The following is a 71,540-nucleotide window of genomic DNA, read 5'->3' on the forward strand; positions in this document are numbered from 1 at the left end:
TAAAATCGACAGGCAGAACCAGGGCATCCACCCCCGCGAGGCAAAAGGACTCTGTGGTTTAACTGTGGTACTTGAGAGACACTGCAACTGCAGGAAAGGGAGTAAGCCAGCGAGCTCAGTGTCAGATCAGAGGCCCACGCCAGCTCCCCTGGGGCACTGTGTTTAGATGAGCCCAACTCGGGGGAGCTCGTGGACTGCATTCAGGGGGCCCGATTCCCAACGAGGAACGGGATGACCAGGTTCTTAAAGGTGCTTGTCCACAGCTTGTTACACAAAACAAACGCTCTTCCTAGAGCCCGGGTTTCCAGCATAGCCTTGAGCACAAAGCGGCCCCCGAGATGCTCTGCAAGTCACCGCAGGCAAAGGGTGTCAGGGAGAATCCGTGCGCCTGAGACCTTCTCCAGAGGCGGAAGCCACCTCCCATCTGTTTTCCAGAGGTCTGAAGCTGTACCCACACCCTGGGAAAGATGGGAAACCACCAGACTCGGAAACACCAACTTCCACCTGCTCAGAGTCAGTGCCCCCAACACGGGGCAGGAAGGTGCTCCTGAGTTGAGGACACCCCTAACTCAGCCTTCTAGCATCTCTGCCAACCCAGAGAAGAAATTAGGGACTATTCCTCCCTGGGGAGAAGGGTCTCAGGGGTTAACTGCACCTCCGGTGGAGCAAAAGACATTAGTGGACGACCCAGGCTTTCTTTATCTCCTGGAAACACAAATCCAGGTCTGAAACACTGTTGGTGTCTGACTACGCACGCTTACAGCAGCTAAGCCAGCACACGGCTCTGGAAACACACTGCAGTCCACAGTGTGTCAGAGCTGGTGGCATTGCTTCTCTTCTATCTGAACAAATGGCTAGGAGCCTGACGTTGGCTGTCCCAGGTTGAGTCCTGGAACTGCTATGCAGTGGCCATGGGCCACCAGCCGGCTCCTTAGGCCCCTCATCTGCAAACAGGGACAGCAGCAAAATGCACGAGGGTGCCAAGGACCAGAGGAGGGGAGTGTAAAGCGCCCCGTGCAGAGTCCACCATCACAGCCACTGCCACCATCGTGCACTGGGTGTCCCCGGGGCGGGGACCTGGAGACCTGCCCCTTAAGGAGCAGCTGGCGAGACTCAGTGTGGGTAGGAGCAGCCTGAGGGGTGTGGGTGCCCCCAGCCGGCAGGGCCTCCCAGGCAGGGGTGACAGGCAAGGGCTGTGCACGCAGAGGGCAGGAACAGGACCCTCAGAAAGGGTGGTTCTCAGGAGCAGAGCCCAAACCCCCTAAACAGGGCGTCCTCCCCGTCACCGGGGCCCAACTCACCAGTGCGCCCATCACCAGAGGGCCCTGTGTCCAGGGCGGATTTGGAAAGCACTGCCTGCAGTGGAGCTCACGCCTGCTGCCTGAGACACGATGACGAGCTCGCTGGTCCTAGTGTCCACAGCTTGCACAACCCCCAACACGGCGTCGTTGCTGACGGTGAGCCCCCACACCAGCTCGCGCCCCTTCACCACCGCAACGCTCCCTTTGCTGATGGAGAAGAAGAGGCTGGACTGAGGCTGGGGACCACCCACGGCGGTGATCTGGAATGGGGAGAAACAGCAGTGTCTGTCAGTCCCCCCTCTCCCGAGTTCCCCCGGCTGGCCCGGACCTCCTCCTCAGAGGGCGAGGGCACCAATGCCCCAGAGCATTCCGTCTCAGCCCTTTCTGACGCCCCAGGCGGGCGTGCCTGGAGCCACGGCGGAGCGGGCAGTGGACAGCATTGCTGATGGCGGGCCGTGGGTTGGGGTGGGGCAAGCATGTGGCCTTTGGCGCCTACCTGCATCATGGCCCCGATAACCAGCATCACTTTCCTGGGTATCAACCTAGATGCAAGAAAGAGCTGGGTGTGGGGACATGAGAGAAAGAGGACCGTTGTGTTCCAAGTTCACACAGCCAGGCATAACTGACATCCAACATTTTCAGGGAGAGAGAAACATGGTGTGTGGACATCACTCCTCTGTGGTAAGTGACCTGCAAGGGTCTGGGGTTCGGGCCAACTCTGGGGGAGCCTGAGTGGCACCCATAGGATCTCATCCCACCCAGGGCCCAAGGATCCACGGTTCTCGGGGGGGGGGCGTGTTTCATTGTTTGTGAATGTCACCTGGGAAGCCTGAGAAATGCACATTCTCCAGCCCATCCCAGACCTGCAGAACCAGGCGGGGCCCTGTACTCTACCAAGTCGAGGGCTCTGGAAGAGAGGGAAGGGGCGGGACTTCTCCCCCAAGACAGACCAGTCAGCTCTGTCCCCGAGATGCTCTCCTCTGACCCATGGGAGGACTCACACCAACCTGACAGTCTGGGAGGCTGCTCGGATCTTCAGGCCCATGAAGGTGCAGTATTTGGCCAGGAAAGGCTGCTTGGGAAAGTCCAGCACAGGGACACATGCCTTGACCGTCTTCCCAATCTCCACCTACATCGTCGGTGACAGAGACTCAGGGGTGGCCTTTGAATGACCAATTCCACCACCTGTGGCACCCTGAGACCTTCAGAGAAAGCATTACCAACCTCAGACCCACAGCCCTGGGAATCGGGCAAATGTCACCTGAGTTGACCTCCAGACTATCAGCCAATCAACAAACGAAAGTCCATTAAGTGCCTACTGTATACAAGGTCCTTGGGGATACTTAGATGCATAAATCACGCTCCCCACTCTTAAAGAACAATCTAGGAAGAGAGAGAAGCCACAGCTTAGAACGGCAGCAGGCATACAATAGGAGTTCAATAAGTGCGCAATGACTGAATAGCTCATACCTGGCAGCATATAATACACACAGTAAGAACTTTAGGAAATGGGAGTCAGAAATGCTTAGTGACAAAACAGAAGTCAGTTCTGCAAATGACCAGTGGAACTAAGATCATGGAGGAATATCTGAGGCTGTGTAAGAGAACACTGGCTTTCTAAGTGGTCCCCATTCTCTCCCCTCAGGAACACAGGAAGCTGACAGCTGTCATCTGCAGGCCTAGCCGCAGTTACTCGGGTACTGGGAGTAAGAAAAATCCCCTATTTACGTTAAAGAAAAACCTAGATCTACTATGTATTCATTTTGCAAAAGCACTTGGCATTAGTGAGTTTCACTGATTTGCAACTGAAATTCCTGAGAATCTAAAACATACACACTGGGGAGAAAAATTCCTATTGAGCAAGATGTGCGCCTGCCTGGTTAGCAACCCACACCAGCTGGAGGACAGGGGCTCCTCAGTCAGGGCTAACGTGGGGACAGCTTCAAGGGGGACTTACAGCCGAGCTTGGCTGATGTGGACTGGAGTGAAGAAGTCCAACCTCACAGGTTGTTCTGCATTGTGCACACAGGACCACCCGGTGAGAGAGAGCAGCACCAGCTCGCGGCAACTTGAAGGCGGTGGGGGATGCAGAAACCAGGAGAAAGAGCGGAGGACACAGGGAAAATATCTCCCACAGCCACTTCATCTTCCTGGTTTCTACGAATCAGCAGAGGGAGCCATATCAGGAAGCTGACCCGGACCCTTGTCCACCACGGGGACCTATGGCTCCTGGATGTCCAAGACGGACACAGCAGCCTTTGCCGGGGCCAGGAAGGCTGGGCACACGTCATGGATCATGATGGTCGACGGGCCCAGGAGCAGAGGGCACACCTGCGAGGACGGAGGTGGACTCGGTTATGTAGCTGCTCCACCCATGGCATGCCACCTCCCAGAGACCTCTGGGCCAGGTCTTGGGGTAGTAGACAAGGAAAATCCAGGCAGGGGGCACAGGAAGGACCTGGCCACAGGCCTCACCGTCAAAGAGGGGCCATCTGGTAGACACACTCCTATGACAAAACAGGCGGCCTTCCCCAGCGCCCTGGAAGAGCCAGCAGGTGTGTCCACTTTACTGATGGACAGCTGAGGCTCCAAGAGGCTGATGGGCAGGCCACACACACAGGCAGCAGAGACGGAGGACCAGACTCCCAGTGACCTGCCCAGCAACAGGATGGTGCAGAAGGTGTCCCCCTGACCCAAAGATGGCTGGATCATTCCAGAGAGAGCAGGTCGGGGGAGCAAGTGACAAATGGGCCTGAATGGGAGAGGGAGGAAGAGAGAAAGAGACAGTGAAGGGTGGAACCATGTCTTATAAAATGTAAACGTCACAAACAGGGAAGATTTGGGGACGGACGAGCCCTCTCCCCCAACCCTGTCACGAAATCCACCTGCCTACTGAGCATCGGGACAAACGTCTTGAAGCTGATCCCCAAGGGGACACCACCCCACCAGCCAGCCAGGCTCTTGAGATCCCGGACCCCTGTCCCATCCCTGGCCCTGCCAATGGCCAGTTCCAACGGGAACAGAGCAGTCACAGGGACACCTCCACAGGTCCTGGCCACCACCGCCGGCTCCGAACAACAAACTTGGACAAACCTGGAGCAGATGGAGAAGGGAAGGCGGGGCAGGGCTTGGCTTGCCGAGCCTTGACCCAGCGACGGTGCCCCAGCCTGAGCCAGCGCAGGGGCCCTGCTCTGTGTCCTGTGGAGGGCAGCTGAGCCAGGCCCAGGGCCCTCTCCTCCCAGAAGATGGGCCACACTTGCCACTCCAGGCCATGGCCCTGAAACATGCCAAGTGTGGAAGGAGCCCACGAAACCCAAGGAAGTGAAACTCTGCAGCAGCTTCTACTGGCTCTGGGCAGACATGTAAGGCTCTCACCTCCCCGCCCCCATGTCAGCTTCTGTGCAGCTCAAGTCTCCCACCTCAACTCACAGTGGGGGCCCTCTCCCGGGGCCAGAGCCCCTGGCACGCACACCCAGCCCTGCCCAGGGAAGGGGGGCCCACCCCCGAGCACCCACTCTGCTCTGTGCTCTCACAGTACCACACCCAGGCCTGCTTTCCCTGGAGAGGAAATAAAGACCACCAGGTGAAACCTTGCCCAGAGCCACACAGCGGGCGGGGAGAGCACAGAGGGCCTCCTGGAGGAGCCGCAGCTCCATACAGGCCCCGAAGGGCAGGCACAGCCCAAGGAGCTGGCCCAGCAGGGGGCAGGCCCCCAGCGGCGGCCCCTGTGTGAGCAGGGCTGCTCGCTCAGCTCTGCCCACCAGCTCAGAGCCGCTGGAGGCCCCCTCCACCGCCTTCCTGGGGCCCCCAGCCCATCCCACCCACACTGGGGCAGAGGGGGTCAGGGCTTCACGCTGGGTGCACGCACCGCAGCCAGACCCAGGCAAAGGTGCGGGCCAGCAAGGCCGGGGTCAGGCGGCATCTGAGGGCTGTTTCTCTCACCCTGACAGTACCCAGTCAACAGACAGCCCCCTCCGGAGTTTACCCAAACCGTCGGCTCACCAGGCCACAGCGCCCCGCCCAGACACGGCTGCCTCGGCGAACTCCAAGCCCAGCCTCCGAGAGCCACAGAACCCGGTCATCTCGGGAGGCCCAGCAATGCGCTCTGTTTCGGGTCCCGAGGGCTCTGATGTTACACCAGGGCTCCAGGCTCTCTCAGGCTCCCAAGAGCCCCTCAGAGGGTAGGCAGTGGGCCTGTCACTCTGTTACCAGCCACCCCGTCCCTCCCGGGGCAAAGGCCACAAGCTGCCGAGGGGGTCTGGCGATGTCTGGGACCTCCGGACTTGCTCTGCAGGCTCAGCCTTCCACCCGCACCGTGCAGGCTGATGCCGGCGCAGCCTCCCCCGGCGCACGGCACGGGCAGCCCCGGGCAGCAGGGCAGGAGCGGGCTGCCCCGGACACGGCCCGGCGGCGGTGACAAGCCAGGCCTTCCGACACCTACCGGCGACAAGGGCCGGGGCGCACGAAATTCAGCCGGCGGGGGTCAGGAACCACCTCCCTCTCGCCGCCCTGCGGCTCCCCCGACCCCCGCTGGCCCGCCCCTCCGCCCGGCCCAGCCAGCCCGGCCTGAGGGCTCCGGAGGGCAGGACACGTGCGGCCTCCGTGTCCGCGCCAGCTCGGCGCTCAGCGGGGAGCGCGGGCCCGGGCGCGGCGGCAGGCAGCGGCGGAGCGCGGAGCGGGGAGCGGGGCGTGTGCCTGAGACCTCGGGCCCCGCCGCCCAGGCCGAGTCGAGAGCATCCGTGCCGCCTGCGCGGTCCCCTCCGCCGGGGATTCTGGAGGCGCGCGGAGCGGGGGCGGGGGCGCCGCGGCGGTCACAGGATCCGCTCCCCCCGCCCAAGCCAGACCCCGCGGGAGGAGGAGCCTGGCCGCAGAGCCGCAGAGCCGGACGAGCCGGCTACGGCTGGGTTAGGGTGACTATCACGGTCAGGGTTAGGGTTAGGGTGCGGTTAGGGTGAGAGCGAGGCGTAGGGGTTGGGGTTGGGACTGGGGTTGGGGTTGGGACTGGAGTTGGGGCTAGGGCGAGGGGTAGGGATAGGTCTGGGTCCCCCGTCAGGGTTGGGGCCTAGGGTCAGGGTCAGGGGTTAGGGTAGGGTTAAGGAAAGGATCAGGGTTAGTGTCCGGGCTTAGTCTAAGTGCAGGGGTTGGGGCTGGGACATGCATTGCTGGGAACTACCTGCTTTGGGTCTTATTTGCTGCTGGTGAGGGTGCTGGGTGATCCGGCACTGTCAGGGGAGGCCGGGCCGTCCACCTGTGACAACGGGCCTAGGTATTCAAGGAGCACAGCTCTCTCCCCCTTTTTAAAATAATAATCCATCACTGTGGTGAAATCTTGCTCATTTTTCCCATTTTAAAATTGTGACATACACAGAGAAAACACGCGCAACTTATATATGCATACATACACATATGTGCGTGTGTATAAAGATTCCTGTAGTTTAGACACCTGTATTCACCACCCACGTCAGTAGATGGGGCATTGCTAGCAGCCCAGAAGCACTCCTGTGCCTCCTGACAACAGCCCCTCTCCCTGGGGTGACCGGTGCCCTGACTTTGTGACAGTCGTGTCCTTGCTCGGCCTCTTAGTCTCACACCCTGGGGGCACCTTCAGCTGAGGTGTGCATTTTGCTCATTTTTCTTCATTCCGTGGACTGTGATGTGCACCCTCTTTGGGGACCGGCTGCCTGGGCGACTCACTCGGCTGCTGGGGGCGGCCATGGTGCCTGCGTTCCCGTGGCTGTTTAGTGTCCCTCGTGTGGATAGGCCACATCCCCCATTCTCCCACTGAGACACACAGGCCCATTCCAGCTCAGGGCTCCAGGAGCACCCACCTTGGACTGTGTCCCGCGCTTCACTGGCCTTTATACCTGGGAGCAGAGCTGCTGGGTCCAAAGGCGCTCTGACCTCCCTGAGCAAATTTCCAAAGCTGTTTAGGGAGCAAGCAATGTGGAGGGTAGAGTGCTCCAGGCTGCGAGACCAGCAAGTGCAAAGGCCCTGAGGCCACAGTGGGCTGCATGTTTGAGAGTCTTAGTTATTAGTATGGGTTCTTAGTTTTCTCTTGAGTCTGTTTGGCTTTTGTTTGTAATCCTTGGTTTCACCTTTCTACCTAATTAACCTGAGTTCAGCAAATTCTGTTCTATTCCATGATTTAAAGTAGAAGCTGGCAAATTTGGGTGAGGTCAGTACGCATTTATTGAATGGCCTCCCTGGGCCCAGCTGTGTTAGGCACCAGGAGGCTGTGAAATCAACAGGGCAGTCCCCACCTTGATGACGCCAGTTAGTGAAGACCCCATTTAGTGAATGTCCTTGACGTCCTCCAGCCCCTCCACTGCCCTCTGTCCCGCCTTGTCTGGGTCTCAAGCTCCCACCCTGACCCTCTGTCGTACCTTCACCCCCATGTCCAGCTCCCCCTAGACTTCTCTGTCTGGGTGTCCCCGAGCTTTTCGAAGTCAGTGTGTCCCCAAAGGAGTTCAGCCCTTGCCCCATGACCACCTCCTCTCCACACAGCCCCTGTGGGTGAGGGGGCCCCCACCAGCAGGATCCTCAGGCCCTGGGCAGGGATCCCCCCACCCTGCCCGCTGGTGCATCCCATCCCCTGGGTCCACTGCCTCAGGACCGCCACAACCCTCTACCTGCCGTCTTCAGCCCTGACCTCCCCCTCTTCACAAACCCCCAGGAGGCTGGGACACTTACACCCGGGGACACGGAGGCGACACAGGCGGGTGTGGCTGGGAATGACAAGCAGTAACCCAGAGCAGAGGGCAGACCAGGTCTCCCCAGCTGCCAGAGCACGGCTGCTGTGGCGGCAGGACGGCCATAAAGGGGACGAGGCGGGTGCCCCCCGCAGCCCCTCCCATGTTCCCCAGGGTGCCCTGGGTCTCAGCCTCAGCGTAGGCTGCTGCCCCTCCTGCTGTCTCTTAGGTGGATGCCCTTCATTCGTTCCCTCACTCACTCGCTCATGATGGATTTGGTGCCTGCTGGGTGCAAGGCCCTGGCTAGATGGTGGCTCGTGCTTGGAGCCCCAGCTCAGACGTCACCTCCTCCATGAAGCCGTTCTTGATCCCCACGCCCTCCTGCAGCCCCCTCTGGCCTCCCCTGGGCCCCCAGTGCTGTGATCCCACTCTGATGACCTCTCCAGCCTGGGAGCTCTGGGAGGGCTTGGGCCCAGATGCACAAGGGGCTCTGAAACATGTGATGACAGTAACACCCTGAACAGACGAAAGGATTACCCAGGGCCGCATAGGGGTCAAGGTCACCTCCCCCCCGCCTTCCGGTCCAGGGCTCCTCATTACCAGGAACTGAGGGGCCTTCTCTCACTGGATCTTTTTTCAATTTTTTTTTTAAACTTTGAAGACATGGCATGAGGGTATCCCTCAGTAAGGAGAAACTTAATTATCGCTTCCTGGGAGGGAACCCATCTGCTGTGTCTGAGCTGAGACAGGACAATGTGGGAAGTGCAGGATGTGAGGAGCCAGCTCCGGGGCTGGGCCTCAGGGCGGCAGGAGGAGACACAGAGAGATGGATGAGGCACAGCTGCCAGGGCCGGGGCCAAGCCGGGAGGAGGGGGAGTCCGGGGCTTCCACCCATGAGAGCGGTGCCTTCCAGTGTGCCCCTCTGTCACATACAAGCCATGTCTCTCACGCTGCAGCACCTCCAGCCCTTTGCACAAGCTGGTCCTCCAGCAGGAGCGCCTTTCCTCTGCTCTCCAGACGGCACTGCCCTCGCCCTGCAGGACTCTGCCCTTCTGGGCATTTGTTCCTGAGCCCACCTGTCCACTACCCCAGCCCTACCGTGACACATGCAGACAGCTCTGTGCTTAGGTCACCTGATTGTCGTCATCTGAGGCTGGCCTGTCTCCTTGCAGAGAGACCAGCAGACTCAGCTTCTAAGCCTTCTAAGTCTGTGTGAGCTGTGTGACCTGTGTGACACGTCCCTTGTCCCTTTGGAGGCTCAGCTTCTCACTCTGAAAGGTCTGGCAGTGGCCACCTCACAGCAGCACTGTGCTCCATGAGCTGCTGGAGGTGGCGTGTTGGACGGGTGCCTATTGCTGGTGCCCTTGGCGCTGACCCTGGGGTCATGGCCCCCAGCAGAGCCGGGGTCTGCAGGATGCCTGGATGCACGAGGGAGAAGAGACGAGCAGGAGGTGAGGGTGCAGCTTTGGAGTCAGAGGACATAGCATTCCTTGGGGACACTTCCAGAGCCCCTGGTCCCAGGCCTCGCCCACCCGGACCCCTCCTTGGCTGCTGTCGGGGGGCACGTGACGAGCCCTGCTCTGAGGGCTGCATTCCCAGTCCCTCTAACCCGCCTGCCCAGGCTGGACACTGCTGTGTCCTCATGTCCCAGGTGACAAAGTGAAGCTCCCCGGGGCTAAAGGAGGATTGCAGACTCAGTTGCCTCCAGGGGTCAGGCCCAGAGAGGTTGGGGGAGGGCCTGGGCCAGGGGGAAGCTTAGGGAGCAGTGAGGACTGTGGCGAGCTGGGGACACAAGCTCCGTCCAGGGAGCGGCTCCAGCTCAGCCCCGGAGAGCGTTGCCTTGAGGAACTGTCACGGGGCCAGATCTTCTCATTTCATACAGAAAAAGCTAGATCCCTGGAATTTCATCTGTAATCTTCCAGTTATTAAATGTTAGAATTAACTATCAAAATCCATATTGGCCCTGGGACCCTGGGTTGAGGCTCTTGGTTTCAGACCTTAACCAGGTTCTTAACCAGGGGTGGGCTCAGGAGCGGCTGCCCAAGGCCAGGTCCAGACTCTAGATGCTCTTGTCACGGCGGGCCCCCACCCTCAACCCCCCAGCCTAGTGTCTCCTCGTGGATGTCGTGGGCAGCTTCATCCCCCAGGGCAGAGAACAGTGGCCTGTGTGCTGCTGGCTGGCTGGCTAGCATGTGGGGCGCTGGGCTCTTGGGGGAGCCGCCCTCTCTTTCAGTGGCCCGTGGCAGGTGCTGCCCAGGCCCACACACACCCACACACACCTGGCGCATCCAGCCAGCCCTCTGCCAGCCTGACTAGACTCACTCTATGCACTGACGTTTCTCGGGGCACCTACGGGAAGGAGAGCAGTAAGCCCTCACGTCGAAGGACAGTGAGCGGGACCCTGCCGCCTTAAACATGTATTGAGCACCTGCTGTGTACTTGCTCCTAAGTTGGGAGCTCGGAGGACTGTGAGAAGGAGGAAGCCTGGGCATCTGTCCACAAGAGACAAGAGAACACCCAAGGAGGGGCCAGGGATGTTGACAGCTTCAGCGAGAAGGGAGGATACCTCCGATGGGGGAGGCGGCCGGGATCTGGGCCTGCCTCGGAGCATCGCCACGAATTGATCTGGTGAAGACGGGGAACAGTGTTTGGGTGTGCTTGGTGGAACAGCATGCACAATGGCTCAGAGGTGAGTATTCATTGTGGGGGAAGCGAAGCAGATGTGACTGAGGCCCCTGATGTCACCCTGCTCCTGGGAGGATGGAGATGGTGAAGAGAGCTGCTCCTAGTGAGCACTCCCTGGGGGCCCATTATTAGCTCTCTATTACAGAGGACAACATTGAGGCACAGAGAGGGGAGTGGCTTGCTCAAGGTCACAGAGCAGGAAACCTTGCTATATCCCAGGCCCCACAGCCCACATCCTTAACTACTGCTCTGTGCTGCCTGCAGAGACACAGGCCTCAAATGGACTTGGAAAGCTGTCTGGCCCAGTGCCCCATTGGATGCCGAGACATCCTCAGGAAGCACTCCTCCACACCTACTTGCACATCCCCAGGGATAGGGAGCTCACTGCCGTTCCTGGAAGCTGCCTCAGCCTCCCCGTGAATTGGCCCAGGACAGCCCAGGAGAAACTTGGGACATCCACAGGGCCCTGAGGTTCCCTGTCCCTGGCCAAGCAGCTCCAGTCCCCTTGGCTGTCCTTGGCAGAGGACCTGCTGGAGGTGACAGCCATGCAACCAGGTGTGCAGTGGAGACAAGGACGTAGTGGGCACAATGTATGCTACATGCAGACTTTCAGGTATTCACTCAACAAACATTGATTCAGGCTTTGCAATGTGGCTGGCCTGGGCTTGGGCCTGGGGATCCAGCAGCAAATAAAACACAGCCCCTTGAGCTGTTGGTCTAGGGAGAAAGCAGCGCTTGGAGAAAACCAGCCTGTGGTGCCCCTGCCCCGCCCCCATGCGTAATCACACTGATGTGAGGCGGCAGCTGTGGGTCCCAGTAAAGGGTGAAGGGAGGCCCTGAACACCCCATGTGGGCACTGACCAAGAGCAGGACACAAGCCAGATGGACTGGGCTCCGTGATCTGAAGCAGTTACCTCACCTCTCCATGCCTCAATTTCCTCATATGCAAATGGAATGATAATGGTGGTCATAGAATTTTCATGTGGATCAAGGGAGTTTGTGTTTTTTAAAGTGCTAAAGACAGTGTCTGGCAGAGGACCAGGCTGCCACTCACCTCAATGACAGCCCTGTGATGTAGATTTTGCTGTCCCCGTTTGAAAGATGAGAAAACTGAGGCCAAGAATGGTGGTGAGGTCAGCTCTCGGTCAACCCCTCCTCATGCTGAGCCATGAATGTCCATGGGTCCCCTTTCTGCCCAGCTGGCCTGTGTCCACCTCGTCTCTCTGTGCCCAGTAACCACCCAGCAAAGGAGGTGCTGAGAATAGTTGAATGAATGAGTGCATGAATGAAGACTCAGACCCCGTGCCCGCCTTGGGCTCTCCCGGCCGCAGACGGTACTGGGATGCTGCGTGCCCTCAGACTGTCCAGGTGGACGTGGTGCGTGTCTATCGTTTCGCCCACACCCAGCATGACAGAGGGTGTGGGGGCCTAGCGCCAGAGGCACTGGAGTGACCCCTGGGGGAGACGCCGGGTGGGCAGCAGGGAGCCACAGAGGCCTCAGGAAGTGGGGCAGCCTTGCCGAGTGTCCAGGTAGCCAAGGCATGGGAACAAGGATGCCCAGAAGGGGCAGAGGACTGAGTCCAGCCTGGGCACCACCCCCTGTTGGGCAGCAGTGAGAATGGGGACAAGCCCTGCTAGCGGGGTCTCCTCGTCCAGCAAAGGGGAGAGGAAGAGATAGGCGTGGTGCAGCCGACCGCCAGCGCCCTGTGTGCCGGCCGGGGCCTCAAGGATGTGGTACATATGAGCACGTCTAGTCTCCCTGGAGACCTCGTGAAGTAGCTACTGAGTCCAGCCCACGTGGACGGGAGGACTGAGCACGAGGACTCAGTGACTCAGCCCTGGAAGGAGCTGTTACCGAAACCCAAGTGGGTCCCTCCTGGCCAGTTAAATCAGACTCCACACCAGAAGCGGTTGTCTCACAGAGTAAGGTATATTTGGGGCAAATAGGACACCACGAGGAATCATTTCCAGAGTCATGGTGTCCTGACCAAAGGGAAGCAGGGACATTTATTTCGGACGGAGAATGAATATTCAAAACGGAGAGGTGAGTATTCACTCGCGCAGGCTGTTGGAAACATGCTTCCACAGACACTGCAGGTTACGGTAACAAGGCCTCAGCTCCTCCTGGAGAGACCTTAGCCCTAAAAATAAAGCCAAGGTGCAGGCGCAGCTCTGGGGGTGGGGCCTGGTCTGGCTCAGGGTGCTGGTGATTGGGTCTCCTTAACACAACGAAAGAAAAAACCAATTCAGAAAAACAGTTCAGTTCTTCTAAACTCACCCTTGAGTTCCTCCGGGCAGCTAGCGGACGACAGAGCCAGGACTCAGTCTCCTGAGCCTGTGCCCTGGGCCTTGGCTAGGAGCAGCCTTCCAGGCGCCGTGGACGGTGCGTGTGAACTGGCTGACCCCACAGGTGCACAGCAAGTGTCTCCGTCTTCCCTTTGATGGTGTGCTGGCTTGCTAAGAGAGGGAAGGCTCCCAGTGCCAATACCCAGCGCCCTCTGAGGGACACTGACATCTGGGATGCTGATGGCTCCTGGGAAAGTAGAGAGGGTGTGGGCCTGGGCATCAGGTCTCTGTCAGACCCCAGCTCTGCTCCTGCCAGCTGTGTGACCTGGCAGCTTTCCCTAAGTTCTCTGTGCTCAGCTTTCCAGACTTGACTCATAGGCTTCTGTGTTTGGCTCACAGGAGACTCTCATTCAAAGGGCAAAGGCCACTCCTCCCAGAAGGACCTTCACTTCCTACGAGCTCAACAGCACAGCACGTGTGCCCATGTCACCTAGAGCTGCTCTTTGACAGGGGTGGCAGGGGTAATCCAACGGGTCCTCTGGTCCCCTCAGTGAGGCCTTTCTGTCATCAAGTGACGAGGAGGAGGGGCAGGTCACAGCATCCCAGGAAGTCTGCATTGAGCTTCTGGGACTTGGCAGAATTCCGTTCCATACGACTCGGTTTCCAGGTCATTCCAGCAAGGAACAGAGCTCTCCCCCACCCCCACTCCCCCGCTCCCCCACCCCCACCCCAACCTCCTGTTTCAGCTGCAAGGCCCCCCAGGCGCAGGATTTACAAATTGCCTGCCACTTGGGGGCTGGGAGATGTGGATCCCAGAGCACAGGACCCTCTGTCCCGTGCCTTCAGGGGAGTCACACCCCCGACGCCTTCCCTCCTGGACCAGGAATCAGCCATCATGGGCAGCTACAATTTTATCCAAACTCAGCCCTGTCCACTACTGGAAACGCAAGTGTGTAAGACAGGGAGTCCAAGGGGAGTCCTAGACCCCTCCCCAGAAAGCAGGGTGGAGAGTTTGGACGGCCGTCTGTCGATGCTGCTTTTGCACTGCGATAACAGACTTGAGCAGTTGTGACAGAGACCACAGGTCCCTCAAAGACTGAAGTCTTTACTCTCTGGCCCTTTACGGAAACAGCGTGCCAGCCCTGCCCGAGCAGACGGTCCTCACAACAGCCCTGACGGCGTGCCTGGGGCAGCGCTCAGCCCAGCCCTCTCCTGAGCCGTCCCTGCGCCTCATTTAGTCCGCATCCCCAGGAAGGGGTGACTCCAAGATGCCCACTTTACAGATGAGAAAGCTGAGGCCCATTCTGCCTTAGTAACTCACCAAGTGGTGGAGCTGTCTTTGCACCCCAGGGTTCCGATTTCAAAGCTCTCACCGCTCACCCGCTGCGCTCTGGATGGCGGGTCCGGGTGCATGGGGGCCCTCCGCCTCCACACTGACATCGTCGTGCTCCAGGGCCTGCCAGCCCAGAGCCGGCTGGGTTAATACATTTTTAGTCCATTTCTTCTGCACCTGCTGGGCCCTTGGCTGCAGCTCCCTGCTGCCTGACACTCCAGCGGGATGAGGTTTTATAGGAGAGTCATCACGGCCCCTACCGCGAGGTGGGCAGACCCCTCCCAGCCTCCTGCTTCTGAATCCTTCGCTCCTAAGTCTGCAGAGCTGCAGTTAGAGCCCAGTTGGCCAGTGCCAGGTGCGACGCGAGGAGGGAGAGGATGGGAGGGCCTCTTACACTGAAGTTGACGCGTGGAAGCGACAATATTTATGTCCAGAATGGGGCTGAATTTGAAGCTAAGAACTTGGTCCCAGAGAGAAATAAAAGCTGAGAGGCTGAGGGCTACAAGGGAACAGGGAGAGCAGCTTGGCTATTGGGTTATAAATGTGTAATTTAATTAGAGAAATCAGCCTCCTGGATGATCCCAGGTCGCCCTTAGAGGCCAGAATTGGGCAGCCTAAGCCCCAGGCGCCCCTCAACTCTGGGATGGGATTGTCCCGGTATTGGGGGCGTTTGCTAGGGTGCTGTCCTCTCAGTCGTGGGCTGGACTGTGAGGCCTCACCCGCAGCACACATGCCCGCATGTCACCCCATGGACTGTGGTCCCCGCGGGTGCAGGGCGTTCCTCGTGCTGGGCCCAGGAGGCCCTGGGCCATGACGAATGACAGGTCTGTGTGGTCCCCTGGGTGAGCATTGCAGAGGGAAGAGCCCGCCACCCCCTGGGGCAGTGCTGGGGTGAGCAGGGGTTCTGAGCCTCCTCTGGTTTAGCAAACATCCTGGCTCTGAGGTCATAAAGCAGCATGGTGGATTGGGAAAGACAGGCCTTGGGTTCAAATCCTGCCCCACCATTCTCCAGTAAGCCCCTGGCCCACTTCCAGCCTCCATGTTCTCCTCTGTGAGACGGGACACAGCCACCCTCATGCTCAGGGGCAGGGGCATCCTGTGTAAATTACAACACTTGTGCTGTGTTTTTTCAGGGGTCCGGGGGGTGCGCAAAGGCCCAGGGCAGATGGGAAAAGGGAGGTGTGGCATCTCTCTGTGAAACGATGGGACTGCGTGTGCATTCTCATATCCAGAACCAGGTCACTGCCATTAGCAAATTTGTGAATTAAGGCTGTGTTTACTCTCTCTGGTCAGTTATCATCTGTTGGAACAGTGGCCCCCGGGGCTTATTAGCAACGTTACTGCAGGTCACAGAAACACTCTGCTCAGTTCCTCATGTTCAGGGGCCTCTGCACACCCTCGGTTTCCCGTCTGTGCCTGCATTCCCTCTGCTCAGCGTCTCGCAGTAGCTCCCTATTGCCCAGGGCCCACCTCGCTCCAGGCGGCAAACGAAATATGAGGCCCTGTCCACTGTCCTCCACCCAGGCTGTGCTCACGGGTAGTGAACCACAGTAATCCTGGCCACAGCTCATCTCCCGAACTCTGCACCCTTGCCCCTCTGTGCCTCTGCACTCAGCACCCCTGCACGCTGCACCCTGCACTCTGTGCCTCTGCACCCCTGCACTCTGTGCCTCTGCACTCTGCACCCTGCACCTCTCCACCTCAGCGCCTCTGCACCCTGCACCTCTGCACCCTGTGCCTCTGCGCCTCTGTACATCTGCACCGTGCACATCTGCACCTCTGTGCCTCTGCACTCGGCACCTCTGCACATCTGCACCCTGCAGCTCAGCACCTCTGCATCCTGTGCCTCTGCACATCTGGACCCTGCACCTCTGCACCTCTGTGCTTCTGCACCCTGTGACTCTGTGTGTGTTGCACCTCTGCACCTCTGTGCTGCTCCATGTGCTGCTCCTCCTGCTCTTCTGTTCCCTTGCCTTCGAAACCTCAGCTCCCTTGTCCACTTTGCCTTTGTGGCAGGATTGAGTTGGCTGCTCACACAGCAGCCTCTGCCCACCCTACCCTACCTGCTTCCCGTGGATGCTCATTTTGGAGGAATCACGGTTGGTCCAAGCCAGTCATCGCAACTGTCCCCTCCCCCGCCTCTGGTGATTTGTTGGGGCAAAGACTCATTCTGGCCAATGAGATGTTAGAGGAAGTCTATGGGGGCTCCTGTGAGAGACTTTCCTTCCTGCAAAGAAAGAGATAGGCAAGGGGAAAGGTGTCCCCTTGCTTCCAGCTTGAGCACTGACTATGCAGATGTGATGGCGGGAGTGGAGGCAGCCACACTGTAATCATGAGGGAGTGACACCAACATTCTGTTAGTGGTGGAGTAGAGACGTGGGTGGCATCTGAGTCACCAATGACATTGTTGGGCCACCAGACCAATTCTGGACTTCCCCTCTCTCACATCATCTTTAAACATTAGACATTAGATGCCTTTGTAGTTTAAGCCACTCTTAGTAGAGTTTTCTGTTACTTCAACCAAACTCATATCTAACTGGTACAGCATTCAGGTCTCAGTTAAAAATTCTCTGTCCTTAACTAGTTCCCCAGCAGACATGGGTCTCTGCTGCGACCCCCACCCCTCACCCATGAAAACAGTCCATGAGCGGTGGTTCTCGGTCTACCCGGCTGGCTTGTCCGTTTTTGGTTTGTGAAAAGCTCTGGGGCCGCCTCTGCCCTTGCTTCTCTGCTTACCCGGAGCCTGCACACAGTTGGCCCTCAGACACCGCAGAGACCTTGACCCCCCACCCCAGCACGACCAGAAGCCCCCAGCCATCAAGAAGACTTTGGAGTCACTTAGGCCCAAGTACTGTGTCCGGCCCTCAGGGCTCGACAGCCCCTTCAGCTGGTGTGTGAGGTCCCTTGTGAGCAGCGCTTCCTGGCAGGCAGCTCTTGCCTCACGGGTCCTTCAGGTGCTGAGCTGTCAATGGACCATCGGCCCGGTCTCTCCTGCAGCAGCCCTGGGAGGCCACGATGCAAAAAAGGAGGACACGAGCTGCATATTTCAGAAAAGATCTCTGGTGTGCAAGCAAGGAATAGGGTCCCCCAAGGCCCAAATGAAGGAGGTGTCCCCATGTACGGTAGGCGGCGAAGGCTCCTGGCTTCCCCTGGAGCAGCTCCAGACGCTGGCCTGTGAATGGTCGGATGGGCCTGACTCTGCCAAGCAAAGCAAGAGAAAGGGATGCCGGGCATCGGGGGAGCTGGGGGGTGTGCTGGTGCCGGCAGGCGGAGGCTCCCCTTCCTCCCTTCAGTGCAGCCTGCCTCTGTGAGTCTCCTGACAGCTCAGGTGATCACAGTATGCCGCACGTGGCACTGGATACCTTAGCCCCACTTCCTCGCGGTAGCCAGTGACCTCCCTTCTCTGAGCCTCAATCTTGTCCTTTACAACAAGGATTAATTTGGGTAACGTGAGTGGCCCAGCCTGTAGTGGGCCCCCAACAGTTAGTACTTGAGTCCATTTGGGTCTCTAGGTTAGATTGGAATCTTGCAGTGTTGTCTGGAAGTTCTTCCTTGAAGCTAGCCTAAGTCCTAAATATTGTTGCTTTTCCAGAGTGCTCCATTTGGCCAGTTGGAAGGAAGAGTCAGAATTTTTTTTTTTTTTTTTTTTTTTGGTGAGGAAGATTAGTCCTGAGCTAACATCTGTGCCAGTCTTCCTGTGTTTTGTATGTGGGACACAGCCACAGCACGGCTTGACAAGTGGTGCTAGGTCGGCACCAGGGATCCAAAACCACAAACCCCGGGCCGCTGAAGCTGAGCACATGAACTTAACTGCTACGCCACTGAGCCAGCCCCTAGAATATTTTCACAGCCAGTGACAGAAAACCCAAAGTGGCTTAAACAAGCAAAGAAACAGAGCAGGAGAGAATGATTTATGAACTAAGAAGTCTAAAGTCAGATAGCTTCAGGCAAGGTTGTACCTGGGTGCTCTGTGCCATCAGCAGGAATCATCTCTCTCAGCTTCTTGGCTTGGCTCACTCCCCTCTGTGCTGGTGTCCTTCTGGGGTGGGATTTCCGTCACAGGCTGGTCTCATCACCCCTCAGCAGCCCAACAGACATAGAACCTCTCTTCTCCAGGATTCCAACCCTAACGGCTCCACGTTTCCTTGGTGGGAGATGGCATGGTGCCTGGGAGAGCAGGGCCAAGGGTCCAGCAGCCAGACTCCTTTGGACCTGATTTCCTGGGTGAGCCTGCTCATGTGGGCTTCCCACATGCCACTGTTTCTCTCTACAAAGGCTTCACGGCCACACTTCTTCCCTCCCCGGCCCCCTTTCCAAGCCCCACTTCACTCGTACCCGAGAGGAGTGGGACTTCCTGTGGGAAGACAGGATTTGCAGTCCACTCCCAGCTTCATGGCCTGCCTTTTGCATCCCATTATCATTTATTCAGTCCACAAATGTCCACTGTGCACCTACTGTGTGCTCTCTGAGTTTTCAGGCCTGTTACTTGTTCCAGGTAGTGGGCATCGCCCAGGAGCCTTCCGAAGGAAATGAGTTTTGTCCGAAAGCCAGCTTCTAGTCCCTCTCTGCCCCTCGCTGTGTGACCTGAGGGAACTCCTTCCCCTCTCTGGGCTTCTCCTTTCTCAACTGCAAAGCCAGGTGCTGGGGAAAATGAGGCCCTGGACTCCCTCAGCTCTGACACACTGTGGCTCCATTTTAGAGCGTGTCTCCAGCTGTGAGGCAGCCTGTGAGCCACAGGGACAGTGACCACGACGCTCCAAAGGCGGGCTGGGCTGAGATGAGGCCACAGTCACACAGTTGTGCATCTGAGTCCTTCCCCTTTGTGTCCATCTGGGGTACTCAGGGCAGAGGAGGATCGGGGCTTTCTGAGCCTGTGAGGCCCCTGGGCTCTGAGCTTCTGTGAGCTGCCCAACTTTGCTGCTGCGACAGAAAATCTCTTTTGGGGTGTTGGTGACTCCCAAGCCCACCCAGCTGGGATGGTCAAGCTGTGGACTCTGAAAGGGAAGGGCAGGGAGGCCACGTGGATGGGAGGAGCGGATGATGCAGAGATCCCACAGGACCCATCCATCGTCCGCCTCTTCCTCCCCGCCCACCCCCTCCTTTCTCTGTCTCAGCTGAAACTGGTCATCTCCCTGGAGGAACACAGACCCTGAGGTGTTGGCGGGGGGTCCCTCTGAGCATGCCCAGTGGGGAGGACTTCCTTTTGCTTCTGGTTAATCCAGTTTCTCTTCGTTCTTTGAGCATCTGGGGACATGAATGAATTCCCCTGGTCACTCTGTCACTCATTTGTCAGTTCACTCAGCGCTCATTGCCTTATTAATCCATTTGTTCTCTCCTTTGTTTAGTTCATGCTTTTTTTGGTTGTTTTTTAAGCAAGAGGGGGAGATTTATTAGAATACAGGGAACCCCAGAACAAACAGAATAGGCTCACTGGTCTGCCCAAAGGACCAGAGCCAGCAGCTGGTAAGACGAGAAATCAAGCCTGCTCCGTTCCTTCCCCCACCCTGGGGCCACGTAGCCACTCGTCTCTGCTCCCCTTTGCACATCACTGGATCCTCTTACCTTTTAAACCTGCTGGTTTCTCCCCATTTCCACTGCCATGACCCTAGTCTAAAGGACAGACCTTTTTTTCGGCTTGGAAAATTGAAAGGGCCTCCGAATTTTTCTCCCCAAATCCCCTCTTACCCATTTCCAATCTGTTGTTCTCCTCACGACAGCCAGAGTGACTTGCCACAAATGGAGAATGTATTCGGTGGTTTTCCTTGCTCCTAGGATAGTCAGCAGAATCGTAAGCGAGGTGTGGGCCTGGAGGACGGCTCGCCCACCCTCAGGGCCCTTTTAGTGGCTCCTCCCTCCCTGGAGGATTAGGCGGCCCTGCTTCTTGTTGCTCTCAGGCACAGCAAAGGGGCCGAGGAACAGCAAAGAACTGGCGTGGCTTTTCTTCTAGGTTGCAGAAGTAACCCTCCTGAAACACCGCCTAATCTGTTCTTCTCTTCTGCAGTGGGGCAGCAGAGGAGTTAAGAATTGGAGCTGCGTAATCAAAAGGCCGGCTCCATGGTATACTAGTTATATAATCTTATCCAAGAGATTTAACTTCCCCAGACCTCAGCTTCTCTTCTTCATAATGGGAGCAGCAATGGTACCTACTTCATATGGTATCATTTTTGGCAAGTGAGATAATACATAGTTCATACGTGGCGCAGTGCCCAGCAACATAGCTAGAGAAGCTAAAAGTTAATTGTTCAATTCTTGTTATTATTACATTCTATAAGCAAACTGCACATTTTTTGTAATATAAAAGATTATTTAATGAAATATTCTGTGAAAGTGTTGTGCCTTATTAATTTTCCAGGAATATCTTAAAAACATATTACATACAATAAACTACTAGAGATTTAAAAATTAATAATGAAATCCTGCAGTAGTAGGATGAAATGAAATCTGATAGTAGTCTTTATTTTTGAAAATCTTTTAAAGTTCTATATATGTGTGAGTTTGTGTATTTGTCATTACAAAATAGCAAGAGAATTTTCAGAAATGAAAACATCCCTGAACCCAGAACCCAGACCAAAATCCAGAACCTGAGGAACATTTCAAGGCTGTCCATGGGCCCCAACACACATTGATGTCCAATATGATAGACAGTTTTGTATGTTTTTAAAAAAACTATATAGAAGTGAAATCACTCCATTTTTATCTTTTTGGGTCTGGATTATTTTGCTCTATAGTATGTATGTGCGATTCCTCCATGCTGTTGCATGTGGTGACAGTTCATTCTCGTGGCTGTGGAGCATCTCAATGAACATACTACAGATTATTTTTCAGATTCCGAGTAATGCTACCCTATCATTTTTCTACAATCTTGGCTGTACGCATTCACTCATTTCTAGTTGATACAAGAGTAGGAATGGAATTTGAGGGCCTGTGTACTAGATACTGCAACCCAGTTTTCCAAAGTTGAATGTCAATTCTGACTCCTACTGTCCACGTGGGAGCTGTAGTCAATCTACATTCAGACAAGTAGGTGATATTAAAATTGGGAATCTTTTTTATCTTTGCTACTCTTTAGATGAGTCATGGTACTGTGGTGAGGTCGTAGTTTTTCATTACCTGCGTACTAATAAAGCATATAACCATTTCTGTGAAGTCTTTTTTAAGTCTGAATGCAGAATGGGAGGCCAGTTACACAAGCTGTGTTTACAAGTATTTCATCTTCCATGACTCACTCTCTAGCTGATGTCATTATTGCCATTGAGGTCAAATCAACCTAAAAACACTGCAATTCTTTTGTATGAAGAACAGTTATTTCTAAAATTATCTCCAATAGTAGGGATAAGGGTACACAGCAGTAGAATCATGGATGTATAGAGAGAGAAGGTTGAAACTGGAAAGGACTTTAGGGATAATCAATTGTGACGCCCTCTTTTATGCAGGAGGGTCTGAGGTCTAGTGAGCAAGAGCGAGTTGATAAATATCATGGAGATTTAGACTTGCTTTGGGTACATGGTTCATAGCATATTTCTGTAGACAAATTTCCGGAGAGGTTAAAGTTGCTGCCTCTGGTTCTATATAGGACTCACACTTATTGCATCGTTGAGCTTTACTATTATTGTACTCTAACAAATGTAGTTATGCAGCCTATCACTAGGATGTATCTGTCTGTTCACTGTGTTACGCATATGCCCAAATCTACCATCGCTATATTATTATTATCTTTAGGGGTTTCAGTGCAAGGCTGAAGGAAAGGAGTCCAGCTACAGAAAAATGCCAATTATATCAACTCACTTCACATGGTCATCGCTAATACCATATTTGGACAATAATATTTTCATCAGTCCCTGATGAATGTGTGAGAAAAGCGTGACATAGAGATACAGACAGGGAAAGAAAATGGTGAGGAATTAATTAAATGAGCTAGAATAGACCAAAGCCTTTTGATGTTTTCCCTATTTCTGTAGAATCCCAATATGAAAGGGTTACTTCACCCATCTTCCCCAAGTTCCTATTTAAGTGATGAAGGTACTGTGCGATATTCCCAGTGAGTGATTTTTCAACTTCTAGTTGCATAAATTCAGAGAGATGAAGCCTACAATTAATCAAATTAGTTTCTTCCATTTTCAGACATACATTTCTTGACCTTATGACACCTCATTTATTAGGTTTAAAAATCCATTTTTTTTTAAAGATTTTATTATTTCCTTTTTCTCCCCAAGCCCCCCGGTACATAGTTGTATATTCTTCGTTGTGGGTTCTTCTAGTTGTGGCATGTGGGACGCTGCCTCAGCGTGGTCTGATGAGCAGTGCCATGTCCGCGCCCAGGATTCGAACCAATGAAACACTGGGCTGCCTGCAGCAGAGCGCGTGAACTTAACCACTCGGCCACGGGGCCAGCCCCTAAAAATCCCTTTTTTTAAATTCCCTTCTTGGTAGGTTGAACTCATTAGGCGTGGTTAAAGGGGCCCATATGCAGATCAAACCAATCTTTACACAACATTACTGTCATATGTCATATGGAAGGAAGATGGCATGTTTATAACTTCTGACTTAGTGGCAATTCACTGACCCTCCAATTTGTTTGGACTTTAATATATTTCCAACAATGTTTTCTGCCATGTTGCTGCTTTTAAGAAAGATTAGCAAAAGAGTATGGGTAAATTAAGAAAATATGGTACAGGTGGAAACCCTTAAAACTTTTTTCCAAAAAAAAGCATTAACCATTGATTTTTTCCACCAAGACATTTTCCTTTACTCTGTCACGGTATTCCACAAATGTCACCTTGAAAAGCAGAGGAACCTCTTGAGGTTTACTTCCATTCTGAAATTCTTTCACCAAGGATATTTACAATTACTTAAGGGGTACAATTCTAATAGACAATTAAGAACATCATTGAATTTTGTATGGTCCTTCAACTATACAGTCATGTGCACATTTTGTCAACAAGCCACTTCCAATGGTTGACATCAGACAACTGGAGCAGAGCCAGATGAAGCAGAGCACATCAAGAAAGTACGCAGATGAAGGCTTTTTACTCCCCATGTCATTAATATATCATTATAGATTTATTACCTTAGTATCCAAAACCATCTTATGCACTTTCTTAAAAGCTATTAAGTATATATACAAGGCAAATATTATATCCTCATTTAATTATGTTTTGACAGATATCTGATAAACATTCAAAATGTTATGGGGTGTGTGGTTTTTATTATTTGCTTGCTTTTCCATTCTGTATCCCAGATACGATGCAAGCACTGGGATGACAGGAATGAAATGCTCAGTCCCCGAGTAAAGAATGTTCACAGTCTCCTTGGGATCGATGATTCAATCAACAGAGTGAAAGAGAAAATGATGGCTTAAGAACAGCGTCACTCATAAACAACAAGGAAAGGGGTTAGGACTGTGCAGGGGGAAGAAGGGAAGGACATCTCAGTGGAAACAACTGAGCTCAGAATCTGAGCACAAGGATGTACTTTACCAGGAGACTTCTGTTTTGCTCTCTGTCCTTCCCGCGTTGGGCTTCGTATTCTCTAAGAAGGCATTGTCTGCCCACCTCAGGACCCCTCATTCTCTTCCTCTCTGTCTAGAATTCTCGCCTCTCCCCACCATCCACTGTACCCCTATTCATTGTTTATTTCTGAAACTGAATTTCAAAGATTCTTTTCATCTCTGCACTCTAGGTTTACACATTTTGCTTGAACTGAGAGTATCTTGCCTTTTTACTTCAGGGTGATTTGGAGTTTATTATGAATTATCTGTAAGATTAGTTAACTAGTCACGCTCATTTCCATTCATTAGTATACATTCATCAGGAATCATTAGTATACAAACTACTGGATTCACCATGAAATGCAAAGCACCTAGAAGGACAAAAAGGACATTCTAAACTCTAACAGCTCTTAGAATAATGAAATTAATGCATAAAATAAACATCAAACAAACGAAAAGTTGGCACACTAAGATGGAGATTGGAAAGTTTTCCAAAAATAGAGAGAACCTTATTTAAAATGGATATATACACTGAAATATAGTATATTTAGGAAATTCCAAAATATTGGTACCATTCTGGCTTAGTAAAATACTTATTTTATTAATTAAGGTAGTTGAGATGACTTTGCACTATAATAAACAATCTGAGACACCCAAGAGTATGTTTGTGTGTATACATATATAAACACATATTTGCTTACACTATATACATATTTACTTAAACCAAATCTAGTTTTCAGTTTCTGCAGGGCCGTTTGACATCTTGTTCTGTAGCTATAAATCAGAGGGTTTCATGTGGGAACCACAAGGGTGTAACACAACGAGTTCACTTGTCTTGATCCAGGGTGTAGGAAGGACTTGCCCTGAAATACATGAAGAGTGTAGTTCCTTGGGAAATTGCCACAGCAGTTAAGTGGGAGACGCAGGTAGAGAACACTTTGAGCCTCCCCTCAGCAGTGTGGATCTTCAAGAAGGATAGGATAATACAACAATAGGAGACAAGAACTCCTGAAATGGTACTCAGTTCAGTGAAGCCAATAATGGTGCATATCACTAACTCATTGATCTGTGTATCTGAGTAAGAGAGTGATAGAGGAGGAGAGATATGACAAAAGAAATGGCTCATCTCATTTGACCCAGAGAAACCCAAGCAGAATGTTAATGTGGTGTGTATCAAAGCATCTGCCATTCCCACCAGATAAACCCCAGCCACGAGCAGGAAGCACACTCTGCTGCACATGTTGACTGTAGAACAATGGGCTTCTAATGTCCTTGTACCAATCAAAGGCCACCATTGCCAGCAGTAGACACTCAGAATCTGAAAAGATAGGGAAGATAAAAAATTGCAGAGCCAAGCCAAAGAAGGGGACTGACTTGCTCTTGGCAAAGAGGTCCACCAGCATCTTGGGCCCAATTGCTGAGGTATAGCAGAGGTCACAGAAGAGAGGTGACTGAGGAAAAAGTACATCGGTGTGTGCAACTGGGAATCCACTTTAATTAAAACAATCATTTCCAGATTTTCCAGAAGATTAATAAGATAAACAACTAGAAATGTGGTAAATAGGTTCACTTCAGTCTCAGGGTTATTGGTAGTTCCAAAGAGAAAGAATTCGGTCCAGGAGGAGCAATCTTCACTGTCCATCTTTTTTATTCTTGTTGTAAACTCTCACAAAAATGATCAAGACAATGATAGCTCAGCATTGAGGCTTCTGGGATATCCAAAAATATTATCTGTAAGACATAAAATGATTTGTTTCTGTAAATTGTCTTCTTTACCCATAGAAAATAGCCCAAGTGCCACTTTTAAAGAGGCATTATTGTTTTGTGAAAAAACTAAAAATATGAGGGATTGGAAGTTGGTAAACTTTAATTCTAAATCTATTTTTCGCTCCTGAGATATGTGACTCATCTTGGCCTCTGTTGCCCACTGTCAGGCAGTAGATTTGAAGGAACTGAAAGCTCATTCTACATCCAAAATAATAGGAAAGAGACAATAAAGTTAGACAAGGCCAGAAGATACAGGACTAACAGAAGTTTGACACAAAGAACCACATTTATCGCATTATTCAAGAAACATGTTGTGGGGAGGGCCAAATGGTAAAGGGGGTCATTGGCACAGCGATGGATGGAAGCTAGACTTTTGGTGGCAAACACGTTGCAGTCTATACAGAAGTCGATATACCGTGATGGACACCTCAAATCTATATAATGTTATAGACCAATGTTACTGCAACTAAAAAAAAAAAAAGAAGAGACGAATTAACAAGTAGCAATGCCTTCTCTGGCAGTAATTCACCATTTTGGCTGTAGATAGAATTAATGGGGACTTTAATAAAAAAACACTAATTCCCAGATCACACCATATGTGCTCTGGGTATATCCCATAAAAAACGCTCTAAAAATCTGTCCAGATGATTCTATTACCCAACTGTTATTTGTAGCCACTGAGATAAAGAAACACAGTGAGCTATTATCAAGCTTCCATATTAGAGGCAGACATTGTAAGCAGTTACTTTTCTATATAAGCCTCAGCACAGGACAGCTTAAAATCTCGTTTTCTAGACTTGAAACTGGAGTTTGGGGAGATTAAGTAACTTTAGCAAGATCACAGACTAGTCAGCAGTAGAATGGGATTTGAGCATATATCACTCTGATTGAGAAGCCCTGAGTGCTTTTCAAATTTACGACACCCTGTCGTGTTGGAGACATTTCAAATATCAGTAAGAGGACCCTTCTTGATTTCTAGTAACCATATCAGATGAGTCAATAATCTTTTCTACTTAGCAGACTCATCGCTCATTTGTTCATTTGGTATCAAATGATATCAAATATTTACCATAAAATAGGAACCAGGAGAGATATTGAAGATGTTCTCCAGAAACTCAAAGCCCTAGAAGGGATTCAGAAGAGCACACAAATATTTTACTAATATATTGTGTGACTTACAATTCTGATTATGACAGAGTTGGCATAGACTCACCCTCACATCCTAAGCAATTATAGAATTTCATCAGGGTCATAAATCAACTGTTCTGAGGCATTAGGCGATGGACAGAATGGGGAGATAATCCTTGAAAGAAAGGGAGCACGTGAGGTGAGTTTCATATTTATATGTCTACCTAGGGACATTCCCCAAATATGCAGAAAGTCAGAGTTCCAACACACAGCTGAAGTTTCACTGCATGGAAGAAACAGCGGAGTTCAGGGCTGTTAAGGTAAGTGCAATCTGCAGGGCAGGGGACCTTAGAGAAAAAGTACCTGAAATTTTCTTGGGGTCACCCCTGTTGCTCTTGACCAACCCCTAAGTGGCACGCGGGCAGGTGAGAATGCACAGGGTCTAGCAGAAAATACACGAGGGGCTGAAAGCTGAACAGAGATTCCAGAGGCTGCAGCGACCTGGGGATGTGTGGGATTTTGAACTAACCAGGGTGAAAATAACTTGAAGGATAACAGGGACATTCAGTTGAGATTCCAGAAAGGCGTCATCCTAGGAATAATGTCCACAACATATTGGTAAAGGCTGTGCCTTAGTAGAAAGGAGAAAACTAATACAGACTTTCCCTAACAAAGCCAAAAACAAATCTCTGACAGGATCAAAATGATCTGCTAATAATCTAACTGCTTTTCTTTAAAAAAAAAAATACAGGCGCACATACACACACACAGTGTAGAGATCTACACAGTCATGCACCACATAATGATGGTCTGGTCGATGACAGACTGTGTATATGATGGCGGCCCCATAAGATTAGTACTTAGTGGACTAATAATAGCCTAAGTGTGTAGTAGGCTATACCATCGAGGTTTGTGTAAGTGCACTCTATGATAGTCACACAATGATGAAATCACCTAATGATGCATTTCTCAGAATGTATCCCCATCCTTGAGTGACACATGACTGTGCAGTATATGTCTGTGTATATATATGCACACACAGATAGATGCATATGCAGTATATGTGTATATATATATACACACAGTGTAGAAGAAAGAATATTTTCAAGATATCATATACAAAATATAACATATAATTTTAAAAAGTAGACATGAACAGTTCTGGGAAAATGTAATCCATAATAGAGAAAAAGTCAATAGCTAAAGATAGATGTATGAGCCAGACAGTGGAATTAGTATACAAGGATTTTAAAATGTTGAAGAATTGAGAAAAATTTAACTAGGTAAACATAAACTTAAAACTAATCAAATGGGAATTCTAAAATTAACGATAAAATACTTGAAATAAAAAATCCATTGGATGGGGCCTGGCCCAGTGGCATAGTGGTTAAGCATGCCCCTTCTGCTTCGGTGGCCCAGGGTTCGCCAGTTCGGATCCCAGGTGTGGACATGGCATCACTTGGAAGCCATGCTGTGGCAGGCGTCCCACATATAAAGTAGAGGAAGATGGGCATGGATGTTAGCTCAGGGCCAGTCTTCCCCAGCAAAAAGAGGAGGATTGGCAGCAGATGTTAGCTTAGGGCTAATCTTCCTCAAAAAAAAAAAAGCCATTGGATGCATTTAAAAGCAGATTATATACAGCAAAGTTGAGATAAGTGAAAGCAAACATGGATCAAAAAACTGATGCAAAGAGAGAGAAAAAAGAACAACAAAATAGAACTGTGGGAAAATATCAATATTCTACCATATATGTAATTGTAGTCACAAAAAAGAAGAGAGAAAACGCAGCAGAGAAAACATATGAAGAGATAATGAGTAAAAATAGTCCACGTTTGATGAAAGACATTAAGCCACAGATTCAGAAATTTTAGAAAGCTGCAAACGGAATAAAGAAAAACAAAACAAAACCTAGTACATCACAGACAAACTGTTGAAATTCAAGGTATTACAAAGATAAAGACACCAAATAACAGATGTAGGTTTGCTTCATCAGAAGACATAAAAATCCAAAATTGTACTCATCCAACAGCATAGATTCAAAATAAATGAAGAAAAATTGGCATACCTTAAAAGAGGAATAAAAACAAGTGGCTATAGTGGGTGGAGAGGAAGGATGAATAGGAAAGCACAGAGGGTTTTTAGGGCAGTGAAAATACTCTGATCCTATTATGATGAATATGTCATTACACATTTGTCCAAACCCATAGAATGTACAATACCAAGAGTGGACGCTAATGTAAATGATAGAATTTGGGTAATTATGATATGTCAAAGTACATTAATCAATTGTAATAAATATACCACTCTGGTGAGAGATGTTGATAATGGGGGAAAGCTATGCATTTGTGGGGGCAGGAGGTATATGGGAAACCTCTGTACCTCCCTCTTAATTTTTCTGCGAACTTTTAAAAAAAATTAAATCTGCAAAAGAAGACAAATGTTGAAGAAATGCAAGATGGTGATCACCTCCACATAACTTACTTCTGGGGTTAATTTTTTTTCTCCTTATTTGTATGTTTTCGCCAATAAAATTGAAAAAGAAAACCAACAGACAAAACTAAGAAACAGATGTGATCAATGTAAGCTAATGCTATCAAAATATCTGTCATTGAATAATGTGTCTAAAGGAGCAAATATTTGGGGGCCGGCCCCACAGCCAAGTGATTTAAGTTCCTCTTGCTCCGCTTCAGCGGCCCAGGGTTCACGGGTTCAGATCCTGGGTGCAGACCTGCTCCACCATCAGCCATGCTGTGGCGGCGACCCACATACAAAGTAGAGGAAGACTAGCACATATATTAGCTCAGGGCTAACCTTTCTCCAACAAAAAAGAGGAGGATTGGCAACAAATGTTGGCTCAGGGTAAAATCTTCCTTACGAAAATTTAAAAAAATAATAAAAGAGCAAATATTTGGAACTCTTGACAAGTGGCCAAGGAATTGGCTTAGAGACTTAAGATACACATTCCAGAATGACACTGATGGAATCAAATAAAAAGGAGCCAGTACTTTCTGAGCTGTTTAAAGTCGATTTTTGCTCCTGCTGCTGTAAACTGGAAGATGGATGAGAATGGAGATGGTGAGAATTTGTCATTTATAATTTTATTCTGGTTTCTTTTTCTTTTTTTTTTTTTTTTGAGGAAGATTAGCCCTGAGCTAACATCTGCCACCAATCCTCCTCGTTTTGCTGAGGAAGACTGGTTCTGAGCTAACAACCGTGCCCATCTTCCTCTACTTTACATGTGGGACGCCTGCCACAGCATGGCTTGTCAAGCAGTGCCATGTCCGCACCCTGGATCTGAACCAGCTAACCCCAGGCCACTGAAGCAGAACGTGTACACTTAACCGCTGCACCACCAGGCTGGCCCCTGTCATTTGTAATGTAAAACTTTATGAACCATGAAACTTTCTGGAGACTTGGGCCGGTCAATTTATTTACTAGAAATGATGAGACCACCATAATCCATAAACTGTCTATCTTCTTATCACCATGGAACGAAATAGAGGAAAGAAACACACAAATTTCTCATCCCTGTTTTTTTTATGTTGCTTTCCTAAATTACTTCTAAGCTCCCTGAATCAGATTTCTATTATAATGAAGTCTTAGCTTTAAAAAAAAGTTGTTTAGTTAGAACTTCATAAATGGCAATAAAACGTTTAACCAAACTGCCAGCACTCAAATTTGTTAAATGTTTTTTATTTGGATTATGACAAGAGCCTCATGGAGACTTGCACAATTTGATATTAGGAACATAAACTATTAGTAGGGAGATTTGTAAAGTAATTCCAAACAAAACCAAGCAGCATGCATAACTTTTAAAACTGCAAAACACGGACAAAATTCTAAATGTATTTGGATAATACAGTAAATCATAAAATATTATAGTAGCAATGGATTATACAAGTTCTGCTGTCTTTTAATGGGAGAGACAATGTAATTTCTGATGCAAAATCAGCCATTTGTGAAGCATCAGCTATTAAATTAAGAGCTTTCAAGTCTGTAAAGTAAGGGGAAGCTAATGGAAGTCAGAGAGAGTGAGGCATTGGTCAAGGCTACAAGGACACAGTGAACATGTCGACCCCATGTGGGCATGGCCAATGTTATTTGGATCAGGGATGACCATTTTTAAGTTTGAAGTAAATGCAATATAACTCCTGTTTCTTTCCTGTAAATAACCAGTATATTACAACTACACAGACTTGTTGGGGGAGTGCATTTGAGGAAAATTAAGGAAATGGGCTTTTTCCCTCTCTGGGAAGGAAATAAATAAAAGCAGTCAGAGGACAGATACAAGTGAGATTAAAATTTAGCAGAAGCAGTAAATTAGGACAAACTGACTTGAAGAAACAAAGTCCAGTGATTATCAGGAAAAGGCATGAGGAAAAGGAAGGGTTTGAGGTTCTCCCATTACAGGTGGGACATGGGCATTTTTTATGAAAGATCATGTCTTCTCTCGACACTTGAAGGCGAAGAGTGATTTTATAGGACTGGTGGACTTGGGGACATCTCAGTGAAATTATCCATTACAACTTTCTTTTTTCTTTGCTCTTTCACTACAATTTTACATTTGATGAAAAATATTGTACCCAAGCAGACCAATTTGTTAAAGTTCCCTTTGAACTGATCACTTGTATGCTTTATAGTTTTAAAATTGGATTATGATCTTTAGTACCTCTACTGACAATTAGACTTTAAAAGTGTTAGGCAAACAATCTGGCCATGGCCCCCGTCTCTGACTCACCTGATACCTTTCTCCCCATCCGTCACTTTTTCCCAGGCTGGTAGCCACAGCACTCAAATGGGTCCCCACCCCCATGGATACGTTCTTTGACTGTACCTCCTACCTGGAAAGCCCAAATCTCACCTCCTTAGAGAGACCTACCCTGACCAGCCAATCTAAAATAGAGTGGCTGTCTGCCCACCCAGCCATCTGGGCTCTCTTGATCACATGACCCTGCTTTATCACCATCTAAAATGACCTTGATTTTTCCTGGGTTTACTCGCTTATTGCTTGTCTCATCTCCCAGTGCTAGTCTGGAGGCTCCTTTGTGGTGCAGGATCCTAAATTATGCTGTTCAGGACTGTGTCTCCAGCACCTGAAATTGTGAAGAGGGAAAATACGTATTTGCAAAATGAGTAAGTCAGCCAGAGGTATATATTAACAAAGAATTAATCATACATTTTAAAATAGATGTATAGAAAGTACACGTAAAGGCAAAACACCAATTGCATGTATAATCATTATGATCATGTTCACAGCATGACTTGTTTAAAATTTCTTCAGAACAATTAATAGCAAACGAGAGTTAGGTCGAGTATGTTTCTCATGTTTTCTAAGTGGGAGAAGCGTGGAGTAGTCATATTTAACATCTGCCTGTGGTGGGCAGAATGACGCCCTGAAAATGCCCAGGCCCTAATCACTGGAACCTAGGATATGCTACGTTTCACGTCGGAAGGGAGCTTGCCAGTGTAATTAAGATTATGGACTTTAAAATAGGGAGATTATTCTAGATTATCTGAGTGGGCCCAAATTAATCACACGAGCCTTAAAAGCAGATAAGTTTCTCCGGCTGGAGCCAGAGATGTGGTGGAAGAGGAGGCAGGAAAGATGCTATAGAGGTGACGGCAGACAGAGTCCGAGTGAGAAGGGCTCAACACTCCACTGCTGGTTCTGAGACATGAGGGCACACCTGCAGGGACTAGAGAGCAACGTCCGGGAGATAAAGACAACCCACAGCTGCCAGTCAGCAAGGAAACAGGGACCTTTTCCTACAGGTGCAAGGAACTGAATTCTGCCAACAACCTAAACGAGCTTTGAAGTGCCTCCGAGGATCTCCTGCTAGAAAGGAACACAGTCCTGCCAACATCTTGATTTGGTTCTTGGGAGACTGGACCAGAGGAACCAGCTGAGCCACACTGTGCCCAGACTTCTGACCCACGGAAACTCTGAGATCATAAATATTGTTTAGGCTGCTAAGTAGTGATAATTCATTATGACAAAAGAAAACTAAATAATGTCTAATAATAATTATAAGAATAACAAGTAACATGGAAGTCTTACAGTGTGTTAGAAAGTTTGCTAAGGAATCTATGAGCATTTCATTTTATTTTTATGATAATTTATGATGTCGTGTACTTGGCACATTTTGAGAAGTCTATTTAACCCAAACTTCTTGTCTTTGAGAACCGCCCCTCCTTACTCACACACGGGAGCGGGCCTTTGGCAATGATGTTAATATTTTGTGATCCCATTGCTCTGGTCTAAAGAGGACCAATGGTGAACACTTGGCCCAAGATGGTCACATAGATCCTAGTCCCTTGATTTGGAATTGTAACTGAGAGATGTTACTTTCGTGAGCATGGAGAATATGAAATCAGAAATTGTGGAGTGGCATTTACATGGAAAGAAAGATAGAATAATGAAGACGTACAGAGAAAAAATAATGGCCAGAGCTTACTGGGCCAGAGGTGAGAGAGAGAGATGTAAAAAGTGGCTTCTGAGGTTTTAGATGGCTTTCCTGTTTGTCTCTATTGCCTCGTGAGGCCCAGCTGTAATTCTGGGCCACCACTTCATTATGGAAACTTTCTCCACTTAGCTTAGACTAGCTTGAGGAGAGTTTTCTTACTCCCAACCAAGAGGGTGTTAACTAAGGCAGGTAGTATTGTTATACTTTCACTTACAGAGATGCTGTATTCATTAGGGTGGGCTCAGCTGATGTAACAAATAGGTTGGTGAAGTTCAAAGACAATGCACTCAAGTAAAATCAAAGAGACGGCCTCAGTCAGCAGCAGACTCTTCTCCTGGCGATTCAAGGAACCAGGTTTCTTTCAGTTGCTGTTCCGCCATCCCTCAGAGTCTTTGTTGTCATCTGAGTCCAGCCTGTATTAAAAAAGGAGAATGGAGGAACAATATGGCCTTCCTAAAATCCTCAGCACCAAAGTAGCATCTATTGCTTTTCTGTTCCTGTTCCATTGGCAAGAACTGGGCAGACAGCCACAATTAACTGCAAGAAAGATTGGGAGATACAGACCAGCCAGGAACCCAGGGAAAGTAAAAGTAGTTATGATAATCAGCCAGCAACCTCTGCCAAAGGATGTTCAATAGCGTGTAGCTGATATTGGCAGAGGTGGGGATGGGAACACGGATGCCTCAGGAAATCTGGATCTGAACCACTTTTCTCTACAACACTTTTGTTTCAGCTGGTGCCTTCCATCTGTTTTATCAGTTGATTTAAAATTCCACTAAACCTGTTAGGTAGCCACTTCACACATTCTGTGCTTGTTGATTTACTTTTAGTTTAGATAGTATCAGAGAAAAGAAACTCATTACTCGGTGCACTCAGAGAGGGTCAGTGACAAATTACACAAGAACAGCTGAGTCCTCAATTAGACTCCTCACAGCAAAGCTCAGAAATATGAGCACCTGTGGGGCCCGCCCAGTGGTGCAGCGGTTAAGTTCACACGTTCCGATTCTCGGAGGCCTGGGGTTCACCGGTTCGGATCCCAGTTGTGGACGTGGCACCACTTGACAAAAGCCATGTTGTGGTAGGAGTACCATGTACAAAGTAGAGGAAGATGGGCATGGATGTTAGCTCAGGGCCAGTCTTCCTCAGCAAAAAAAAAAAAAAGAAGAAGAAGACGAAGAAGAGGATCGCAGTAGTTAGCTCAGGGCTAATCTTCCTCAAAAAAATAAATAAGTAAAAAGAAATATGAGCACCTGCTACACTATTTTTTTTTTCCTTTTTCTCTCCAAAGTCCCCCCAGTACATAGTTGTATATTCTTAGTTGTGGGTCCTTCTAGTTGTGGCATGTGGGACACTGCCTCAGCGTGGCTTGATGAGCAGTACCATGTCCACGCCCAGGATTCGAACCGACGAAACAGTGGGCCACCTGCAGCAAAGTGTGCAAACTTAACCACTCTGCCATGAGGCAGGCCCCTCCTGCTATACTATTTAATGACAAATGGTAGCCACAAAATTGAAACCTGTAACCTCTTTCGGATGAGTACTTCTGAGAGTTTACTAACAAGAAGTCATTTTTTACTCCATTAGTATGAAACAATTAAGTGGGAGTAGGTAATCAACTTAATTTGAAGTTAATTGGCCTAAAATACAAAAAGTCTCTGAATATATTCTAGCATTCTTAATTTTGCCCTGTTACATTTCAGGGTTCTTTGGTGACGCATTGGTGAGATAACCAGGATTAGGGTCTGGCACTAACCCGTAGATCAGGGGTTGCGTTGAGCATAGAGTGAGAACAGGCGTGGTGATATGGATGGTGTGCTTGAACAGGGAAGTTCTCTTACACACACACACACTGTCCGGGGTGTGGTGGGGTGGGTTCCACAACCTACAATTTATCCACATTCATACTTCAGGTACAAAAATTTACAGAGTTTCCAAGGTGAAGAAATGCAGCAGGAAGAAAAGAATCATGGGTAATCTAGACAGGTGGCTGGAGCTGGGTCTGCCTGCTCACGTCAGTCAACAGTGCGCGTCTCTTCCAACTCCAGTTTCAAACGGGGAGTTTGAAACTGGCCATGGCAGGAATATTTACAGGAAGTGGTATATACTACAAATCATGATGTCCCCTTCTCCCCACACAGAACTAGCTGATTGTTAAGCATTTACATGGTGTATTAGCCAGGGTTCTCCAGAGAAACAGAACCAATATGATGTATAAAGATAAACTTATTATGAGAGATTGGTTCACATGATTACAGAGGCTGAGCAGTCCCATAGTCTGCTCTCTGCAAGCTGGAGGCCTGGGAAAGGCTGTGGCATAATTCTACTCTAAACGCAAAGGCCTGAGAACCAGGAGCTCCAATGTCCTAGGACAGGAGAAGATGATGTGGCAGCTCAATTCGCCCTTCCTCTGCCTTGTTGTTCTACTGAGGCCCTTCATGGATTGGACGCTGCCCATCCACATTGGTGAGGGTGGCCGTCTTTACTCAGTCAACTGATTCAAATGCTAATCTCTTCTGGAAACACTCTCACAGACACACCTAGAAATAGTTTTAGCAGCCATCTGGGCATCCCTTAGCCCACTCAGGTTGACGCGTAAAATTAACCATCACACCTGCACATCACTGGTGGTACCCGTAATCCAGGTGGACTAACGTGATCATCTGAGAAGGTTTTTTTCCCAGGTGACATTGTTACTGCCTGGGGCCAGGCTTCTGAAGCTGACTTGCTGACAGTTGAGCAGGGCCTGACAAAAGCATGTCAGTCTCAGACAGCAGGCTATGAGCATGAGAACTGCCAGTCGGTACAGTAGGAGACACTCTCATCTACCATCTGGGGAAGGAAGACTGCAGAACCCCATTGTCAACAGAGCCCCTCAGTGTCGGGGGCAGAGTGGAGAGTGGTTCATATGGGCTGACTTTACAGGGGTCTCACAGCTTGTGCTAGTCCATTCTCCCAGGGGAATGATAATTTAGTACTAAATTCTACCTTATGTGCTGTTTAGAAAACGTGGGAGAAAGTAAATCCACACAGTGCCTGAACAGAAAGCCTTGTCCTAACTGCAGAGTTGGCTGGGAAACCTTCTAGAAGCTGAGTTAGCACCATCCCCGTTAATTTGGGGGGCCCTTCCATGATATGTAGATGGAACCTCACCACAAATCAGATAAAAGCAGTCCGCCCTGTGTCTTTTCGTCTATCTTTCCATCTTCTTCACTGGTGATTTACAAATCTGCCCAGTTAACGATCTACTGTGTATGCTAGCCTATTGACAGAGAGCTTGCTGGGAACTAGTCTGGGGTCCCATAAAAGTGATCAGTTTTCCTTTTTGATGCAACCTATGAAAAAGGAGAGAACCTGATGGCAGGTAACCTGGAGGAGTCAGAAAATATTTCCAGTCAGCCTGATGAGTGCATCACAGCATCAGGACACTTATTTCCTCTTTTACTGTTAGAAATCATAATCAAAATCCTACCCCAGCATCAGGTCAGGGACTTTTGAACTGTGACCCAGGTGTCTTACTGAGTTGTAGCTCGATACAGAAGTATCAGAGTCAGACAACTCTGTATTTGAGCACTTTGCCAAACCAAAGCAAATCAAAACAAACAAGTCGGGGACTGTGGCAGGGTGTGTAAATGCCTTCAAGTTGGCATTCTGGTGAGTAGAGAGCTGGAGGGCAATTCTAACTAATTCCTTAGCCACTTTCCAGAATGCCAGGGGGGAAAAATGTCTTTACAACCTGAAAATCTACGGAATCTGGAGATGAGTTCAAATCTTTTTTGGATCAGTTTCAGGCTCATTCTTTTCCAAGTAAATTGCTCAATCTAAGTGTAAGTAGAGTATGATTGCTCCTCCTCTCCCCACAACTTCTTTTAGCTATTAACACTGAAGGCAAGCCGAGAGAGGGTAAAAAATATCCCAGGAAGGGAAATGATGCTATTTAAGGTCCAATCCCACTAGTGCCAATGAGAATATATCAAAACAGATGTAAGTTTCAATAGTAGTGTTACTTGCCTTTGAACAGCCCAGGGGACATACTTAAGGTGAACACCTTGATCAGTTTTCATGGACCCAGGCAGTGAAGCAGTATGGTGACAGGAAGAAAACTGTGGCCTCTTTGAAAAACATGGGTGACATCTCCAGATTTAGATTTGGCTTTTTTCCCCCTTTCTTTTCTTTCTCTTCTCTTCTCTCCTCCTCTCTCCCTCTCCTTCTCTCTCTTTTTCTTTCTGCTAAGGTTCTGGAGCCTCTTCATATCTAGGTAATGGTATCATTTAATTGGAATTTCCTTCAAAAATAATAGAAGTGTTCAGTAGGTAGATACCACCACACTTATACGCCCAGACAAAGAAAGAGCTCAGAGGTGTAGACATTTCTGATTGCAGTGAATTCCGACACTATTCTTTAAGTGCTGGCTCAACAGTGTCAGCAGCAGGAAGACATCCAACAACTGGACACCCTTCCTTTTCACATCCCGTGTACTAACGCAAGAGAGCAGGACAGAGAAGCTGGTTACTATCTCCCACTTTTTCTCACACCTGGAGCACCTCAAGTATTCCCAATGTCAAAGCTTAAAAACTGACCTGGGAGCCGCTTCAATGTCTTCAGAGTGGAGGGAAAACCTATGGAAGAAACCCCAAACCAGAAGACATGGCTTCTCTTTCCATGGGGAACACAGGATAGAGCTGAAGGAACTCTGGACATTTGGGGAGAACTCTAGGGTTACTGTATTGTCTGAAACAAAGGAGTTGGAGTAGCACATTGAAATCTGCAATTTAGCAGAGGAATCTCCATACCCGGCAGCCTACGTCTTTATATAACCCCTATTGATGTGGTGCAGGAAAAGGAATCAGGCAAAACAGAGCTGCAGTAAAGTGAATGAACACATCACGCCCTGAATTCAAGATGCCTTGGGCTCTTTACTTGAGAACCAGTGGCCAATGCGGGACATAAGTGAGTTTAGCAGACACCCAATGGCTAGTGAGGATGAAGGAGCAAACAAACAAAACCCCCACCACTGCTCCCTACACCACCGCCTCATGAATTTATTCATCTTTTTAATTTTAATTTGGAGATATGCATTTACTCGCAGTCTTGTTATTATTTTATTTAAATAGCAGGATGTTTTCAATAAGATACTAAAAAGCACAGCAAAGCTGTTACAGGTGCTAGCTTCCTCACGGTGTATAGGTTTAAGACGTCTCTGGATAAGTACTGATAACTCCATACTTCTATGTAATATAAGGTTGAGAGTATCTAAGCATTTATTGAGCACCAACCCTGAAAAATATCCATCATCACTGATTGGACTTGACCTACTATTACAGAAATTACAAACATTTGGGGGGTTCATGGCTACTAAGGGAACTTTGAGGATTATAACTTGAACATTAAATGATTCAATGACTTCCCTCACAAGTGTGAAAAGAAGGCCCGGTTGCATCTAAGAAAGAAGATACTGCCTTCCAGACCCGCGGATCTTTTTGAAACTTGGGAATGGACAGAAGATGCTGATAGGCACTTAGGGTACTGGAAATTGTCTTTTGAATGCTCTGGCTTAGCTTCCCTGGGTCTTGCTAACTCACTATTATTACAGACGGCAGTTTTGAGAAGGTAGAGAAGTTGATCTCCATCAAGATGAGGCTGGGAAATGGATTCCATTCGATTTTGCTAATTATGATCAGTCTGAGATTGAGACTCAGTTCTTTACTTGAAAATCAGAACTCTTGGTCCTAATGTGGGCCATTATAGACAGATTGTAGAGTTTTATGAATTGGGCTGCCTTTTGAGAAGTGAACTTATGAACTTAATTTACTTGTAGATAAAAATCTGTGTCATTTCAGATGCTAAGGTTCAGTGACGAATGGCCATAAGAGAAACTTCAATTTCAATATTCACTAGAGGCCACATCTTAGCAAACAAGATTGATATGCCATCTTATCTGTCCCATTTATTTGTGGGAAAGGGGAGTCAGGGTCTATGTATACTCATAACAAGCAGCATACGCACATTCTTATTCTTGGCAAAGAGAAAAAGAGGGACTCAACCCTGGAAGAGACAGGACCAGAAGCAGTCCCCCAATAGATGCCAATTAAGTGGGGAGTGGAAAGATGGACCTTTTACTTCTAGGACCAAGGAGACATTAGATGCTGCCTCAGCACTGAGCTGTCAGTGAGGGAAGACTACCAACCACCCATGGCTACAGAGTGTCTGCTCATCATCTTCTTCCCTTCCTGATTGACATGTAATGTGTGGACCACATCTATCCAATGATGTGGACAAAGTAAGCTCCAGGGACACAGTATGTCTTGGTGAGATTGGAAAGTCTCAACACAACCTGACAAAGCTGACTCAACAGAATCAGGTGGAGGTAGTTGCTCTGTGAGGTAAGGTGCAGTATATACACAGCTCCTGGTACATCCTCCTGAGTTATCACAAGCAATTGTTTTCAAATAAGTGATCGACCCAATTCCAAAATACTCTCCCAAGGTTCAGTTTTATATACCCATTTCTAGTATTGATTTTCTTAGCCTAGATCCTCTAGAAAACAGAGTCTCAAGTAAGGAGTAAGGTATTTGGGAAGCGCAAGCCTGTTTAACCCAAACCTCTGGTCTTTGAGAACCGCCCCTCCTCACTCACACATAGGACTGGGCCTTTGGCAATGATGTTAGCATTTTGTGATCCCATTGCTCTGGCCTCAAGGGGAACAATGTTCATAGAGGAAATAACCCACGTGTCATCAGTAGGAAAGCTGTGGGGCATTCACACAGAACGCTCCTCAGTTATGCTGAGGAGCAAATGCTGCCACACACATCCGGGTGAATCTCATAGATGCGATGCTGAGGGAGGCAGGCTGGACATAAAATAATACATGAATAACATACAGAAAGGAGGCCCTCTTTTCTCTTTTTTCTTTCTTTTAACATAACAGGGGCCTTGAATCAGGCTCTCCATTGGCAATATCACGTCATGAAAGATTAACAGCTGAAGATTCAGGAGACCCATGATCTGGCTGAGCTCTGTTCCCGAGAGCTCCCATATGACAATGGGCAATCTCCGCCTCAATGTCCTAGGTTGGTCCGTCTGATCCATCACACCTCTGGAATATACTAAGTCTACATCTGTTCATTAGTGTGACTCTGTAATTATGACCCATAACTGAGGGCAGTGTACTTATCGTGTCCTGGTGCCTCCTATTTTCTCCTTGTTGGCTTTCAAGATGTTATGGCACATATTGAGCTAGGAATCTTAGTGTAGTACCAGTGACGACTTGTGAACCATTCTCCTGGTGAACATCTTTCCACTGCAGCCACATGGCCTAGAACCTTCTGCTGTGAACCAGATGGTCAATCCTGGAGAAGTTTATTTCCTGCAGATTAGCCGAGTTCTGTGCTGAAGAGCTCTTCTCTCCCCACTATTGCCCCAGACAGGACCTTATGAACCTTCCCCAGTCAACTTTTGCTGTGGAGGGCAGCCGCTGTGAACGTCACCACATTGGCCTTGAACAGAGGGAGTGCCCTGGCTGAGAAGTTAGAGGGAGAGGAAGTCCCTGGTGCTGCCTTCGGGGCTGCGAAGTCTGAACCTCTCCTTCCAGAACGGTCCTGTTCTGTGTGGTGGGCAGGTTCTGGGGTAACAGAGTGCTGTTTCAGTTTCGCTGTGCCCTCACCAATTTCCCAACACTCTGCCAAACATTACTATATGTTTGCAGAACCTCAAAGCATCTCCCTCCAAATATTTATTAAAACATTTTTCTCTTAATTTCTTTAAAAGACCTACGACTATTTAAAGCAAAAGTTTAACACTATATTGTGGGATTAAAACATGAGTAGATGTGAAATTTATGCCGACAATAGCACAAAGGGGAGGAGGTCAACGGACCTGTTCTGTGGCAGGGCTTGTCATTTTAACATTGATGAAAATAGTACACTATTAAGTCTAAGTAGATTGTGATATGTTAAAGATGCAAATATAACATAAGTATGTTAAAGATGCACATTCCTGGAGCAACCGCTAAAACTATGCAAGTGGTTCACTTAAATACTAGTAAAGGAATTAAATAGAATACAAAAAGGTATTTGTACAAGAGTGTTCAGAGAGGAAATAGCCCACGTGCCCATCAGTAGGAAAGTTGTGGGGCACTCACACAGCAGAACAGTCCTCTGCTGTGCCCAGGAGCAAATGCTGACACACACACAGTGGGTGAGTCTCATAAACGTGATGCTGAGGGAGGCAGGCTGGACATAAAATCATCTACGTTGTATGATTTCAGCTTAAACGAATCTACAGTGAAAAAACGAACAGTGGTTGCCTCCGGGAGAGAAAAATTTCATGGGAAGGAACATGTGGGCATTTTCTGGGGATAATGGAAATATTGAATTCTTAAAAGGGGTGAAGCTTATATGGGTATATTTATTTATCAAAACTGTGTGGTTGAGATTTGTACCTTTCAATGTACATACATCTTGCCCAACAAAAAAACTGAAAACACATAAAGTGAGGGGTGGGGAATGGGCTGAAGTAGAGATGAAAGAGAAATGGCAGACAATTAGTAGCTGTTGAAGCTGAGTGACGGGTCTGTTATGCTATTTTGTTTATTATGTATATGTTCCTAATTTTCTGTAATAAAACACTTCCATAAAAAGAAAACTGACCTACAGTGTTAGCTGGTAAGATGTTGGTTACCTTTGGGAAGGAGGGAGGGAGAAAGCGATTGTCGGGGGCCACGAGCAAAGCTGGTTCTAGATGTTGGTTACACAAGTGCATGCCCTCTGACAATTCATCCAGTTTTACATGAATGATTTCTGCATATATTTCTGTATGCAGGATATACATCAATAAAAAACTTAAATCCTGCCTATTTGTACAAAAATCCTACACTCGATATTTCAGAACAACAGTAGTGTGTTGCTTTGTTTCATTTGAAAGTGGAACACATTCACTCATGGCAACATCCGATGGATTTTAATTTCCAAAGTATCTATCTATTAATGTCCTCACCCTTGCGTGACCCCCTAGGTCTTTCTAGTTTTGACTCAATTTGGTAAGTGGCATGGTTTTGAGTTTTTATGATGCAATTTTTATCCAGCAAAGTCTACCCCCACGGTGATGCTCACCAAGGCCAAGACGCCTAGGACAGTGCCGTGTGCACAGCATGCTCTCAAGACCTGTGGGACTGGGTGGAATCAGGAACAAAATGAGGAGTAGGGGTTGGTCCACGAAAAGGGTGGTGAGTAGGTGATGCAGGTGAGACTGAAAGGCTGTAGCTCAGCGACAAACGTTTCCACATTAATTAGAGAAACCACTTGTAACTCATTCACCAAGATGCTGGCTTAAGGCAGCGGTTCTCAGCAGTGGCGGCACACTGTACTCACCCGGAGAGCTTTAAAAACACTGGTGGCCGGGGCCCACTCCAGGGATTCTGACTTAACTGGTCTGTTGCCACGAGGGTTTGGGGAATTTTAAAAGGCCCCCAGGTGATTCTAATGCGCAGTTAGGGGCAAGAACCACTGACTCGAGGTTGGGGAGGCATGAGCTGTAAGGGTGAGCTACGGAACTTGCCCCCCACCCCGGCCCGCATTGCAGAGCCTCAGTTGGGGTCTTAGGTAGCAGCTTTGCCCTGTTGAAATCAAAGAGCTGCTTCAGGCCTTGCTCAGTTGTCTGGCTAAACTGGAGCAGGAGGAAATGTCTCCTCAGCAGGTCTGTCTTTATGGCTCTTGCTCTCAGAGTAAGAGCTTGTTTCAGGCATGGTGGTTTGATTTAGTCTGAGTTGAAAATCATGAATAGCCTACAAATACCAAAAAGGGTCGAGAAGAATTTGCAAACACGTGGAATGCATTAGATGTGTTTTCAAGTTTCTCCTACGATTATAAATAAAAAGATATAATGTTGAGCTTTGATTTCCTAAACTCAGCCCTCAGCCACTTACCTAAATTATGCCCCATCTTTCCAAAATGCTTCCGCATCCTCTGGCGGGGCTAATTCCCAGCGCTGAAGAGTACTGGATGGACGTGAAGCGCAGAGGAATCCTGCTTCCTGCAGGAGCGTCCCTCCCCAGGACCCGGGAATGACGAGGGCAGCTGCAGGAGTGTGGTCTGGTGGCTGTGCTTGGGCTCCGGAGTCGGGCAGAGTCGACACCGTGTCCCAGCCCAGCCCCTTAGTAGCTGTGGGGCTTTGGACAAGTTACTCGACTTGAGCAGGTATACAAACCTCATCTGCAAGAAAAAGCACAATGACACTGATGGCAAAAATGGCAGTGATTTTCCATCCCTCCTGCATCCATGTCCTTTGTGATGTGGTTTTGCAGCTGCTCCCATCAAGAGGCAGAATCTGCTCCCCAAACCTTGCATCTGGGCTCGCCCTATTCGCTCTGGCCAACAGAATGCAGTGGCTATGACAGTGTGCCCATTTCAGGCCTGAGCCCGAAGGTCTTGAATGCGTCTGCTTTTTCCTTCAGAATTCTGCCATCTCCATGAGAACAAGCCCATGTTAGCCTGCTGGAGGATGCGACACCACGGCGAGGAGAACCAAGGGGCTCAGTCAGCACCCAGCTCACACGCAGAGGCAGAGTCCCCCAGGCAGCCAGCAGCCGACCAAAAGGCACGAAGGAGCCCAGCTGAGCCCAGCAGAGTGGCCCAGCTAAGCCCAGCCTAAAGTGCTGACCAGCTCAGCTGAGCTAAGTTTTGGGGTGGGTTGCTAAGCAGCAATAGCTAACTTACAAATAGACCCACTGCACAAAGGATGTCAGATTCAATGCCACGTTGATTCCAAGTTACCCGGCGAGCAGTAGTCCCCCCAGAGGTACTGACTTCCCCTTCTACAGTTTCATCTCTTGAGTTACACAGACATGCTCAGAGACACGTATGCATGTGACTGGTGCTTAAATGGGTTGGAAGGCCAGACACAGGTTCTCCCTAAATTTCTACACCTCACGCTGTGGACTTCCACACACACACTGAGGCCGCCTGACAAGGACTTCCTTCCATGATGATTAGCCTCGCCCCCCTCAGCCCAGCTCCCACCCCGTAAGGTGATAACAGGCCCCCAGGGCCAGGGACTCCAGTAGTTGAGAATTTGGAGATTCATGACCTGAGGCTACCGCATCCCTTTCTTCCTTCCCCTGGTCTGTCCCCAAGCTGTGCTGGCCCTTCTATTCTGCCTTGACTGCTCCCAGCTGTTCATGCCGCCCCACGCAGCTCTCTTCCCTCCCTCCGTCCCTCTCTCCTGCTCTAGCTCTTTCTTTCATTAGTCTTTGTCCCTTTTCCTCAGTAAATTAACTCTTCTTCCACTCTGCTTTATACACACTCACTTGGGAACCAAAAATTCACCCCACAGCTTAGTATTCCCAGTTTTGGAAACATTCTGGACATTCTGGAATGAGAACCCTGCCATCCTCCTCCAGAGAACCTGGAAGCAGCTGATTCGAGAGGAATCTTGCTTTCTCATTTCCTTCTAATTAAACCATTTCTCCTCAAGCACCAGCATTCAAGATAAAATGGTTTAAAACTGTTTGTGGTCATAAAAAGGAACAAAGTCCTGACACGCTACAACTTGGATGGACCTTGAAGACATTACGCTGAGTGAATGAAGCCAATCCCAAAAGCCCAGGTGTTACATGATTCTATTTATACAGTAATAATGTCCAGTACAGGGAAACCCACAGAGACAGAAAGTGGATGAGTGGCTGCTTAGGGCTGGGGATGGTGGGGCGGGGGTGACAGCTAAAGGGTACAGGTTCCTTTTTGAGGTGATAAAAATGTTCTAACATTGACTGTGGTGTTGGTTGCACATACACACGAGTATATGAAAATCCATTGAATTGTACACTTTAAATGAACAAATGGTAATGTATATGGGCTTTACCTCAATAAAGCTGTTTAAAGTTTTAAAAATTACAAACTATTTTATACATACAAAATAATATATATATATATACACAAGGTATGAAGAAAAATAAAATAAACACCCTGTACCTATCACCTTCTTAATAAATAAAACTTCATTAGTACCTTTAAAGCCATCTGCATGGTCCTTCTGAAATATTACCCTTTGCCTCCTCACCAAGGAAAACCATTCATCCGATGTTTAAAAAAATATATTGTTCCTTTGACTTTCATCATAGTTATACTACATATGTATGTACTGTAAACATTGTTTAACTTTATAAAACTTTTGACAAATGTGCTGTATATACACCTGTAACTTGCGTTTTTCACTCAACGTTGTATTTTTGACTGCCTTCCACGTTTTAAACAGTTTCTATTCAATGTATTATTTACTAATTAGCCTCTAAAGTGAAGATACTAAAACCTACCTCAGAGAGAATTCTTGTGAGATAATGAATATAAAGTGCTTATGGCAGTGCTTGACTCAGAGGTGTTCAATTTTTGATATATATTATTATATAATTATTAATATGTTGTTATAATTGCTATATATATTATCATATATATTGAATTATTATATATATAACATATATTATAATTATTGCTATAACATTCTCTGTGAATGTGTGCTATTTCACCAACTGCATTATACATTAATAGTTTTCAAGCCATAGTAAAATCTGAGTTACACAGAACTTTGGGAAGTGCCTCATTCTAGATATTTGAATTTCTGGGTAGCTAAGGTTTAAATTTTGTATGTGCCAAATTCATTTCTAAATGTATATTTTCCAATTTAAACAAACTAAAGGGATGAACTTCATAAAAAGTTTCAGCCATTTCCACATTGTCTTGCAAGCCCGTTATGAATGTATGCGGCAGAGCTCTCATCCGACGGCACAAACCGTTCCGTGTTCTGCTTTAAAAGTTCTCCTTCATTTGTGCACTTCCACAGCCCGACACAGCCCACAGAGCTGCCGTTTTTCATGACTGTGCGCTTCCCCGACTTCCACACAGTCAGAGGGAGAACAGCTGAGGGGAGAGGACACAAGGCAGCCAGGCTCTGAGCCCCGACCAGGAGAACGGTGGGACCCCGAGCCCTCCCAAGGGGGGATCAGAGATTCTCCTGGGGCCATCAAGTTTTCCACGGCGGCTGCTGGTGCCAGTTTCCAAGCTGCCGCCATCGGAGGGCAGTTTGATCCTGTCCAGCAGCACAGGTCCATCTGTGGGGGCTGCCTAGACGCCTTCACTGGAAAGGACTGTGAGGTCAAGTTCAAGCTCTGCAGAGTGAGGCCTCGCATTTATTACCAGCGTCTGCAGTTACAGTTCCCAGCACAGCCTTCACCTGCTCCCGCTTGTCATGAGATGTTAAATGACCCCAGGGCGGTCCTAGGGCTCTGATGAACATTACCCTGTCCTCTAGGAGCTTCTGGGTCAGAGAGTGCTCTCCTTCACTCCCACTGCACATGTCTGGATGTATCAGCAAGCATGTGTGTTTATAGGTACTGTAACTGTGTTCTGGATATGAATCCTGACCCAGGCATTAATTTATTTAAAACAATGTTGTAACATTTTCAAAATGTTGGACATCTTACATTCTCTATTTCTGTTATTTCTAATTTTATTACATTATGGCCCAGAAATGTAAAGTGTAAAATTTTTGTCATTTTATATTTACTAAGTATAGCATTTTGTTTCCAGGTTTTGGTCAAAGGTATTTCTATTTCTTTGCAAGTCTGTTGACTCTTTTTTTTTTTAAATTTGTTACTACATTCTTTTGAGTATCTTCATACAGATCAGTTAGTTACATTTTCACTGTTTCTTCTGCTTAAAAAATTTCTGGCCCTTCATTCTGTCATGGACTTTTCCTTCCATGCATTATGCTCTAGATTCTATGATCTAATATCTGCCTGTGAGTTAAGATCCCTTTCAGTTCTAGACACCAGAAAAGCTGACACACAAGAGTATGAACAAGCAAGGGAGGAGCAGGCTGAAGAGGTAGGAGGGGCCAGGTTGTCTGAGCTCTTGCAATGAGAAGCAGTAGAGTGTTTAAATTTTTTTTTTTTAAAGATTTTATTTTTTTCCTTTTTCTTCCCAACGGCCCCCGGTACATAGCTGTATATTCTTAGTTGTGGGTCCTTCTAGTTGTGGCATGTGGGATGCCACCTCAGCGTGGTTTGATGAGCGGTGCCATGTCCGGGTCCAGGATTCGAACTGACGAAACACTGGGCCGCCTACCACGGGGCCAGCCCCAGCAATAGAGAGTTTAAATGGGGGAGGTGGGTGGAGCATAACATGGTTCTTCCCCTTTTCAAGAGATCACTCTGGATGCTGAGCAGAGAATGGCTGTAGAAGGGCAAGCGAGGAAGTAGAGACAGTTGGGAGGCTGTCCTTGGCAGTAGACCAGTAAGAGAGGAAGGTGGCTGGCCCCGCCAGAGAAATGGAGACAGCAAGAAGCTGCACTCAGGATGCATGTGACAGGCAGGGCCAACAGGACTTGCTGTGAGATTGCATGGGGGGTGAGAAGGGCAGAGTCAAGGATGACTCCCGGGTGCTCTCCTCAGGGAAGAGGACCCAGGCCTGGGGGTGATCAGCAGATGGTATTCAAAGCTGGGAGACTGGGTGGGATCTGAGCAGAGAGGGCACACAGCAAAGAGAAGGAGGCTGAGGATTACTAGAAATCTGGTGGGGGGAGGAGGAGCGGAAGGAGGAAGATAGAGTGAGGGGGAAGGGGCTAGGAAATCCAGAGGAAAGTGTTTCGAGGAGGAGGAAACAGGGGCCAGGGGGCCAGCGGTTAAGTTTGCACGCTCTGCTTCAGTGGCCCAGGGTTTCAACGGTTTGGATCCTGGGTGCAGACCCAGCACCGCTCATCAAGCCACGCTGAGTCGGCGTCCCACATAGCAGAACTAGAAGGACTTATGACTAGAATACACAACTCTGTACTGGGGGGCTTTGGGGAGAAGAAGAAAAAGAAGAGGAGGAAGTCTGGCAACAGATGTTAGCTCACGGCCAATCCTTAGGGGAAAAAAAGGGAGGAAGTGCTCAATTGTATCATCTGTGTCAAACGCAGCAGAAAAGGTGAATGAGATAACAAACCTTAAAAACTTAGCCTTGTATTTAGCAAAATGGAAATCATTGGTGACCTGTATAAAAGCCACTTCAGTGAAGTGCAGTGGAGAAAGCTGGAACAGAATCAGTTCAGGAGAGAACGTGAGGAGAGGCTGCTTGAGTTGAGCAGAGAAGCAGAACGGTACATGGAGAGGAATCTGGGCTCAAGGGAAATCTGTTTCTTTAATGCACAACCTTCAGGCATGTTTGTACACAGATGTTGGCAAAGAATCATCAGAGACACAGAACTCTGGACGTACCCTGAACGGGCTTCTCAGCCCAAGTTTGCTCAAAGCTACAACTTTAATCTTTAAAATAAATGGAATTTTTGCCATCTTTTTCATAATACAGGTATACCCCACAGAATATATCCCCAGTTAGTGTTTTTCTGGAAAAAGACATGTGAGTCTCTAATACTTAAACTGCACAGCAGCCACTTATTACTCAGTACATTTTTCAGCTGATATTTATATAAACTCTACATTGAGTCCTCAAAAAGAACATTTTAAACTAAATGGTTTGCAAGAAAAGCTTCATGTTGCTTCCAAATTCAATTGGTAGATCATCAATCATGCTGGTCACTCTGCAAAGCTTTGGAGTGTCAACAAGCTGTCCAATATCTGATGTTCCTGGTCAAGGAGATGCCACTGCTACTGCACAAAGCAACTGTGCGGTAACAACCACATTAAATGCGGGGTGACCAAGAAACAATATCTTAAGCATTTTCCATCCTAACACCGTATTTGTAACTTCTATCTAGGTGCCATATAGTGATTTAGGAAATTGGTAGGGTTTTTCCAGGACTTGCAATGTCTTATAATTTTTGCTATTGAAGATAATGGGAAATAGGTTCTCCTTAGTATTTTCTCAGAGAAAGTCTGACATTTCAGGCACAAATCACTGACACATATTAATGGTGGATGACTTCCCAGTCTTGTTTCACTTTTAAATTTTTAATTACTTAGGTCGGAAATTACTTAACTTCATTTCTTCCAAATCTTGTAGTAAAACTGATGCTCCAGAAAGCCATAGCACAGATATTCTGCTGTTTTGCATCCTCTTTACATAGAATTGGGGCTGCCAAGACTCATTGGAGAAGCAGGTAGTAATGCAGAACTTGGAATTAATCAGAGGAACTAAAAGGGGAACTGACTTAAGAGAATTATCAGTGTAACCCCCACCAGCAATAAATTATTAAAAGTGGTTCCAAATGTATATTTAAAAAGGGATGTTAAATGTGGTTACAAAGAAACCATACTGTAGGGCAGAAAGGCTGAGTTGTGTATTACCTTCCTACACAAACTTCCCCAAGATTTTGGGAGGACCACCGGGAACTTCTGGTCCTGTTGCCTGTGTTAATTAGGCCAAGAGGTCCACACTGGGATAAGGAAACGGTGAACCAGCCTGTGTGGGGCATCAAAGAAGGGGTGTGGGTGTTGTCCCCCAAAGCAGCTTAGGGAGTCACTCACCTGTGCGCGTGAGTGTCCTGTCTGCATAATGCACGAATGAGGGCTGCTCACTGTGATGTTTTCTCTTTTTCACAACATGGCTGAGTTAGTTTCAAGAGGCCAGACCAAGACGTGGACCGTTCAGTCAGGCAGGGTCCACGGGGCGCTCTGGGCGGGCCTGACCACGGGGTCCAGAGGGAGGATCGTCGCAGCCGGAGGGATACAGGGGATGGCGAGAAAGGCGGCGTTGAAAAGGCAACTTCCAGCTTCCGAGTTCCCCAGCATTTCCATTCTAGCCAGCGAATTCATGGTTTCAAAGGCGGGCCAGGGAGCTTCCCTTCGGGGTCCAGGTAGTCTCAGCACCCGCCGGCTGCTCAGCCACACGCCCACCTGGGTACCAGCCTCAACAAGCGGGGCCTGCCCCATTGCGCATGCCAACCGGGGCGGGGTGCGGAAAGTGGGCGAGGCATGGAGTGGCGGGAGAGGGCGTGGGGCGCTGGTAGGGAGGGCGTGGTCTGGCAGAAGGCGTGGCGTGGCGGAAGGCGGTGGGGGCGTGATGGAGGGCGGTGGGGGCTTGGGGGGCGTGGTGGAGGGCGGTGGGGTGTTGCAGGAGGTGGGGCGTGGTTAGGGAGGGTGTGGTGGCGGAGGGGAGGGCGGGAGACGGCGCAGGCGCTCCGAGGTCCTGGAGGGCAGATTGTCCCCGTGCCCCCTCCTGCAAGCTGCAAGAGGCGCTGGGCACTCGCTGGTCTGCGAGAAGTCCAAGTTCCGCCGCGACAAGTCGCCCCAGCGGCATCTTGTGGAGATGCAGGACCACGATAACAAGGAGAGTCCAGCCGCTCTGGGCCCGGCGGACCACGCCGGTCGCCCTGCATGGGTTTGGGTAGTTCCGCGCTCCGCTGGGCGTGCTGGAACCGCCCTCGGCGCGTGGAGGGGCGGGGTGGGAGTCCGGGCCCCTCGCTATGCCTGCCGGGAGCTGTAGTCTCTTAACCGCTCCCAGCGGCATCTTGCGGGAGGCGGGGAAGGGAGGTGCAGGACTACAATTCCCACAATGCAGCTCGCCCTGCTCTTCGGGGAGGGTCAGGGTGGTGTGTGCCTCCCCGCCTCCGACTGGCTGCGGCAAGTGGTTCTGGTCCGCCTCCTGCCGACCGAGTCCGGAGGGATGTGAGGGGACGACCCGGACTAGAGAAGAGGGTGTGACGGCTGCGAAATGCAGTAGTGGGCTTGCTGCGTGCAGCTCGCTTTTGCCGGAATAGAGTCCGGACTCGGCCTCCTCCTTACTGTCCCCGTCGCCTGCACCCGCAGCTCGCTTCCCTTTCCCACCTGCATGCCGGTGGGTCTTTCCAGAGCGTCACCGTAGTCCAGGCCAGGGAAGCTACTTGCGTTTCTAACTGCTTTGGGAACTGGCTTGACATCCCAGTAACTTTCCACTTTGCCTGCTGTCCTCTGCTTTCTCCAGCCAACGTGCCCCATTTCCGCGGCTCTTGGGAGAAATTCCCCTGTGGCCCCGGTGGAAAGCACAGCTTAAGGAGTTTACAGGGGTGGTAACACTGGCTGTTGCTTCCTGAAAATGTCAACCCCACAGCACGCGTTTTTCGCAGATGTGGAAGTTGAGGCATTGGTGAGGCTGCCCGTTGGTTTCCCCAGGATCTGCCGAGAGCAGAGAACAACCATGATCCCAGGCAAGTGTCTAGGGGGCCATTTTCAGCAACCCATTCAAGTGCAGAGGCCTCAGAAAAACTCAGCGTACGTTGATGAGCCTAATCTCAACTCAGGCCCTGCTGGCCAGTGTCTCAGAGGCACAGTGGTGACCCTGATCCCTCAGGAGCAGACAGACTGTTCCAGCCTTGGAGAGCGATGTTCAAGGTCCGGAGCATCTGGGCAGCATTTGAAACCTGTCAGGTTTAACGTCTCTGCTTTGGAGGAAAGCCCATCACAGACAGCAGTCAGCGATGTGACCTTGACGTGCCTGGTCTGATCTGTTGGATTTTTTTGTCTGGGAATGGAAATATCCAGGAGCACTTTTCCTTCCATTTATCCTCTTAATAATCGATGTTCGTAAATTCCTTATGCCCTAAGGGACAGTTCCTTTGATTGCAGGGTAGTACCCAGATAAACGCATCTAGGGATATTCAGTTATACCATATTTCCTTAAAAATTAGTTAGAATAGTGAAAGGAACAGGACATAAACTCTGCTGCTCTATTGCAAAAGATAAAAGGGAAGCAAGACGTTCCAATTAAAATGTGTCTGGTCATTCTCTTCCCTATACTGTGCATTTGAATGCAAACACAACAGACTTGAATTGTCAAATTTCTCTTGCCCTGAGATTGGTAAGTTAACTTAGGAGTTTTAGTGTTTTGTTGAAATCTGTGGAGAAGAGTTAGCAGCCATCATGATTTATCTCGTCCCAAAAACCCTGTTGTTGATGAAATAAGACCTTGTTTATATTACACATTCTAACAGGTTGCTTGTCTGATTCCTGAGTGTGGGGTATGATCACAGGGATTGAAAAACCTGGTCACGGGAACCAGATCCTCTTACTTTGTGAAGAATTTCCCTCTTCATGAATTAATGACATGCGAATTTGTCAACACCTTTGTAAAGAAAGGAAGAAGAGCGGCATGGTGTCTGTGCATGTGGCAAGATGGCGGAGTCTAGTAAGACCACATCACAGTCCTGGTTTCTTCTCTTGTGATACACAGGGCCTGGGTGATAGTCTGTGTGGTCAGGCGCAGCCCCGCTCCCTCATCCCTCAGTGTTCTCATCCTGCCCTGTCCTGTGCCCTCTTTAGGGGCTTTCTGATTACACATCCACTAGCGTCGGCTGGGGATGAGGGTGTCTGTCATCCTCAAACAAGGATTGCTGGAGAGGGAAGTCTCGGGATCTCTCTGTTCAGATACGCTGCTGTTGGGTGTGTGACTGTGACGACCCTGTGCTCCCGACGGTCCCCACAATGGTCATCTCTAAGCATTGGTCTCCTGATGTAACCACGGCAGCTCTTCACAGAGCCGAGCCTTCATTGTGGTTCTGTGTCTTCTGTGAGATTCTGTGGCCCTGACCCTCCCTCCCCTGCTCACCCCATTCCCATTCCTATCGGCTGGGTCTATTGCTTTGCCCTGCTCACCATGACTTCCTGGGGACCGTTTGTGTGTAACTGTTTTTTGGGGTCTTTAGGGATCCACCCTCACTCCACAAGTCACTGTACGACAGGCACTCCTGGTCTTGTTGTAGCCGTGTGTTCCTGCTCTCCAGTGGAGCTATCAACAGCCCTAGGTGCTCATAGCTCCTCTCATTCTCTTGCTGCTGGGGCCGCTTACAGAGCTGGCATCTCGTCTTTGGTCTCATCGACATTATTGTTTCCTTTGGTTTTGAAGCCTGGCCCTACCTTGTTAGTAATGTGGACACTGGTTGTTGCAGGCACTGTTACGTATCTTACCCAACAGCTCTATGAAGTAGGCCTGTGGTCGCCGTTTTACAGGGCAGGAAACTGAGGCTCAGAGAAGTCCAGTAGCTTTCTTAATTTTGCACAAGTTCCTGGTGCATTTTGAATCTCCACCTGGCACCCTGCCTCTCAGGCGTGGACACTTACCGAGTGTTCCACTTTGTGCCTCTCTGCCACGTCCCCAAAGGCACACGCCCCATCCTGAGTCCATTTTCTGCTTGATGTAGCCGACCTGCACAAACAGGCCCTGGGTGGGGGGTGGACTCGTGGGGCGTGGCCTTCTGTGTCCTCAGGCTTCCTCTGGGCGGGTCTTAGGTTTCCTGCAAGAGCTGGAGCAGTGGGAGATACTGGAAAGTTTGTTATGTAAAAATACCCCACTGACTTTTTTGCAGGTATCGTCTCTTTGTCCTCCTTTCTCCTCTGGGCTCTCTCCTGCAGGTTCTTGCTGTGCACTGACATGCAGTACAAATATTGATGAAGATAATACTGTCGCCCTGCTGCCAAATGGCAACAACAATCATTATTTCTTCTTTTGCTAGTTATAAAAGAAATATATACTGTAAAAGAAGTCAAATTATACAGATACAGAGAGAGTAGAGTGAAAGTGTCCCCTCTCATCTCCTTCCCTCAGATTCACTCCCCTTCTTAGAAGGAACTATTGTCAACTGGTGTGTGGGGTTTACGCTTCTGGACATTTTCTATGAGTTAATAAATACACATAAAATATTTTTAACATAATTTTCATCAACAATTGTTTTGCAGTTTACTGTTTCCCATACTATAGACCAGGGGTGTCTTGCCTTATCAGTGCGCATAATTCTAACTTGCTATTTTTACTCCAAAGAATGGGCATGCCCTGGTTTAACTATTTCCTCTTAGGTAGAATTTAAGACTATTTCTAGTTTCACTCTTATAAACCATGCTGCTGTAAGAGCCATGTGCAGAATTTATTCCACTGATAACTGCCTAGTTGGCCTTGCTTTCTTTTAGCCAGACAGCATGTCATATTTTTAACCTTTCTTTAATGAGAATTGTTATTTGTTTTATAGTAAAATTACTTTTGTCACTGGAAAAAGACACTTAGGAAGAAACTGGACTTCCTGTTCATCCATCTCAGTGTTCTGGCAGAAAAATCATGAAACTTAGTAGGTATTATGCTTGCTCCCTCACTTCCTAACAAGTCAGTAATCTTCCCACAGCAATTTAGATTTAAATGTTTCAGTTGCCTCTACTCTCTTTGTTCATCTTATATAAGATACAGAAGGACAAGCTCTTCTAATAGTAGAATTAGGGAAAAATGAGATTTTGCGATGCAAAGTCTTATGCAAATGTAACCTCCCACTTTCTGTGGGTTAGGAAACCCGGAGCTTAATTGCACTGAGTGGCTCTGGCTCAGGGTCTCTCCTGGGGTTACAGTTGAGAGGTCAGCTGGACCTGTCGTCATCTGAAGACATGTCTGGGGCTGGAGGACCTGCTTCCCACGAGGCTCCCTCACATGGCTGTTAGCTCCAGGCCTCAGTTCCTTGCCAAGTGGACCTCTCCTTACCATGTGCAGCTGACTTCTCCCAGAACAAGTGATCCAAGAGAGAAGCAGGCAACACAGAATCTGCAGGGCCTTTTTATGACCCAGCCTCCAAAGCCACACCCACCACTGGCACTTTATTCCCTTGAAGCCAGCCACTAAGTCCAGCCCACACCCGAGGCAGGGGGAACAGGTTCCGTCTCTTGAAGGGAGGCATTCCAAGTATTTGTGGACACTTTTTAAAACCACCAGATGATCTAATGTTCAGTCGGTACTTTAGACATCAATAAATGATCACATTAACATATTTAGGGCTGAGGAATATTTTCTCTGTGAGCTTGGAGCTTTTTACTCCCCTCTGAGCAATAACCACTAGGATGAGGTAGATAAAATCACTAATGTCAAAGCATTATCACAATCTGTTGTCTGTGTCCACATTCACTCTAATAATAGCTGTATTACCTGCTTCCCTCCCAAACCCACCCGCAACCTACTCCAGTTCTTGCAGAAAACCCTTATCCATTCATTTCTTAGGAGCATAGGAAATGCTATATCACACAGCAGGGCTTTCCATCCATAGCAAAACGTTTTTGATATGGCCCTTGTCAAAAGGTGTGGGAAGTTCAAGTAAGTTCATACTTGCGATGATGACTTTTACGTCTGTTTTTCGACACCCACTCCCTCCTCCACACCTCAAGCCCTTGTTCACCACCAGCAGCCCTGGCTCACTCGGCACTGGCTGCAGACTGTCCACACTGAGGTGAGCCCTCCTCTTTGTCTGGACTTAGGAGGTGTAGTAAGGTGTGGGCTGGTCGGCCTGGCCTGGCCCAGACTAGGGTGGGCAAGCAAGGTCCCGAGGGTGCAAAATTTGTTTCAGGAGGTGCTCACACTCAGGTGCTAGCCCTATACTTGCAAAACCCTGCGAGGGAGCACTCCTTAAAACATTGTACCTAGGTCCTTGCTTACCTCTTGCTATTCCCGGCCCTGGTGCCAGTCCTGGGCACTGCCCTCTCTAGGGCATCCTGAGTCCAATCAGACAGTCAGACTTGCAAGACCTGAATGGGCCAGACGTGACGTCAATTCCCCTAGAAGGATGTTGACAGGAAACAGCATGCCAGCGGGGCAGCACTGGGACTTTCTTTTTTGCCAGAACCCTCTCAGCAGTCGAAGGGCTATTCTTCTGTGCTTCCTCATAACCGTCCACGTACAAGGAAATGAAACCTCAATGGATAGGTGCCAAAGCTACCCTGGGTTAGATGTTCCACGTTCCCAAGGACTCTTGTAACAGTGCTGCCCAGTGAACAGGTTCACCACACATCCAAGGAAGCCCAAAGCTATAGCTTCCTGCCGAATGTTGATGTTTGTTTATGCTCCTCCCAGAAAAGATGCAGGTCATCAACCAGGGGCCGTTTTCATCATAAGCAGCATCACCAGGCCACACAACTGACACTGCACCTTTATCAAGAATCTAGGAGGCCCCAGGCTAGAAGCAACTTAGCTCAAGGTCACTTCCATCCTGCTAAGGTGCAAGGGCCGCTCCATTTCTCCCCGATCATGCTCTCTGGCACTGCAGCCTGCTGGATCCCCAGGTTGGCCCTTCAGGCCTTGTTTCTCCTGCTGCCCCAGAGAGCTGGTAATGCAAGAGGCAGGTGGACAGTGGGTGGGGGTCTCTGCTATGCAGTGTCTCATGTTCAGAGGTTCAGGCCCCAATATTGTGTTGGATCAGCTTTCTGAGAGCTGGTAAGTCTCTGTTCAGAGCTGCCGTTTAGTCTCACTAGAGACTGTGGCTGCTCTGTAAAAAATTGTTTAATTAAGCAATTAATTAATGAGCTGTTAGAATGAACCTGGCCCCAGAATTGGGATTTTACGTCGGTCATTTCTGAATCCTGTCACATTCCAAAAAAGTGGTTCCAGCATTCTTCACACTGCAAAGATGGCAGAACTGAGTCACAGGAACTTATGTGGATTATCCAACTAGTGACAGAGCTAAAGTTTGAACCGATGGTCGCCTGACTTTAAATATCCACTCCCGTCCTTTGTGGCTTGAGGATGCCCCTTCTCTTGTGAGCAGCTCATGCCTGGACTAGGAGAACAGATAAGCAGTCATCCACGTACAAATCGGCTGATAAAAGGATGTCCAACCAGAGATACCTCTCTGTCCTGTCCCCATACACCTGTCCTTCACAGGCCTGAAAAGGGTGGAGCAGCCACTGGAGTTGATGCCATCTGCACCCACCATCCTGACCCTGTGAACCTCATGCTGGACATAGAGCAGCTCTACTGAGAGCCGAGCCCCCAGACCCATGGTGTCACCCAGCTTGGTTTCTACATCTTGGACAGGGACTGTCTCTGTGGTGAGCATCTGGTGGTGACAGGGGTCTCCTCCTGTACTCCAGGTGGATTCTTCTCTTGGTGCTCTGAGCCCTGGCCAGAGCACACATTCATGCCTTCTTCTAGATTTCTCTCTCCTCACTCTTCTTTTCCTTGGGAGGTCCCCCTTCCCCACCAAGGGCTGCCTCCCCCACAGAGAAAGAAACAGAAAGTCAGAGAAAAGTTATAGGAGGCACTGCCCACTGTCTGGAATGGACATGAACTGATGACATCTATTCTTCCACCAATGGTCCAGCCCCTCCCTCCTTTCCTTAACCCTTTCAAACATCTCACCTCACTCTTACTCACTCTCTACCGTTACCCCAGACCAGCCTTGACTTCCATCCCCAGTGGTAAGCGTTCAAACCCTCGATGGCCCCGTGACCCTGCAATGCCTTGAGGAGGCAGCTGGTCCCTCCTCCCAAAGTCCTGGGCCTCATGGAGGAAGGAAGCCTTAGGGCCCTGGTTACCCACCTACCCCTACCTCCACGTCCTGTGACTCAGGCTGGGCATCGAGGCCCCACCTCTGGCATCTCCAAGGTGATAAGGCTGCACCATTCTCATTTCTGATGCTTCCTCCTCAGGTTCTGTGACTTCTGCACCCTCGTTGAGAACCCGAGAGGCTCCAGTCTCCTCCACCTCTACAGATAGAGCCTTCCCTCTGTGTCTCCTTCCTTCCCACCTCCATGCTTAGCGATGTGAAGGACCAGAGAGTACACACAGGCAAGTCAAGGCTCGGGGACAGAGTGGGAGGATGAATCTTTGGGTCCACACCCTCACCACAGACCAGTCTAGCTCCCTCCCTGGGTTTGGAGAGCTCTGTGACTCCAGGTTCTCAGTCCCAGACTGAAGCAGTGGCTCCTTTTAATCCACCCTTTGCTTTCTGCAAGGTTTTGTATCAGTTAGTTTTGCTGCATAACAAGCGACCCCCACATTTGCTGGATTAAAACAACAACCATTGATTACTGCTCACTAGTAGATAGGTCACCTGGGCAGTGCCTCTGGTTTGAACTAGGCTTCCTTATGTGTCTGCGGTCACCTGCAGGTGAGCTAGATTACTCTGCTTCTGGAGGATCCCTGACTGACGGTGAGGTTGCCTCCTCCATGTGGCCTCTCAGCATCCAGCAGACCAGCCCTGGCTCATCCATGTGGTGCTCCCAGAGCACCCAGAGGGCCAGCCTCAGTGCACAAGTGCTTCTCTAGCCTCTGCTCTCAGCACGTTTCTCTTGTCCCTTTGAGCAAAGCAAGTCCTGGCCAAGCCCGAGTCCAGGGGTGGAGATAGACTCCCCCTCTTAATGGAGGGGCTGCAGCACGACACTGAAGGGTGTCGATGTGGGAAGGTGAAGAAGTTGTGGCCATTTTTATGATCTGCCCCAGGTGAGCTGCCAAGGACCAACTTGTGGCCATGTGGGTCTTAGGGGACTCGGAAGGGTCAGTTAGTGAGACCAGACGCAGTGGTGCATTCTGGATCAATTCCCAAAGCTTCCCCTTCTGCCAGAATGGAAGGGACATGGTCAAGGGCAAAGCCAGGACTAATTCCCAAGGGGCAGAGGCTGAAGGGGTCAGCAGAGACAGCAGCCACAATAACAACAACAGTGACAGCAAAGCAATGACAGCAGCCTTCACTGACTGTCACGTAATGGTGACCCTGCTTTACATGTATGAGCCTCAGCCCCTGCAGGTAGACACTGCTGTTTCTCTGTTTAAGAGAGGCATAGGCTGGTTCTTGGGAGCTCAGTGATTTTCTGAGGTCACACAGCCAGCAGATGCACAGGACTCAACTCTAAGTCGTTCCAACTCTAGAGTCTGAGCTTCTGCCCTAAAATAGCTGCGTGGCCTCCCTGAAACTCATTGTCATCCTCTGTCAGTTGCCAGTAAGTAACAGGACTCGCCTCCGGGGGTCTCGTGAGGAATACGTGAGATCCTGGATGGGAAGTGCTTAGCACAGAGTGTAGCAAGGAGTAAGCTCCTAGCAAACACCATCTGTTAGTATTCCTGCTATTTTTATTGTCATTATTATTATCATTACTATTAACAGAATGATAAAATAAAGTTTCCCATTCTGGGAGGAGACATTCTGAGCTCTTGCATCAGATGTGAATACACTGGGCAATGAGGATGTGGGTCCAGACTCTCCCCCATGACCCCTAACTCTAGCCCAGGCAGTGACTTGGGGTGTGACTTCTCTCCCACCCTCACTGCAGTCTCTGGCCGTGCTCTGCCCATTCACCCTTAAGGTCACCATCACCAACCTGTGCTACATGGACAACATGGAGCCTCCGGGCTCAGTGAAGTTCAACAAAAAAAAATAAACAAATGGGACTACATCAAACTAAAAAGCTTTTGCACAGCAAAGGAAACCATCAACAAAATGAAAAGACAGCCTAACAATTGGAAGAAGATATTTGCAAACCATATATCAGATAAGGGGTTAATATCCAAAATATATAAAGAACTCATACATCTCAACAACAAAGAAAACAACAACCTGATTAAAAAATGGGCAAAGATCTGAACAGAGATTTCTCCAAAGAAGATATACAGATGGCCAACAGGCATATGAAAACATGTTCGACATCATTAGCTATCACGGAGATGCAAATCAAAACTACAATGAGGTATCACCTCACCCCTGTCAGAATGGCTATAATTAACATGACTGGAAACAATAAGTGTTGCAGAAGATGTGGAGAGAAGGGAACTCTCATACACTGCTGGTGGGAGAGCAAACTGGTGCAACCACTATGGAAAACAGTGTGGAGATTCCTCAGAATTAAGAATAGATCTACCATATGATCCAGCTATGCCATTGCTGGGTGTTTCTCCAAAAGACTTGAAAACACAAACTCATAAGGATACATGCATCCCTATGTTCATTGCAGCATTATTCACAACAGCCAAGACTTGGAAGCAACCTAGGTGACCATCAAGGGACAAATGGATAAAGGAGATGTGGTATTTGTATACAATGGAATACTACTCAGCTATAAGAAATGATGAAATCCAGCCATGTGTGACAACATGGATGGACCTTGAGGGTATTATGCTGAGTGAATTGAGTCAGAGGGAGAAAGTCAAATACCATATGATCTCACTCATAAGTAGAAGATAAAAACAACGACAAACAAACATAGCAACAGAGATTGGATTGATGGTAACCAGAGGGGAAAGGGGAGGGAGGAGGGCGAAAGGGGTGATTAGGCACACGTGTGTGGTGATGGATGGTAATCAGTCTTTGGGTGGTGAACATGATGTAATCTACACAGAATTCGAAATATATTATGATGTACATAGGAAAGTTATATAATGTTATAACCCAATGTTACTGCTATAAAAACAAAAATAAAACAAACAAAAAACGTTTTGCAGCCCCTGGTGAAAGCCCCGCCCACCTCATTCCTGCTCTACCCACTGAGCCATCCTCGCCCCCTCTCCACGCCCAGCTCCCCTCTCCCTGCCTCCCACCTGATGCTCTCGCCCTGCTCAGCTCATCCCAACCCTGCCCCTGTCCTGGTCAGTCCTCCTACTCACCCCCGTCTCCTTCAACAGCTCAGACCCTTGTTCAAGAATGCCAGTGTCAGCCCATCTCCTCTGGCTGCAGACTGACCTCGCTCAGGCGAGACCTCCAGGGAAGATGGCCCAGTGAGGCCCAATGGAGACTCTTACCCATAGTCCTTTGGGGCTGGGTCCTCCCTCTGGCCCCAGCCCTTTCCAGCTCCCCACCTGTGACAGCCACTGTCCCTCGGGCTCTTGGCCCCCCATTCTCTGCTCCGGACTTTCCCATCCCCCTGAGCCTCAAACCTCCCACATAATGTTTACTGGGAACAAAATGACAAAACGTAGCAACTGAGAAGTGTGCACCAGATTCCTTCATAAAGGACGCACCCTCGATCCTTCACAAAGGATAGACCCACAGCCTCCCCCGCCTCCAACCCACTCCTCACGTGAACACTTCTGAAGGCACTTAGTTTGTGTCAGACATTGGGGTTCTCGACACACGGTCACAGCTGACACTCTGGGCCAGATAAATCTAGCGGTGGGAGGTTGTCCTCCGCACTCTAGGATATTGATCAGTGTCTCGGTCTGTACCCACTAGATGCTTTATTACCTCAACCCCCCAAAGCTGTGACATCATCAGCATTAATATCCTCATTTTACTGTGAGCCAGCAAGGCCCAGAGATGTTAAGGGACTTTCCCAGAGCCAACAGCTGCCCAGCAGTGGAGCCGGGAGGCAAGCCCGGTCTCCACATCAGTGTTGCACAGCTGTTGGATTTTCAGCGAGCATGTATTGAACCCGGCCACCTTCCCGCACCATGCTGTTACATCCTGGGTTAGTGTGCTCGGGCTGTCATAACAAAATACCACAGACTGGCAGCTCAAACAACAGGAACTTATTTCTCACAGCCTGGAGGCTGCGAGTCCAAGATCAAGGTGCAGGCTGGGTGAGTTTCCTCCGAGGCCGCTCCTTGACTTGCAGATGGCTGCTCTCTTGCTGCCTCTTCCCACAGTTGTCCCTCTCTTGTCACATGTGTTCCTGGTGTCTCTCTGTGGGCCCTAATCTCCTCTTCTCCAGAAGTCAAATTGGATTCATGCCCACCCCGTGGCCTCACTATAACTTAACTACCTCTAAAGGCCCCTTCTCCAAGTGCAGTCACATTCTAAGGTCCTGGGGTTGAGGACCTCAACATATGACTTTGGACGGGAGGGTGGGGAACACAATTCATCCCCAAACACATACACTCTGTCCTTTAATTGTCAGTACAGCCATCTAACTTAGCATCATTTTACAGATGAGGAAGCTCAGGCTCAGAGAGGCTGCCAAGCCACACAGCCAATAAATGATAGAACCAGAGTTCCTATCACTCCAAGACTCCTGGTCTCACTCTCTGTGCTAGTCACCCTCAGTTAATTTATTCCAAAAGACATGCTGATTTGTTTTTTGAAGAAGAAGATTAGCCCTGAATTAACATCCACTGCCAATCCTCTTTTTGCAGAGGAAGACTGGACCTGAGCTAACATCTGTGCCCATCTTCCTCTATTTTACATGTGGGACGCCTGCCACAGCATGGCTTGATAAGAGGTGCATAGGTCCATGCCCGGCATCCAAACCAGCGAGCCCCGGGCCGCCGAAGCAGAGTGCACAAACCCAACTGCTACGCCACTGGGCCAGCCCCACTGCATCCATTTTTTTATATTATGTTATTAACTTTTAAAATTGTGATAAAGACATAACATTAGCCATTTTAACCATTTTTAAGTGTACAATTCAATGGCATCACTGACATGCACAATGTTTTCACCCATCACCACCATCTAGTTCCAAAGCTTTTTCATCACTCCGAGGAGAAATTGTACTCTTTGGGCAATTACTCTGTGGCCTCGGGCTCAGGTTGCGTTCTGTTGGTTTTTATGAAGCGCTTCTCCATTCTTATTTTCATTTAACTGATGCTGATAGTACAGCTCCTCTGAGGCAGGTGGTGGGTCCCACAGTGACAACACAGGCACTGCCACTGTCCTCATCTAGTTGAGAAAACAGATATTAAGCACAAGAATAAATATCAAAGTAAAGTGATTTCAAATGCAGTGAGGTAATGCAGAGTATAAATAAATAGAGAGTGATGGAAAAGCAGCTTTACCCAGGGGACAGGGCAGCCTCTCTGTGGAGGTGACTTCTGAGCTGTGTCCCACTTGGCAAGAAGAAGTTGGCCATGAAAATTTCCAGGCAGGGGGAACAGCCTGTGCAAAGGTCCTGAGGTGGGAATGAGCTTGGCATGTTCAGTGAACAGCAAGGAGGTCAGTGTGGCTGAAGGAGAGAAAGAGCAAGGAAAGGAGAGAGGAGAGGAGATAAGAGATATCAGCAAGGTCTACATCATGTAGAGTCTGGAAGGAAATGGGTTTTTTTAATTGTGGTAAAACACAAATAACATCAAATTTACCATCTGAAAATGTTTTCTGTTTTGGTGAGGAAGATTGGCCCTGAGCTAACATCTGTTGCCAATCTTCCTCTTTTTTCTTTTGCTTGAGGAAGATTAGCCTTGAGCCACTCTGCGTGTGGGTCACTGCCGCAGCATGGCCAACAAGTGGTGTAGGTCTGTGCCCAGGATCCAAACCTGTGAGCCTGGGCTGCCAAAGCAGAGCATGCCAAACCCAACAGCTATGCCATGGTACTGGTCCCGCATCTGAAACTTTTTCTTTTTTTTTTTGGTGAGGAAGATTGGCCATGAGCTGAGCTAACATCTGTTGCCAATATTCCTCTTTTTGCTTAGGGAAGATTATTGTTGAGCTAACATCTGTGCCAATCTTCCTGTATTTTATGTGTGGGACGTGGCCACAGCATGGCTTGATGAGCAGTGTGCAGGTCCATGCCAGGGATCCAAACCAGAGAAATGTGGGCCACTGAAGCGGAACGCATAAACTTAATCGCTGCACCACTGGCCCCTGAACCATTTTTAAGTGTACGGTTCAGTGGTGTTAAGTATATTCACACTGTTGTGCAGCCAATCTCTGGAACTTGCAGAACTGAAACTCTGTGCCCATTAAACAACTCCTCCCAATCTGCCTGGCCCCAGATCTCAGCAGCCACAATTCTCCTTTCTGTCTCTGTGAATCTGATCCCTCTGGGTACCTCAGACAAGTGAAGTCATATGATAATTGTCTTTTTCTGTCTGGCTTATTTCACTTGGCATCGTGTCCTCGGGGTTCATCCATGTTGTAGCATGTGTCGGAGTTTCTTTCCTTTTTAAGGCTGAATAATATTCCACTGTGTGTCTATATCATCTCTTGTTTATCCATCGTCAGGACTCTGGTTTTTACATGGAGCAGGTGATGTGCTAAGTGCTGGGAGTTCAACATGACAAGAGTGAACTAGACTGTTCCATTCCCTGACCTCAAGGAGGTCACCCTCTGGAGGGAACAGGGACAAATAACATATGCTCACATAGAGGGTGACCAGGGATGTGATGGGAAGCAAGGGGCATTGGGGGAACCAGAAGAGGTCCCTGACCCAGCCTGGGAATGTTCCTGGAAGAGGAGGAGCTGTCTAAGCTGAGACCTGAAGGATGACTGGGAAATTACCCAGGGAGGAGAGACGGGGAGAGACTTCCCGACAGAAGCCACTGCATGAGCAAAGATCCTGAGGTGAGAGAGTATGGCCAGGTGGAGACAACTGGTCAACCCAGGGACCCGGGGACCCAGGGACCTAGAGCCCAGAGCTTGGGAACCCAGGAGCCATGAGACCCTGGGACACTCGGGACAGACATCTGGTTGACCAGAGCATTGGGAGACGGGCCAAGTTTGGGATGCACAGCTGGTTGACCCAGGTCCCAGGGGCCTAGAGCCCGGGGCCTGGTACCTTGGGAGCCCTGAGGCCCTGGGATGCTCAGAATAGACATCTGGGGACCCGGGGGCAAGTCTAGGATGGACAGCTGGTTGACCCAAGGAATTGGGAACCCAGGGACCTGTGGACTGGGGACCCAGGGATCCAGGGGCCTGGAGACCTAAGCTGGGAACCCAGGAGCCCCGAGGCCCTGGGATACATGGGACGGACATCTGGTCCACCCATCATCTGAGGACCCAGGGCCAAATCTGAGACAAGTCTGAGATAAGCAGCTGGTTGACCCAGGGACCAGGAACCCAAGGACCCAGCTAGCTGGGTACCCAGAGCTCAGAGCTTTGGAGCCCAGGAGCCCCAGAGCCCTGGGACAATTGAGACAGACATCTGTTCAACCCAACCATCAGGGAACTTGGGGCCTAGTCTAGGACAGACGTCTGGTCAACCCAGGGACCTGGGGCCCACAGCCCAGAGCTTTGGAGTTCTGTAGCCCAAGGTCTTAGTACACTCGGGATGGATATCTGGTTGAACCCAACATCTAAGGACCTGGGGCCAAGTCCAGGATGGACACATGCACGACCCAGGAGCAAGGGACCCAAGGACCCACATTCCCAGTGGCCCGGAGCTCAGAGCTCGGGAGCACGGGAGCCCTGAGACCCAGGGATCCTCAGAATGGACATGTTTTTATGTTAAGCAAAACAACATGGAATCATCATCATTTGAGAGCCTTAAGGATCATCAAGTTCGCCTTAGTTTACAGCCAATTGAGCCCCTGGGAGGCTAAGTGATTTCCCAAGGTCGCACAGTTCTTCAATCACCTAAAAAGCATTTCTTGATCCTCTACTTCATGTAAGTCTCTGTGCTGGGTAGTGCAGGGGCCAGGTTGGAACCCTCGGCTCCAGATGCCTGGTCTCCTGCTTTTTCCTGCCTAAAATGCTGTTTCATCTCACATGCTCCTATCATCCGCCTCTGAACAGCAGGCACGATTTGCCTTTTTCACTGTGTTGACTGGTGGTGAGGAGCTTTGGTGGGAAATCCGAGGATGCCTCAGCACTAATCAAGGTCGTGGCGCCAAACTGTACAAGTATTCATGCATCCTTCATCTCCACACACTGGCAGTTTTTTAAAAGCCAGTATCATTTAAGAACATTCTTGATAAAGCAGTAAAAAGTCTTCAATTTTATCAAATCTTGATCATCGCATACACATCTTTTTAATACCCTGTGTATGAAATAAGTACGTGTAAAGCACTTTGGCTGCATACGAAGTACAATGGTGGTCCAAGAAAAGCACCTGAACTGTTGTTTGAGTTGCAGACTGAACTAGCTGTATTTTTCATGGAACACCATTTTTACTTTCTGAAAGAACACCTAACAGAGTTAGATTTATTCACACTTGAGTATTTGGCAGGCATTTCCTCGAAAAGGAATGAAGTAAGCCTGCTGCTTTAAGGAAAACAACTGACAGTATTTGTTGCCAATGATGAAACTTGAGCTTTCAAGTAAAAACTGGAATTTTGGAAAACTTGTACCTACCACCATGATCTTGACAGTTTCCCAATACTTAAAGACCTTTCTGATAAGATCTATAATCATATTAACGAAGGTGATTTTTTTAGTATTACATAATGAAATGTGTCAACTTTTGTAAGATTTGCCTAACTCAATCAGTATTTTCCAAGTGATCAATGCACGATGTTAAAAAACCATGCATGGGTGAATTCTGATCTGTCCTGGTTATCAGTCATAATTCTAATTATTAGTTTAAGGTGTTGTATATCACAGGAATAATAAGTTTCTCTGTCAATTGCCATTTTTTAAGTCTTGTTATTTAGAGTCAGTTGTTTTACTCTGATGCTTTTTGCTTTTGCAAATATGTCTCATCTTCAGAGGAATTCATGGAAAGGACCCTGACACTTACTCTGGATACAGGTTTCTGACAAACTTTCAGATCATAGGACTGAACTCTGGGTAAGAAATTACAGAAATCTAATGGAGAAACTGATGACCTCATAAAACTGCTAACAGAAGATTAAGATCAAGAACCGGTTATACAGGACTGAATGAACTGAGGATGATTATAATATTTTTTACGACTTTTGTTTGAAATATTGTTTTTGATGTGTTGCTTTGTTTTCTCAGATTTAAGGAAATCTTTTCTCTTATGTTAACCATGTCTTATAGCAATTAGTGAAATTATATCTTTATGAGCAAAACTGAAACATTTATCTTTTTCTCCCTACCTGATCCCTCCAGAATTTGGAAACTCTTTGTGAGTGAGTATGGTTATTTCGTGGCAATATAGTTGTTTGCATAAGTTCAATAAGAATCTGTTCTCCTTATAACAGGACATTTGTTATCTTACCAAAACTTTGACTGGAATGTCATGTTTGAGAGAAACGTATAGACTCAGATATGACAATACTGCCTTTGAGGAATAAGGTTGATTTTCTGGAAATAAAGCCGCTTGGAAATATGGGCCTGGTACCTTGCTTTACGGAGAGAAATTTCAGCAATCTTACCTGGTAGGTAAGGAAGCTTGCTTATCTGGCAGGTGTAAGGAACCTCGGAATATTCTGGGGAATCTCAGGAAAGGAGAGAAATTCACCGAAATCTAAGGTATTGCAGGAAAGGCCTGATGGCACAAATCCTTGGCTTGGCTTTTCTGGCCTTGAGAAGTCTTTAAGGTTCAATCTGAGATTCCTCATAAAAATTCCAGCAAAGCAGATTTAAGAGCCTATATGATCAATTACTATTCTTGCTGCACTTATGTAAATAATTGGGCCAAGTTTATTAAAACTAAACTTATATTGTAAACCAATTAGTCTTAATTTGACTATCTTTGGTAAAAATGAGGGTGATTTTAGAGAGAAGAACTATGTTTCAGTGAAAAACTATAATACGCATTTGTGGATATTAGATCCTAGTTCTGTTAATTGTCTTTGAGGCTTTTTCTACCTGTGAACTGAACTGGATCCTGAATTCTTCTACTGAAATATCTGGTTACAAACCTCCAAACTAATGTTTTCAATTTTTACCTCATTTTCATTTGGAATCATTGAGAATTGAAGATGCTTTTTCCTGAAACCTTGCAAATTGAAGCTGAACGACTTGATAGAAACTTAAGAGAGATTCCTACCTGTTGCTGTGTAAGCTGTAAGCCACTCAAAAAGATACCTGAATGCCCGATGACATCATCAGAGACATTTCAAGCTACAAAAGATGCTTTGACTCTGACATCTAGAAGTCTTCTTGACTGCCTGCCCCCTGGATGCAGGAACTGATTTATAATTTGCTCCAACCATTAACCTTGTTACCTTGCTTCCAATATCACAAGGGAGAGAAGACCACGACTGCATTCTATTGTTTAATTTGGTTTACAAATGAGTCTTACTTAAATGATAAGTGAGGATATTACACTGTCTAGCCTCAAGAATGCCTGCTACTTTCTGTTAACTCTGTTAACCCAGTAAAAGATTTCCTTCTACAGCCTCAAGAAATTGCCATGGAACAAGAGAAACAGATATGGCAGTCAAAAGGGGGAATTTCTGACACCCCCTCACGGATGTGGTTCAGGCCCAATAAGAAACCTATAGTACCTATTGGAGCACAATTGCCACTGCTCCAGCATATACACCAGTTAACCCATTGGGCACCTGAAAAGATGATTTTATGGGGAAAACAATACTTTTGGAAACTTTCTCCCATGGTGGTTCATAAAGCCTATGCTCGTTGTGCTATATGCCCAAAGTATAATCCAGGGAAACCACTCCATGGGTCACAAGGCCACTTTCCCCTTCCTAAGGGACACTTTGAGGTATGGCAATTGGGCTTTGTCCAAATGCCACCATCTCAAGGATATAAATACATCTTGGTAATGATTTGCACGTTTTCACATTGGATTGAAGCCTTTCCTTGCAGAAGAGCAACGGCTTTAACAGCAGAGCTCCCAGAACTTAAGGATCATGGACTATAACCTGAAGAATTTATTTATTGAAAGAGACATCAAATAAGACTCTATACTGCCCAGTTGGAAAAGGACCATACCAGGAGGAGAAGAAGATGACATCTGTTGTAGACAGCTGTCCCAAGACTCTGGACCAGGCCTGTATTCCCAACCTTATATCTCCTCATTTAAACATTTGATATGCTTAAACTGTATACCTATTTTATAATTTTTTTGAAATGCTATCATACTTAAAGTGATTAATTTGGAACAGACTGGTCTTGAAGGCCAGGAATTTATCGAGTGACTCCTAATGGAACTCAATGGTTATGTGGAACAAATCTTTGGCCTTGGCTACTGCCTGGGTGGCTAAAACACTTCACCCTGAGTTTCCTTTAAAAGCAGGAAAGGAGTCAGGCTGAGTTAAAACCTGTTACCAATCTCCCTCTCTTTAAGGCCGGATGGGCTTGTTCAGTGTTCCACTGGTATGGCTATATTTGCAGCTATATTTGCTCCTTCTTTGGAGCTAAAAGATGGCATTATTACATATGGAATCTCTGACTAAATTTACTCAAGAAGCCCTTAATGATAGTCAAGCAGGAATGGCCTTATTAAATACTGAAATGTCTTTAATGAGAAGGGCTGCCCTTCAAAACAAAATGGCTTTAGATATTCTTACTGCATCCCAAGGTGGTACATATACAATCATTCAGACTGGATGCTGTGCTTTTATACGTGATGAATCTTCCAATGTGTCATCTCTGCTAAAACACATGAAGAAGCAAGTGGATGCCTTATGCGATCGGACACCCAGTCTTGAATTGTTTAGTTAGCTCCCTTCCGGTATCAGTTCCCTTTTCCAATCCAGATTGGAATTCCTGTTTCTACTACTTCTTGGAATTCTTGTACTAGTCATAATATTCAAACTAATTGTTGTTTTCTTTACTCAGTGTTGTAAGAGTAGCATACAACCTAGAGTGATGATTGCTCAACGGCTTGAGATGGTTGATCTGTCTTATAACCCTGGACAAATTTCCTTTTCTGATAGGGACTATGACTAAGAATTCATTTCAGGCTAATCCTTTTAAAAATGCTGAGTTATTATCGTTACTGTACTTGTTCTAGAATCATATACAATGTAAATGTGAAGTGTCATAGAGAAGCACATATACAATGTTTGCGCAACAATCTAAAATTAATTGGAAATTACATGACATATGACACGCTTCCTCTGTTAATATATATATAAGTCTATGCTTGTCCACTATTTCCCCCAACGTGGATGACTAGGCAAATAAATGAAATAAAAGCCTAGCACCGAGGGACATGATGGACCCAGGGCAGGCAGCAACCACCCTGGCACCGAGGGACAATATTTTGATCATCAATGCTTTCTATCAAAAGATTAGAGATCAAAAGGGGGAAATGACAAATAAAAATGGCAAGTAATAGGATATATTGGAGTATATGAGGAAGCCATTTTGTGTAAACCTAATTCGGCCTGACCTTGTCCTTCCAAAACGGCCTGACCGAGGCCGTTGAGCATGCATTGTGTATCCGCTTTAGAGATTCCCTATGGCAAGAGCAAAGGCCCTTGAGATAAAGGTGCAACTTCCCTCTCCCTCCCAACATTGGCGACGCCTTAAGGATTAAGTATCTTTCCTCAGGCTAGAAACTGATTGCTGCGCTCACCTGTGACCGCCCAGCTTGAGACAATAGACTTGCCTCCTGCTATGCCCACCAAGATAGCAGACCCACTGCCTGCTGTGTCCATCAAGTGCTGTGCCGACAGGGCAATCTTGTGACTATTGTGGGAGGAACATTTCAATCATATGTGAAACACCGTCTTTGAGGGTATATAACCACCCTGTGTACCCCCACTTCTTTGGAGTGCTCTGTTCCTCTGTGGAAAGACTCTCCCGGGCTATAATCCTAAGATTTAAGCTCAGAATAAACTCACCCAAATTTAAAAAAAAAAACAAAAAACCATGCATGGGTGAAAGATCCACTCAAAGGGCAAGATGGATTTTAACGGAGCAGAGCATGAAAGGTTCACTGGCATGGTTTCAAATTCCACATTGCAACTTAGGAAACTACCACCTGTCAAGTTTTGGAGCAGTATCAAAAATACCCACAATGAGGGGCCGGCCCAGTGGCACAGTGGTTAAGTTCGCACGTTTGCTTCGGGGGCCCGGAGTTCGATGGTTCGGATCCCGAGTGCGGACATGGCACCGCTTGGCAAGCCATGCTGTGGCAGGCGTCCCACATATAAAGTAGAGGAAGATGGGCACAGATGTTAGCTCAGGGCCAGTCTTCCTCAGCAAAAAGAGGATTGGCAGCAGATGTTAGCTCAGGGCTAATCTTCCTGAAAAAAAAAAAATAGCCACAATGATCTGAAGATGCTATTAAAGTATTCTTCCTTTTTCCAACTAGACAACAGTGAGGAGAAATTTTCTTCAAACACTTTAAGCAGAACAACACATTGCAACAGACTGAAGGAAGTAGACATGAGAATCAAACTGTCTTCTACTAAGCTAGGCATTAAGCAGATTTTCAAAAAATGCTACAAATGCCATTCTTCTCAGCAAATGTTTTCCTGTTTTTAAAAATAGCTATTTTTTATTAAGGCTTTTTTTTTTACTTCACATGTAATGGGTTCATTATTGTTATTGTTGAGACTACTCCATGGAAGTATATGGAGCCCATGTCCAAAATTTGGCTCAGCTGAGACTGATACACCATACGCATTAAGAGGGTACGAAGACATTTATTACTTACATAATGAGACTTTCTGGGAAGAGGAGGGCAGGCTCCCAAGAAGGTCCATAAATGGCTTGAGACAGCAGGGAGAGGTGACTAGTGCGGAGTTTCTTGGCTGTTAGGGGGTCGGGATGGAGGGAGGGTGGCTCATTTGGAGCAGATCTTATGTGGTCTGAACTTTCTGTTGGCACCAAGGGAGGGAGCTCGTGAGCTTTCTTACTGCCGGCCCAGGTGTGGGGCAAGAGGGAAAGCTCAGGAGTAGAGGCTGAAAGATGTCAGCACTCAAATCACAAAAATGGAGTCAGACTCAGTATTAGAATTCACCCCTCAGATTTGACTGATGATTGAAATGTGTCCTGTTTCATTTAATTGAACTTCAACTTGTGATAGAAAAGCCTTTATGGGGCTTTATGAAACCTGTAGCCTGAGGCCGGTTAGGGAGTCCTGTCGAATGCCTGTTTTCAACAGCCCAGCATCGCATATTTCACAAAATGAAATGTGTGCCTTGGTTACTATCAGTAATGTTTAGAACTGCAAAGAAGATAAGGAGAGTCTTGATGAGGCCTCATGTTGTGGTTTTAGGATGTGCAGAGATATGTGTG

General features: G+C 48.2%; 1 protein-coding gene, 1 long non-coding RNA gene and 1 pseudogene across 2 annotated transcripts in view; 1 reads left to right on the forward strand and 2 right to left on the reverse strand.

Annotated features, from left to right (window-relative positions):
• LOC111773132 (uncharacterized) overlaps nucleotides 1-5,916 on the reverse strand; it is a 13,798-nt gene extending 7,882 nt beyond the window's left edge. The window contains exons 1-8 of the mRNA XM_070264336.1: nucleotides 5,743-5,916; nucleotides 4,191-4,394; nucleotides 3,777-4,053; nucleotides 3,259-3,632; nucleotides 2,526-2,684; nucleotides 2,309-2,430; nucleotides 1,798-1,843; nucleotides 1,302-1,561 (exon numbers count right to left, since the gene is read on the reverse strand). Coding sequence (XP_070120437.1) covers nucleotides 3,522-3,632; nucleotides 3,777-4,053; nucleotides 4,191-4,201 — 399 coding nt within the window. The 5' untranslated portion in view covers nucleotides 4,202-4,394; nucleotides 5,743-5,916 and the 3' untranslated portion in view covers nucleotides 1,302-1,561; nucleotides 1,798-1,843; nucleotides 2,309-2,430; nucleotides 2,526-2,684; nucleotides 3,259-3,521. The remainder of the gene's footprint in view (nucleotides 1-1,301; nucleotides 1,562-1,797; nucleotides 1,844-2,308; nucleotides 2,431-2,525; nucleotides 2,685-3,258; nucleotides 3,633-3,776; nucleotides 4,054-4,190; nucleotides 4,395-5,742) is intronic.
• A 17,416-nt stretch (nucleotides 5,917-23,332) lies between these two features.
• LOC102150051 (uncharacterized) lies at nucleotides 23,333-50,482 on the reverse strand. Its single transcript, XR_290095.4, has 5 exons — nucleotides 49,591-50,482; nucleotides 43,060-43,345; nucleotides 33,355-33,553; nucleotides 31,653-31,769; nucleotides 23,333-25,512 (listed from the first exon to the last, which is right to left on the reverse strand). It is a non-coding gene; the product is annotated as an uncharacterized lncRNA (long non-coding RNA).
• OR5W71P (olfactory receptor family 5 subfamily W member 71, pseudogene) lies at nucleotides 24,518-25,426 on the forward strand (annotated as a pseudogene).
• Nucleotides 50,483-71,540: the final 21,058 nt, after the last annotated feature.

This window comes from Equus caballus, chromosome 4, assembly GCF_041296265.1.
Source record: "Equus caballus isolate H_3958 breed thoroughbred chromosome 4, TB-T2T, whole genome shotgun sequence".
In the NCBI taxonomy this organism is placed as follows: Eukaryota; Metazoa; Chordata; class Mammalia; order Perissodactyla; family Equidae; genus Equus; species Equus caballus.